The following is a 66476-nucleotide window of genomic DNA, read 5'->3' on the forward strand; positions in this document are numbered from 1 at the left end:
ACAACTTTTTCACCACTCTGTCTGCAAGTGCATTCCTAAACGGCATTTCACGCAGGTCGAAGTGATGTGATATTATCAGAACACAAAGTGGTTACCGTTAGACGAAAATGTTGGCACTGGAGAGACTTGCCCTCCACCGATGTATATAAGTCATACTTACCTGGCAAGGGAGCTACCGTGATCAAGAAGGCGGTTCACCCAGGGCGAGGCTCAGCCATTGCACTCTGGTTGTGCTGACCCCTGCGAATTTCCCAAATGTGGAAATCTCGATTGCATAATTTATGGTAGTGGGGGACTGCGTTCGCGCTCTCCCCTGATGTCTTGTATGATGATAAACCTTGAGGTTGACTTGTGCGTATGGAGATCTTTGAAGTCAGTTTTGAAAGAGATTTTCTGGACCAATTGAAAGGTGGACTAATCAAAAGGTGGAAACATTTGTTTGTAGCGAAACATTGTTGGCATTTTGTGGAAACATCATGTTGCCAAATGCAGCATGGTATTTATGCCACGCTGGTACTTCAATCAAGAGATAGTTGAGAAGCCGCTCTAACCCCACCCCCAGTCATGATGTGTCATACGCGCCCCATGCGCTTACAATATGAAATTGTCCATACATGCGCTCCTCCTTAGCACAGAACAATGCAATAGTTTTTCAACATTCAGAGCTTTTGTGTATTTATTCTGGCTAGTAGGCTAGCTGCATGGGAAATTGTTGCTAATGATGTATTTGTCAGAAGTCATTGTATTTGTCCATTTTTTCCCACAAGGCTGAAATATGTGCCCTCGCTTTGAAATGTTAGCAAGGTTTGTTTGTATTTCATCCAACTATCTGTGCTAAAAAGTGATGGCTACAGTATATGTAATTCTTCCCCTTTTTGAGTGACCCAAAGCTCAAGCTGCTTATCTAATTGGTGAAAATGCAATGTCTGTTTATCAGACTCACTTTGACTCTATATGGTGTACCAAGAGTTGTTCCTTCGCTTACGGCCTTACCTACCTGAATACACCCGATCTCGTCTGATCTCGGAAGCTAAGCAGGGTCGGGCCTGGTTAGTACTTGGATGGGAGACTGCCTGGGAATACCAGGTGCTGTAAGCATTTTGTCCACTAGGGTGTGCTCTTGCATTATTTAATCAGCAACACTGCCTTGTAGTAAGCGTTTGATGCTGAATTGACTAAATTCAGCTTATATGGGCTAGTCTCCCCTGCCCTTTTAATACGATCAAAGTTCCTTGTGTTGTCAGGGAGCAACTGCCTTTTATTTATAAGACAAATAAGAATATTGTTACTGAATGCAGCTTGTGTGTGCTTTGTGCTCCCTCGCCCTGTTCAAATGATCAGAGGAATTAATGCTGGTGAGGAGAGGAACTGGACTGATGTCTGATGGCCCTGTGTTTTCCATGGTGGAATTACAACCCTTCTTTTACGGAGTAAATCAAAAGCACAAGAGAATGTGAGATGTTATCGATAATAAATCAATTGGTTTCATGCATTTGTCTGTGTGTGTGTCTGAATGTGATTGTATTTCGTCATATCGCATACATTTGTGATATCAGACAGGTTAATTAAGATATTAAAAAGTCATTGGTGATTTTTTCTACAGTGTTGCATGATGGGAATCTAGTGGTTCACTGATATAATCTAGTAAACAAAATAAACAACTTTTTCACCACTCTGTCTGCAAGTGCATTCCTAAACGGCATTTCACGCAGGTCGAAGTGATGTGATATTATCAGAACACAAAGTGGTTACCGTTAGACGAAAATGTTGGCACTGGAGAGACTTGCCCTCCACCGATGTGTATAAGTCATACTTACCTGGCAAGGGAGCTACCGTGATCAAGAAGGCGGTTCACCCAGGGCGAGGCTCAGCCATTGCACTCTGGCTGTGCTGACCCCTGCGAATTTCCCAAATGCGGAAATCTCGATTGCATAACGCGTTCACGCTCTCTCCTGATGTCTTGTTTAATCATAAACCTTGAGGTTGACGGCTTGTGACATTGAAAGGTGGAGAATGCTCGTAGCAAACTTGTTGCATTTTGTGGAAACATCATGTTGCAAATGCAGCATGGTATTTATGCCACGCTGGTACTTCAATCAAGAGATAGTTGAGAAGCCGCTCTACCCCCAGTCATGATGTGTCATACGCCCATGCGCTTACAATATGAAATTGTCCATACATGCGCTCCTCCTTAGCACAGAACAATGCAATAGTTTTTCAACATTCAGAGCTTTTGTGTATTTATTCTGGCTAGTAGGCTAGCTGCATGGGAAATTGTTGCTAATGATGTATTTGTCAGAATTCATTGTATTTGTCCATTTTTTCCCACAAGGCTGAAATATGTGCCCTCGCTTTGAAATGTTAGCAAGGTTTGTTTGTATTTCATCCAACTATCTGTGCTAAAAAGTGATGGCTACAGTATATGTAATTTCTTCCCCTTTTTGAGTGACCCAAAGTTCAAGCTGCTTATCTAATTGGTGAAAATGCAATGTCTGTTTATCAGACTCACTTTAACTCTATATGGTGTACCAAGAGTTGTCCCTTCGCTTACGGCCTTACCTACCTGAATACACCCGATCTCGTCTGATCTCGGAAGCTAAGCAGCGTCGGGCCTGGTTAGTACTTGGATGGGAGACTGCCTGGGAATACCAGGTGCTGTAAGCATTTTGTCCACTAGGGTGTGCTCTTGCATTATCTGAATGTGATTGTATTTCGTCATATCGCATACATTTGTGATATCAGACAGGTTAATTAAGATATTAAAAAGTCATTGGTGATTTTTTCTACAGTGTTGCATGATGGGAATCTAGTGGTTCACTGATATAATCTAGTAAACAAAATAAACAACTTTTTCACCACTCTGTCTGCAATTGCATTCCTAAATGGCATTTCACGCAGGTCGAAGTGATTTGATATTATCAGAACACAAAGTGGTTACCGTTAGACGAAAATGTTGGCACTGGAGAGACTTGCCCTCCACCGATGTGTAAAAGTCATACTTACCTGGCAAGGGAGCTACCGTGATCAAGAAGGCTGTTCACCCAGGGCGAGGCTCAGCCATTGCACTGAGGCTGTGCTGACCCCTGCGAATTTCCCAAATGCGTAAATCTCGATTGCATAATTTATGGTAGTGGGGGACTGCGTTCGCGCTCTCCCCTGATGTCTTGTTTGATGATAAACCTTGAGGTTGACTTGTGCTTATGGAGATCTTTGAAGTCAGTTTTGAAAGAGATTTTCTGGACCAATTGAAAGGTGGACTAATCAAAAGGTGGAAACATTTGTTTGTAGCGAAACATTGTTGGCATTTTGTGGAAACATCATGTTGCCAAATGCAGCATGGTATTTATGCCACGCTGGTACTTCAATCAAGAGATAGTTGAGAAGCCGCTCTAACCCCACCCCCAGTCATGATGTGTCATACGCGCCCCATGCGCTTACAATATGAAATTGTCCATACATGCGCTCCTCCTTAGCACAGAACAATGCAATAGTTTTTCAACATTCAGAGCTTTTGTGTATTTATTCTGGCTAGTAGGCTAGCTGCATGGGAAATTGTTGCTAATGATGTATTTGTCAGAAGTCATTGTATTTGTCCATTTTTTCCCACAAGGCTGAAATATGTGCCCTCGCTTTGAAATGTTAGCAAGGTTTGTTTGCCAATTCAGTTTGTCCGTGATGTGTACACCGAGGAACTTAAAACTTTCCACCTTCTCCACTATTGACCCGTCGATGTGGATAGGGGGGTGCTCCCTCTGCTGTTTCCTGAAGTCCACAATCATCTCCTTTGTTTTGTTGACGTTGAGTGTGAGGTTATTTTCCTGACACCACACTCCGAGGGCCCTCACCTCCTCCCTGTAGGCCGTCTCGTCGTTGTTGGTAATCAGCCTACCACTGTAGTGTCATCCGCAAACTTGATGATTGAGTTGGAGGCGTGCATGGCCACGCAGTCGTGGGTGAACAGGGAGTACAGGAGAGGGCTCAGAACGCACCCTTGTGGGGCCCCAGTGTTGAGGATCAGCGGGGTGGAGATGTTGTTACCTACCCTCACCACCTGGGGGCGGCCCGTCAGGAAGTCCAGGACCCAGTTGCACAGGGCGGGGTCGAGACCCAGGGTCTCGAGCTTGATGACGAGTTTGGAGGGTACTATGGTGTTAAATGCTGAGCTGTAATCGATGAACAGCATTCTCACATGGGTATTCCTCTTGTCCAGATGGGTTAGGGCAGTGTGCAGTGTGGTTGCGATTGCGTCGTCTGTGGACCTATTGGGTCGGTAAGCAAATTGGAGTGGGTCTAGGGTGTCCGGTAGGGTGGAGGTGATATGGTCCTTGACTAGTCTCTCAAAGCACTTCATGATGACGGAAGTGAGTGCTACGGGGCGGTAGTCGTTTAGCTCAGTTACCTTAGCTTTCTTGGGAACAGGAACAATGGTGGCCCTCTTGAAGCATGTGGGAACAGCAGACTGGGATAAGGATTGATTGAATATGTCCGTAAACACACCAGCCAGCTGGTCTGCGCATGCTCTGAGGACGCGGCTGGGAATGCCGTCTGGGCCTGCAGCCTTGCGAGGGTTAACACGTTTAAATGTTTTACTCACCTCGGCTGCAGTGAAGGAGAGCCCGCAGGTTTTGGTAGGGGGCCGTGTCAGTGGCACTGCACCGTCCTCAAAGCGGGCAAAAAAGTTGTTAAGCCTGTCTGGGAGCAAGACATCCTGGTCCGCGACGGGGCCGGTTTTCTTTTTGTAATCCGTGATTGACTGTAGACCCTGCCACATACCTCTTGTGTCTGAGCTGTTGAATTGCGACTCGATTTTGTCTCTGTACTGGGACTTAGCCTGTTTGATTGCCTTGCGGAGAGAATAGCTACACTGTTTGTATTCGGTCATGCTTCCGGTCACCTTGCCCTGGTTAAAAGCAGTGGTTCGCGCTTTCAGTTTCACGCGAATGCTGCCGTCAATCCACGGTTTCTGGTTTGGGAATGTTTTAATCGTTGCTGTGGGTACGACATCGTCAATGCACTTCCTAATGAACTCGCTCACCGAATCAGCATATTCGTCAATATTGTTGTTGGACGCGATGCGGAACATATTCCAATCCGCGTGATCGAAGCAGTCTTGAAGCGTGGATTCAGATTAGTCGGACCAGCGTTGAACAGACCTGAGCGCGGGAGTCGGCGCGATGCATGAAGAAACCAGCTGGCTGCACCGACTCCGTTAGCGTCCCTTGAGTTAGCCATGTTTCCGTGAAGCAGAGCACGTTGCAATCCCTGATGTCTCTCTGGAATGCTACCCGTGCTCGGATTTCATCAACCTTATTGTCAAGAGACTGGACATTGGCGAGTAGTATGCTAGGGAGTGGAGCGCGATGTGCCCGTCTCCGAAGCCTGACCACGAGACCGCCTCGTTTGCCCCTTTTTCGGCGTCGCACAGGGTCGCCGGCTGGGATCAGATCCATTGTATTGGGTGGAAGGCAAAACACTGGATCCGTTTCGGGAAAGTCATATTCCTGGTAGGAACGATGATGAGTTGACGTTAATCGTATATTCAGTAGTTCCTCCCGACTGTATGTAATGAAACCTAAGATTACCTGGGGTACCGATGTAAGAAATAACACATAAAAAAACAAAATACTGCATATTTTCCAAGGAACGCGAAGCGAGGCGGCCATCTCTTTTCGGCGCCGGAAGTTTAAGTTTATTTCATCCAACTATCTGTGCTAAAAAGTGATGGCTACAGTATATGTAATTTCTTCCCCTTTTTGAGTGACCCAAAGTTCAAGCTGCTTATCTAATTGGTGAAAATGCAATGTCTGTTTATCAGACTCACTTTGACTCTATATGGTGTACCAAGAGTTGTTCCTTCGCTTACGGCCTTACCTACCTGAATACACCCGATCTCGTCTGATCTCGGAAGCTAAGCAGGGTCGGGCCTGGTTAGTACTTGGATGGGAGACTGCCTGGGAATACCAGGTGCTGTAAGCATTTTGTCCACTAGGGTGTGCTCTTGCATTATTTAATCAGCAACACTGCCTTGTAGTAAGCGTTTGATGCTGAATTGACTAAATTCAGCTTATATGGGCTAGTCTCCCCTGCCCTTTTAATACGATCAAAGTTCCTTGTGTTGTCAGGGAGCAACTGCCTTTTATTTATAAGACAAATAAGAATATTGTTACTGAATGCAGCTTGTGTGTGCTTTGTGCTCCCTCGCCCTGTTCAAATGATCAGAGGAATTAATGCTGGTGAGGAGAGGAACTGGACTGATGTCTGATGGCCCTGTGTTTTCCATGGTGGAATTACAACCCTTCTTTTACGGAGTAAATCAAAAGCACCAGAGAATATGAGATGTTATCGATAATAAATCAATTGGTTTCATGCATTTGTCTGTGTGTGTGTCTGAATGTGATTGTATTTCGTCATATCGCATACATTTGTGATATCAGACAGGTTAATTAAGATATTAAAAAGTCATTGGTGATTTTTTCTACAGTGTTGCATGATGGGAATCTAGTGGTTCACTGATATAATCTAGTAAACAAAATAAACAACTTTTTCACCACTCTGTCTGCAAGTGCATTCCTAAATGGCATTTCACGCAGGTCGAAGTGATGTGATATTATCAGAACACAAAGTGGTTACCGTTAGACGAAAATGTTGGCACTGGAGAGACTTGCCCTCCACCGATGTGTATAAGTCATACTTACCTGGCAAGGGAGCTACCGTGATCAAGAAGGCGGTTCACCCAGGGCGAGGCTCAGCCATTGCACTGTGGCTGTGCTGACCCCTGCGAATTTCCCAAATGCGGAAATCTCGATTGCATAATTTATGGTAGTGGGGGACTGCGTTCGCGCTCTCTCCTGATGTCTTGTTTAATCATAAACCTTGAGGTTGACTTGTGCTTATGGAGATCTTTGAAGTCAGTTTTGAAAGAGATTTTGTGGACCAATCGAAAGGTGGACTAATCAAAAGGTGGAAACATTTGTTTGTAGCGAAACATTGTTGGCATTTTGTGGAAACATCATGTTGCGAAATGCAGCATGGTATTTATGCCACGCTGGTACTTCAATCAAGAGATAGTTGAGAAGCCGCTCTAACCCCACCCCCAGTCATGATGTGTCATACGCGCCCCATGCGCTTACAATATGAAATTGTCCATACATGCGCTCCTCCTTAGCACAGAACAATGCAATAGTTTTTCAACATTCAGAGCTTTTGTGTATTTATTCTGGCTAGTAGGCTAGCTGCATGGGAAATTGTTGCTAATGATGTATTTGTCAGAAGTCATTGTATTTGTCCATTTTTTCCCACAAGGCTGAAATATGTGCCCTCGCTTTGAAATGTTAGCAAGGTTTGTTTGTATTTCATCCAACTATCTGTGCTAAAAAGTGATGGCTCCAGTATATGTAATTTCTTCCCCTTTTTGAGTGACCCAAAGTTCAAGCTGCTTATCTAATTGGTGAAAATGCAATGTCTGTTTATCAGACTCACTTTGACTCTATATGGTGTACCAAGAGTTGTTCCTTCGCTTACGGCCTTACCTACCTGAATACACCCGATCTCGTCTGATCTCGGAAGCTAAGCAGGGTCGGGCCTGGTTAGTACTTGGATGGGAGACTGCCTGGGAATACCAGGTGCTGTAAGCATTTTGTCCACTAGGGTGTGCTCTTGCATTATTTAATCAGCAACACTGCCTTGTAGTAAGCGTTTGATGCTGAATTGACTAAATTCAGCTTATATGGGCTAGTCTCCCCTGCCCTTTTAATACGATCAAAGTTCCTTGTGTTGTCAGGGAGCAACTGCCTTTTATTTATAAGACAAATAAGAATATTGTTACTGAATGCAGCTTGTGTGTGCTTTGTGCTCCCTCGCCCTGTTCAAATGATCAGAGGAATTAATGCTGGTGAGGAGAGGAACTGGACTGATGTCTGATGGCCCTGTGTTTTCCATGGTGGAATTACAACCCTTCTTTTACGGAGTAAATCAAAAGCACAAGAGAATGTGAGATGTTATCGATAATAAATCAATTGGTTTCATGCATTTGTCTGTGTGTGTGTCTGAATGTGATTGTATTTCGTCATATCGCATACATTTGTGATATCAGACAGGTTAATTAAGATATTAAAAAGTCATTGGTGATTTTTTCTACAGTGTTGCATGATGGGAATCTAGTGGTTCACTGATATAATCTAGTAAACAAAATAAACAACTTTTTCACCACTCTGTCTGCAAGTGCATTCCTAAACGGCATTTCACGCAGGTCGAAGTGATGTGATATTATCAGAACACAAAGTGGTTACCGTTAGACGAAAATGTTGGCACTGGAGAGACTTGCCCTCCACCGATGTGTAAAAGTCATACTTACCTGGCAAGGGAGCTACCGTGATCAAGAAGGCTGTTCACCCAGGGCGAGGCTCAGCCATTGCACTGTGGCTGTGCTGACCCCTGCGAGTTTCCCAAATGCGGAAATCTCGATTGCATAATTTATGGTAGTGGGGGACTGCGTTCGCGCTCTCCCCTGATGTCTTGTTTGATGATAAACCTTGAGGTTGACTTGTGCTTATGGAGATCTTTGAAGTCAGTTTTGAAAGAGATTTTGTGGACCAATCGAAAGGTGGAAACATTTGTTTGTAGCGAAACATTGTTGGCATTTTGTGGAAACATCATGTTGCGAAATGCATAATGTTGCGAAATGCAGCATGGTATTTATGCCACGCTGGTACTTCAATCAAGAGATAGTTGAGAAGCCGCTCTAGCCCCACCCCCAGTCATGATGTGTCATACGCGCCCCATGCGCTTACAATATGAAATTGTCCATACATGCGCTCCTCCTTAGCACAGAACAATGCAATAGTTTTTCAACATTCAGAGCTTTTGTGTATTTATTCTGGCTAGTAGGCTAGCTGCATGGGAAATTGTTGCTAATGATGTATTTGTCAGAAGTCATTGTATTTGTCTATTTTTTCCCACAAGGCTGAAATATGTGCCCTCGCTTTGAAATGTTAGCAAGGTTTGTTTGTATTTCATCCAACTATCTGTGCTAAAAAGTGATGGCTACAGTATATGTAATTTCTTCCCCTTTTTGAGTGACCCAATGTTCAAGCTGCTTATCTAATTGGTGAAAATGCAATGTCTGTTTATCAGACTCACTTTGACTCTATATGGTGTACCAAGAGTTGTTCCTTCGCTTACGGCCTTACCTACCTGAATACACCCGATCTCGTCTGATCTCGGAAGCTAAGCAGGGTCGGGCCTGGTTAGTACTTGGATGGGAGACTGCCTGGGAATACCAGGTGCTGTAAGCATTTTGTCCACTAGGGTGTGCTCTTGCATTATTTAATCAGCAACACTGCCTTGTAGTAAGCGTTTGATGCTGAATTGACTAAATTCAGCTTATATGGGCTAGTCTCCCCTGCCCTTTTAATACGATCAAAGTTCCTTGTGTTGTCAGGGAGCAACTGCCTTTTATTTATAAGACAAATAAGAATATTGTTACTGAATGCAGCTTGTGTGTGCTTTGTGCTCCCTCGCCCTGTTCAAATGATCAGAGGAATTAATGCTGGTGAGGAGAGGAACTGGACTGATGTCTGATGGCCCTGTGTTTTCCATGGTGGAATTACAACCCTTCTTTTACGGAGTAAATCAAAAGCACAAGAGAATGTGAGATGTTATCGATAATAAATCAATTGGTTTCATGCATTTGTCTGTGTGTGTGTCTGAATGTGATTGTATTTCGTCATATCGCATACATTTGTGATATCAGACAGGTTAATTAAGATATTAAAAAGTCATTGGTGATTTTTTCTACAGTGTTGCATGATGGGAATCTAGTGGTTCACTGATATAATCTAGTAAACAAAATAAACAACTTTTTCACCACTCTGTCTGCAAGTGCATTCCTAAACGGCATTTCACGCAGGTCGAAGTGATGTGATATTATCAGAACACAAAGTGGTTACCGTTAGACGAAAATGTTGGCACTGGAGAGACTTGCCCTCCACCGATGTGTATAAGTCATACTTACCTGGAAGGTGGTTCACCCAGGGTGAGACTCAGCCATTGCACTCTGGCTGTGCTGACCCCTGCGAATTTCCCAAATGCGGAAATCTCGATTGCATAATTTATGGTAGTGGGGGACTCCGTTCGCGCTCTCTACTGATGTCTTGTTTAATGATTAACCTTGAGGTTGATTTGTGCTTATGGAGATCTTTGAAGTCAGTTTTGAAAGAGATTTTGTGGACCAATTGAAAGGTGGACTAATCAAAAGGTGGAAACATTTGTTTGTAGCGAAACATTGTTGGCATTTTGTGGAAACATCATGTTGCGAAATGCAGCATGGTATTTATGCCACGCTGGTACTTCAATCAAGAGATAGTTGAGATGCCGCTCTAACCCCACCCCCAGTCATGATGTGTCATACGCGCCCCATGCGCTTACAATATGAAATTGTCCATACATGCGCTCCTCCTTAGCACAGAACAATGCAATAGTTTTTCAACATTCAGAGCTTTTGTGTATTTATTCTGGCTAGTAGGCTAGCTGCATGGGAAATTGTTGCTAATGATGTATTTGTCAGAAGTCATTGTATTTGTCCATTTTTTCCCACAAGGCTGAAATATATGCCCTCGCTTTGAAATGTTAGCAAGGTTTGTTTGTTTTTCATCCAACTCTCTGTGCTAAAAAGTGATGGTTACAGTATATGTAATTTCTTCCCCTTTTTGAGTGACCCAAAGTTCAAGCTGCTTATCTAATTGGTGAAAATGCAATGTCTGTTTATCAGACTCACTTTGACTCTATATGGTGTACCAACAGTTGTTCCTTCCCTTACGGCCTTACCTACCTGAGTGAGCACTTCCTGTTTGGAAAGTGAGACAGGTGCAGGTGATTGAGCTGTGAGTGAGTGTTTGTTTGCTTGAGAGTGTTTGCTTGAGAGCTTTTTTGGTTATTTTTCAACGTTTTTTGAAGATTAATTTTGATTTGTGCATTTGAATACATTTAAGTTTGGTTCGTTTTTCCCCCCCTTTGCAGTTTTGCTGCTTGGGGGAGAGGTTTTTGGTCTTATTTTTGTTTTACTATGACGGACAACATGGCAATGGCTAATGGAATGGACAAGGACAAAGAAAATGCGCAACGGAAGAAACATGGAGATGAAGGAGGAATGAAATATGGAAAAGAATTTACGGTGGCAGTGGAGTTGATGGGAGAAGATAAAGTCACAACGATGGAATTGCTACGTGCGATTAAAGAGGTGTGTGGGGAGGTGGTGGGATGTAGAGTAAAAGGAGAAAGAAAGTACGAGGTCACGATGAGAAATGGAAAAGGAAAAGAGCGCTTAATGGATGGCTTCATGATTAAAGAAACAAGAATTATGGCAAGAGATATGGTTTCCAATGAACTTATAGTCTCTTTCATGAATCTGCCTGTATATATGGAAGACAGTGCTATATTGGCCAAGCTATGTAGCTGGGGTGTATCAGCAGTCTCGGACATCAGGAGGAGAGTTTGGCCGGGGACGGATATAGCAGATGGCACGAGATACTGCAAAGTAAAATTTACTGATACTGTGAAATCATTGCCGTACTCTACAAAGTTTGACACACTTGAAGGTGGAGAGTACTTTCGAGTTATACATGATAAGCAGGTCAGAGTTTGTAGGCTTTGTATTCAGCCTGGGCATATTTTGAAGGACTGCCCTGAATTCAAATGTTATAAGTGTGGGAAGCAAGGGCATTATGCAAGAGAATGTGTAGGTGGAAAGGAAAGGGCATTTTGCGAAGGATGTCGCATGAGAGCTGACGAGTGCAACTGTGGAGAGGTTGTGAATGAGGAGGGGAGCCAGGATCTTTTTGTGGAGGCTGATGTATCACCCCGAGCAGAAGAAGACGATGGAGGAGAGGACGTGGTGGAGGGTGGAGAGACGGAGAAAAGAAGAGGGGAGAAGATGGAACAGAAGACGGATGAAATAGGGGGCAGTATGGATTCAGAAATAAGAAGAGGGAGTTTTCAGGAGGAGGGCGGGAGTGGGCTGGGTGGAGGCACTGGGGACTCACAGTTTTTGGGGGGGGCCTCGGGATATGTGGGTGCTTCGGAAGGAGGTGAAGTGGAGCGGAGTGGGATGCTGACAACTATACAGGAGACGCAAATGGATACAGGCAGCACGACAGGCACAGGAAAGGAGAATTCGAGTTGGTTGGAAGAGATGGATTTGGAGTCAATTTCAGATTCAGAAGACATGGAAAAGATTGATAGAACAAGGGGAGGCTACAGGAAGAGGAAAGCGGCGTTGGGGGTGAAAAAGGACGAAAAAGGAAGAAAACATGACAAAAGGTAGAGGATAATGAGAAAATATTTTTTCTTTTTATTATTTATTGGGATGGTTAATTTTATGTCAATCAATGCGAATGGTTTAAGAACAATGGAAAAATTTCAAAGAATAGTTAAAATGAAGAATTCGGATATTTTATGCCTGCAAGAAACACATTGGGACAATGTATGTATTTTAGAAGTAAAAAAAATATGGAGAGATTTTATTTTTGTTAACAATGGCAGGGGGAATTCAAGTGGGGTTGCTATTTTATTGAGGAAAGATGTGGTGGATAATGTGAAACAGATATATAATGATAATAATGGGAGGATTTTAATTTTAGATTTTGAATATATGAGCATGGTTTTTAGAGTAATAAATATTTATGCGCCTAATACTGAAATAGAGCGCAAAGATTTATTTTTCGAAATAGGAAAATGGTGTGAGGGAAACTGTATTGTAGTTGGGGATTTTAATGTTAAAATGGATAGACTGGATATGACAAGAGGAGCTATTTTTAGAAGTGATGTATCTAGGGGGGTTTTAAAGAAGATGATGTTAGAAAAAGGAATGATTGATATATGGAGAGAGGAAAATCCAGAAAAAAGAGAATTTTCTAGAAGGCAGGTGGTTTTAGGGGATTTGAAACAAACGAGGATAGATCTGGTTTTAGTAAAAGAAGGTTTAAGGAATTTTATGAAAGATATTAAGTATGTTTTTACAACTTTTAGTGATCATGCAGGTTTAACATTTTCAGTGGGATTAGATAAGGAAAGAACAGGGGGTGGAATATGGTGTATGAATGCAGGGTATTTAGGAGATGAGGAATATGGGAAACAACTTAAATCTTTGATAGAATGTGAAATGGAGGATAAGCAGAAAGAGAATGATAAGTGTTTATGGTGGGAAAAGGTTAAGCAAAAAATTAAAGTTTTTAGTATAAGATATGCAAGGAAAAAGAGAGGTAGGATGAAAAGAGAAGAAAATGAGTTGAGAGCTAAATTGGATGAAGAAATGAGGAAGTGTGACAGTGAACCTAATTATAATATAGATAAGTTTTTGGAATTAAAAGCACAATTGACTAAATATGAAATAGATAAGTGTAAGGGTGCAATTATAAGAAGTAAGGCAAAGTATGTTTTGGAGGGGGAGAAATGTACTTCATTTTTTCTTGGTTTAGAGAAGAATAAACAGAGGAGAACATATATTAGAGAGATCGAAAATATAAAGGGTGAAGTTGTCAATGATTATGTAGAGGTTTTAGAAACAGTGCAGAATTTTTATAAGGATTTATTTAAGAAAGGGGAGGTGGATGAGGGGTGTGTAAAGGAGATATTGGATAGTGTGGATGTGCAAATTAATGTAGAAGATAAACAAATGTGTGATGGGAAGATAACATTGACTGAAGTTAAAGATGCGATTAAGGGGTTACAAGTAAATAAGAGTCCTGGAGTAGATGGAATAATTGCAGAGTTTTATAAAATATATGCCTGTTTTTTAGCACCTATTTTATTGGAAGTTTATCAATATATGGAGGATAATGATAGTATTTCAGAATCTATGGTGACAGGGCTGATAACAATTTTATATAAAAATAAGGGAAGCAAATTAAAACTGGAGAATTATAGGCCAATTAGTTTATTAAATTCGGATTATAAGATTTTAGCTAAGATACTGGCAAATAGAATGAAGCAAGTTTTAAATGATATTATAGCACCTACACAGAATTATAGTGTGCCTGGGAGAGATATTGCTGATACAATTAATACAATTAGAGATGTGATAAATAAAATGAATCATGATAAGATGGGGGGAATTGTTTTAAGCATAGATTTAAATAAAGCTTTTGATAGGGTGGAACATGATTTTATGTTTAGGGTAATGGATAAATATGGTTTTGGTAACAGAATAATAGGATGGATAAAATTATTATATAAGAAGGCAAAAAGTAGGGTGAAATGTAATGGGGTTTTAACCGATTCTTTTATTCTTGAGAGATCTGTGAGACAGGGGTGCCCTTTATCAGCTTTATTATTTGTTTTATCGGTAGAACCTTTAGCAGCATTTCTTAAAAAAGATAATCTTATAAATTGTGTACAGACTCCGCAAGGAGGTTTTAGTTTGATTCATCAATACGCAGATGATACCACTATAACAGTTAGAGATGAGGGTAGTGTAAAAAGGGTGATGGAATGTTTTAAAGTATATGGACAAGCATCGGGTGCAAAGGTTAACATGGAGAAGTCAGTAGTAATGTATATTGGGAAGATTAATGAGGGGAATTTTCCTTTTAAAGTGGTTAAAGATTATTTTAAGGTGTTAGGAGTGTTTTTAGGGGTGAAGGAAATGGAAGCTAGGGATTTGACATGGAGTGGTGTAATAAATAAAGTTAGAAAGGTGGTAAATATGTGGAGGGGGAGGTCTTTGAAATTAAAAGGGAAAGTAATTGTCATAAATTCATTGTTGATGTCAATTTTTATTTATGTAATGAATGTTTTGGATATGCCAGAATGGGTTTTATCTGAAATGAATAAAATTGTAGTTGATTTTTTATGGGAAGGGAAGGGGGTGAAAATAGCTTTTAAAACTTTGATTGCAGGTTATGAGGAGGGGGGTTTGAAGTTGGTAGATTTAAGTGTAAGGAAAACAGCAATTAGAGTAAAAATGGTACGGAAATATTTATTTGGTGAATTGGATTATGGGTGGAAAAGGTTTTTTAAAGAGTATTTGCAGGAGGTTGGGAGGATGGGGGACAATGGTTTATTGATGAGTATGAAGAAAGAAATGTTAGGTAATATACCTTTGTTTTATAGAGAAGTGTTTGAGGCTTGGGGGCAGTTTTTACCAAATGTTTATTATGAATGTACCATTTTAGAAAATATTTTAAATCAGCCGATATTTTTAAATCCAAAGATAAAGTGCAATAATATGATGTTGTTTTGTAAATATTTTATGAGGGCTGGGATGAGGCAGATAGGTGACATAGCATATGAGGTAATTCCTGGGTTTCTTCCATTTCCGGCTATATATGATAATGTGGTTGAAGTAGATGAAGAGATAAGTAAAACTACTGTGGAGAATATGTATAAGAAAATATTAGGATGTATTCCTGGGGAGTGGGTGATTTTAATAAATAAAGAGGTGGTCAAAAGATCTAGGGGTTTACCGGTTTTATATTATGAAAGTAATGGGGAGAAACATGATTTATCAGGTTTAAAAGTTAAAATGGTTTATAGAAAATGTATTTTAAAAGAGATAAAAGTTCCTGCTTCGGAAAAAGTGTGGTCTAGGGTGTTTCCAAATATGGATGTGAAATCAATATGGAAGAATGTAAATGTAAAATGTAATTTTATAGAATGTGAAGACAATGATTTTAAAATGAAACATAATAGGATTTTTACAAATGTGGTTTTGCATCAAATAAATAGGGATATTAAAAGAGAATGTGATATTTGTGGTACGGGGGTGGAAAATTTTATGCACTTTTTTGTTGAATGTAGTAGGTTGAAAGATTTTCACGAGTTTTTAAAGGGGCTTTTAGTAAAACATTGGGGAGAAGAGATTTTTACTGGGGTGGAGTGGAGGAGGTTGTTTCTTTTTGGTTTAAATGGGAAAAGTAAAGTTTTAAATTTTAATTTGGTGAATTTTATACTGAGTCATGCTAGATATGCGATAAGATTAAGAAGGAATCTAGGTCATTATGAAGGGAAAATTGTGAGTGTGGAAGGTTTTTTTAGCAGGATTTTAGAGAAAGATATAGAGATAATATATAGATACGGTGGAGGAAATTTTGAAAAATTGTTTGTGTGGGGGAGTACTTTTATTGAAATTCTGTCAAATGGAAAACTTGTATTTAATTATTAATTGGTTTTAGTGAAGGATTGTGATTTTAATTGTTTTTCATTTTTTTTTTTCAGATTTTGAAAAAAGGGTGAATTGTTCATCCTTATTTATTATTGACTGAATGTTGTAAATAATGATTGTTTTTCATAATAAAAGATAAAAAAAAAAAAAATACACCCGATCTCGTCTGATCTCGGAAGCTAAGCAGGGTCGGGCCTGGTTAGTACTTGGATGGGAGACTGCCTGGGAATACCAGGTGCTGTAAGTATTTTGTCCACTAGGGTGTGCTCTTGCATTATTTAATCAGCAACACTGCCTTGTAGTAAGCGTTTGATGCTGAATTGACTAAATTCAGCTTATATGGGCTAGTCTCCCCTGCCCTTTTAATACGATCAAAGTTCCTTGTGTTGTCAGGGAGCAACTGCCTTTTATTTATAAGACAAATAAGAATATTGTTACTGAATGCAGCTTGTGTGTGCTTTGTGCTCCCTCGCCCTGTTCAAATGATCAGAGGAATTAATGCTGGTGAGGAGAGGAACTGGACTGATGTCTGATGGCCCTGTGTTTTCCATGGTGGAATTACAACCCTTCTTTTACGGAGTAAATCAAAAGCACAAGAGAATGTGAGATGTTATCGATAATAAATCAATTGGTTTCATGCATTTGTCTGTGTGTGTGTCTGAATGTGATTGTATTTCGTCATATCGCATACATTTGTGATATCAGACAGGTTAATTAAGATATTAAAAAGTCATTGGTGATTTTTTCTACAGTGTTGCATGATGGGAATCTAGTGGTTCACTGATATAATCTAGTAAACAAAATAAACAACTTTTTCACCACTCTGTCTGCAAGTGCATTCCTAAACGGCATTTCACGCAGGTCGAAGTGATGTGATATTATCAGAACACAAAGTGGTTACCGTTAGACGAAAATGTTGGCACTGGAGAGACTTGCCCTCCACCGATGTGTATAAGTCATACTTACCTGGCAAGGGAGCTACCGTGATCAAGAAGGCGGTTCACCCAGGGCGAGGCTCAGCCATTGCACTGTGGCTGTGCTGACCCCTGCGAATTTCCCAAATGCGGAAATCTCGATTGCATAATTTATGGTAGTGGGGGACTGCGTTCGCGCTCTCCCCTGATGTCTTGTTTGATGATAAACCTTGAGGTTGACTTGTGCTTATGGAGATCTTTGAAGTCAGTTTTGAAAGAGATTTTGTGGACCAATCGAAAGGTGGACTAATCAAAAGGTGGAAACATTTGTTTGTAGCGAAACATTGTTGGCATTTTGTGGAAACATCATGTTGCGAAATGCAGCATGGTATTTATGCCACGCTGGTACTTCAATCAAGAGATAGTTGAGAAGCCGCTCTAACCCCACCCCCAGTCATGATGTGTCATACGCGCCCCATGCGCTTACAATATGAAATTGTCCATACATGCGCTCCTCCTTAGCACAGAACAATGCAATAGTTTTTCAACATTCAGAGCTTTTGTGTATTTATTCTGGCTAGTAGGCTAGCTGCATGGGAAATTGTTGCTAATGATGTATTTGTCAGAAGTCATTGTATTTGTCCATTTTTTCCCACAAGGCTGAAATATGTGCCCTCGCTTTGAAATGTTAGCAAGGTTTGTTTGTATTTCATCCAACTATCTGTGCTAAAAAGTGATGGCTACAGTATATGTAATTTCTTCCCCTTTTTGAGTGACCCAAAGTTCAAGCTGCTTATCTAATTGGTGAAAATGCAATGTCTGTTTATCAGACTCACTTTGACTCTATATGGTGTACCAAGAGTTGTTCCTTCGCTTACGGCCTTACCTACCTGAATACACCCGATCTCGTCTGATCTCGGAAGCTAAGCAGGGTCGGGCCTGGTTAGTACTTGGATGGGAGACTGCCTGGGAATACCAGGTGCTGTAAGCATTTTGTCCACTAGGGTGTGCTCTTGCATTATTTAATCAGCAACACTGCCTTGTAGTAAGCGTTTGATGCTGAATTGACTAAATTCAGCTTATATGGGCTAGTCTCCCCTGCCCTTTTAATACGATCAAAGTTCCTTGTGTTGTCAGGGAGCAACTGCCTTTTATTTATAAGACAAATAAGAATATTGTTACTGAATGCAGCTTGTGTGTGCTTTGTGCTCCCTCGCCCTGTTCAAATGATCAGAGGAATTAATGCTGGTGAGGAGAGGAACTGGACTGATGTCTGATGGCCCTGTGTTTTCCATGGTGGAATTACAACCCTTCTTTTACGGAGTAAATCAAAAGCACAAGAGAATGTGAGATGTTATCGATAATAAATCAATTGGTTTCATGCATTTGTCTGTGTGTGTGTCTGAATGTGATTGTATTTCGTCATATCGCATACATTTGTGATATCAGACAGGTTAATTAAGATATTAAAAAGTCATTGGTGATTTTTTCTACAGTGTTGCATGATGGGAATCTAGTGGTTCACTGATATAATCTAGTAAACAAAATAAACAACTTTTTCACCACTCTGTCTGCAAGTGCATTCCTAAACGGCATTTCACGCAGGTCGAAGTGATGTGATATTATCAGAACACAAAGTGGTTACCGTTAGACGAAAATGTTGGCACTGGAGAGACTTGCCCTCCACCGATGTGTAAAAGTCATACTTACCTGGCAAGGGAGCTACCGTGATCAAGAAGGCGGTTCACCCAGGGCGAGGCTCAGCCATTGCACTCTGGCTGTGCTGACCCCTGCGAATTTCCCAAATGCGGAAATCTCGATTGCATAATTTATGGTAGTGGGGGACTGCGTTCGCGCTCTCCCCTGATGTCTTGTATGATGATAAACCTTGAGGTTGACTTGTGCGTATGGAGATCTTTGAAGTCAGTTTTGAAAGAGATTTTCTGGACCAATCGAAAGGTGGACTAATCAAAAGGTGGAAACATTTGTTTGTAGCGAAACATTGTTGGCATTTTGTGGAAACATCATGTTGCGAAATGCAGCATGGTATTTATGCCACGCTGGTACTTCAATCAAGAGATAGTTGAGAAGCCGCTCTAACCCCACCCCCAGTCATGATGTGTCATACGCGCCCCATGCGCTTACAATATGAAATTGTCCATACATGCGCTCCTCCTTAGCACAGAACAATGCAATAGTTTTTCAACATTCAGAGCTTTTGTGTATTTATTCTGGCTAGTAGGCTAGCTGCATGGGAAATTGTTGCTAATGATGTATTTGTCAGAAGTCATTGTATTTGTCCATTTTTCCCACAAGGCTGAAATATGTGCCCTCGCTTTGAAATGTTAGCAAGGTTTGTTTGTATTTCATCCAACTATCTGTGCTAAAAAGTGATGGCTACAGTATATGTAATTTCTTCCCCTTTTTGAGTGACCCAAAGTTCAAGCTGCTTATCTAATTGGTGAAAATGCAATGTCTGTTTATCAGACTCACTTTGACTCTATATGGTGTACCAAGAGTTGTTCCTTCGCTTACGGCCTTACCTACCTGAATACACCCGATCTCGTCTGATCTCGGAAGCTAAGCAGGGTCGGGCCTGGTTAGTACTTGGATGGGAGACTGCCTGGGAATACCAGGTGCTGTAAGCATTTTGTCCACTAGGGTGTGCTCTTGCATTATTTAATCAGCAACACTGCCTTGTAGTAAGCGTTTGATGCTGAATTGACTAAATTCAGCTTATATGGGCTAGTCTCCCCTGCCCTTTTAATACGATCAAAGTTCCTTGTGTTGTCAGGGAGCAACTGCCTTTTATTTATAAGACAAATAAGAATATTGTTACTGAATGCAGCTTGTGTGTGCTTTGTGCTCCCTCGCCCTGTTCAAATGATCAGAGGAATTAATGCTGGTGAGGAGAGGAACTGGACTGATGTCTGATGGCCCTGTGTTTTCCATGGTGGAATTACAACCCTTCTTTTACGGAGTAAATCAAAAGCACAAGAGAATGTGAGATGTTATCGATAATAAATCAATTGGTTTCATGCATTTGTCTGTGTGTGTGTCTGAATGTGATTGTATTTCGTCATATCGCATACATTTGTGATATCAGACAGGTTAATTAAGATATTAAAAAGTCATTGGTGATTTTTTCTACAGTGTTGCATGATGGGAATCTAGTGGTTCACTGATATAATCTAGTAAACAAAATAAACAACTTTTTCACCACTCTGTCTGCAAGTGCATTCCTAAACGGCATTTCACGCAGGTCGAAGTGATGTGATATTATCAGAACACAAAGTGGTTACCGTTAGACGAAAATGTTGGCACTGGAGAGACTTGCCCTCCACCGATGTGTATAAGTCATACTTACCTGGCAAGGGAGCTACCGTGATCAAGAAGGCGGTTCACCCAGGGCGAGGCTCAGCCATTGCACTCTGGTTGTGCTGACCCCTGCGAATTTCCCAAATGTGGAAATCTCGATTGCATAATTTATGGTAGTGGGGGACTGCGTTCGCGCTCTCCCCTGATGTCTTGTTTGATGATAAACCTTGAGGTTGACTTGTGCTTATGGAGATCTTTGAAGTCAGTTTTGAAAGAGATTTTGTGGACCAATCGAAAGGTGGACTAATCAAAAGGTGGAAACATTTGTTTGTAGCGAAACATTGTTGGCATTTTGTGGAAACATCATGTTGCGAAATGCAGCATGGTATTTATGCCACGCTGGTACTTCAATCAAGAGATAGTTGAGAAGCCGCTCTAACCCCACCCCCAGTCATGATGTGTCATACGCGCCCCATGCGCTTACAATATGAAATTGTCCATACATGCGCTCCTCCTTAGCACAGAACAATGCAATAGTTTTTCAACATTCAGAGCTTTTGTGTATTTATTCTGGCTAGTAGGCTAGCTGCATGGGAAATTGTTGCTAATGATGTATTTGTCAGAAGTCATTGTATTTGTCCATTTTTTCCCACAAGGCTGAAATATGTGCCCTCGCTTTGAAATGTTAGCAAGGTTTGTTTGTATTTCATCCAACTATCTGTGCTAAAAAGTGATGGCTACAGTATATGTAATTTCTTCCCCTTTTTGAGTGACCCAAAGTTCAAGCTGCTTATCTAATTGGTGAAAATGCAATGTCTGTTTATCAGACTCACTTTGACTCTATATGGTGTACCAAGAGTTGTTCCTTCGCTTACGGCCTTACCTACCTGAATGCGCATTTCCTGATTGGAGAAGTGACGACAGGTGCGAGTGTCTGAGCTGTGAGTGAGTGTTTGCTGGAGAGTGTTTGCTCGAGAGCTTTTTTGGTTATTTTTCAACGTTTTTTGAAGTTTAATTTTTGATTTTTGCATTTGAATACATTTAAGTTTGGTTCGTTTTTTTCCCCCTTTGCAGTTTTTGCTGCTTGGGGGAGAGGTTTCGTGTCTCATTTTTGTTTTACAATGACGGACAACATGGCAATGGCTAATGGACTGGACAAGGACAAAGAAAATGCGCAACGGAAGAAACATGGAGATGAAGGAGGAATGAAATATGGAAAAGAATTTACGGTGGCAGTGGAGTTGATGGGAGAAGATAAAGTCACAACGATGGAATTGCTACGTGCGATTAAAGAGGTGTGTGGGGAGGTGGTGGGATGTAGAGTAAAAGGAGAAAGAAAGTACGAGATCACGATGAGAAATGGAAAAGGAAAAGAGCGCTTAATGGATGGCTTCATGATTAAAGAAACAAGAATTATGGCAAGAGATGTGGTTTCCAATGAACTTATAGTCTCATTCATGAATCTGCCTGTATATATGGAAGACAGTGCTATATTGGCCAAGCTATGTAGCTGGGGTGTATCAGCAGTCTCTGAAATCAGGAGGAGAGTTTGGCCGGGGACGGATATAGCAGATGGCACGAGATACTGCAAAGTAAAATTTACTGATACTGTGAAGTCATTGCCGTACTCTACAAAGTTTGACACACTTGAAGGTGGAGAATACTTTCGAGTTATACATGATAAGCAGGTCAGAGTTTGTAGGCTTTGTATTCAGCCTGGGCATATTTTGAAGGAATGCCCTGAATTTAAATGTTATAAGTGTGGGAAGCAAGGGCATTTTGCAAGAGAATGTGCAGGTGGAAAGGAAAGGGCATTTTGCGAAGGATGTCGCATGAGAGCCAACGAGTGCAACTGTGGAGAGGTTGTGAATGAGGAGGGGAGCCAGGATCTTTTTGTGGAGGCTGATGTATCACCCCGAGCAGAAGAAGACGATGGAGGAGAGGAAGAGGTGGAGGGTGGAGAGAAGGAAGAAGGAAGAAGGAAGAAGGACCAGAAGATAAATGAAATTGGGAGCAGTATGGACTCGGAAATAAGAAGAGGGAGTTTTCAGGAGGAGGGGGGGAGTGGACTGGGGGGAAGCACGGGGGACTCACAGGTTTTGGGGGAGAGCACAGCACTAACAAGTACCTCGGGGGGTGAAGAAATGGAGAGGGTTTTGGGTTTGAGGACAATAACGGAGGCGGAGATGAGCACGGGGAGCACAACGGCGACTGTACATGAGATGGAGACGAGCACGGGGAGCACAGCGATGACGGTGGCAGAAACGGAGATGAATACGGGGAGCACAACGGAGGTGGATGCCAAGAGTGGGTGTTGGCTGGATAGCATGGACTTGGAGGAGATATCGGACACAGATGATGGGGAAAAGATGGAAAGAACGAGGGAAGGATACAGGAAGAGGAAAGCGGTGGGAAGAGGGGGAGAGAAAGGGTGGAAGAGGAAAGAAACTGGATAATAGGTAAAGGATAATGGAATTATATTTTATTATTTTATTATTTATTAGAATGGTTAATATAATGTCGATAAATGCAAATGGTTTGAGAACAATGGGAAAATTTAATAGAATAGTACAAATGAAGAATTCAGATATTTTATGTATTCAAGAAACACACTGGGATAATGTATGTGTTTTAGAAGTAAAAAAAATATGGAGGGATTTTATTTATGTAAACAATGGCAGAGGGAATTCAAGTGGGGTTGCAATTTTATTAAGGAAGGATGTAGTAGAAAATGTGAAGAAGATATATAATGATAATAATGGGAGGATTTTAATTTTGGATTTTGAATATATGAATAGGGTTTTTAGGATTATAAATATTTATGCGCCGAATAATGAGATAGAGCGGAGGGATTTATTTTTAGAATTAGGGAAATGGTGCAGGGGTAACTGTATTTTAGTTGGGGATTTTAATGTTAAAATGAATAGATTAGATATGGCAAGGGGAGCTATTTTTAGAAGTGACGTATCTAGGGGGGTTTTAAGGAAGATTATGTTGGAAAACAATTTGATTGATATATGGAGGGATGAGAATCCGAACAAGAGAGAATTTTCTAGAAGGCAGGTGGTTTTAGGGGAGTTGAAACAGACACGGATAGATCTGGTTTTAGTAAATGAAGGGTTAAGGAATTTTATGAAGGATATTAAGTATATTTTTACAACTTTTAGTGATCATGCTGGGTTAACATTTTCGGTGGGGTTAGATAGGGAGGGGAAAGGGGGGGGAGTGTGGTGTATGAATGCAAGGTATCTAGGTGATGAGGAATATGGAATACAACTTAAATCTTTGATAGAACATGAAATGGAGGATAAGCAAAAAGGGAATGATAAGTGCCAGTGGTGGGAAAATGTTAAGAAAAAAATAAAAGATTTTAGTATTAGATATGCAAGGAAGAAGAGGAGTAGGATGACAAGAGAAGAAAATTATTTAAGAGCAAAATTGAATGAAGAAATGAGGAAATGTGATATTGATCCTATTTATAATATTGAAAGGTTTTTAGATTTAAAGGCACAATTGAGCAAATGTGAAATAGATAAATGTAAGGGGGCATCTATTAGAAGTAGGGCAAAGTATGTTTTAGAAGGGGAAAAATGTACGTCTTTTTTTCTTGGTTTAGAGAAAACTAAACAGACGAAATCATATATTAGTGAGATAGAAAATGTAAAGGGTGAAGTGGTAAATGATTATGTTGAGATATTAGAAACTGTACAGAATTTTTATAAGGATTTATTTAAGAAAGGGGAGGTGGATGAAGAGTGTGTAAAGGAGATTTTAGGTAGTGTGGATGTGCAAATTGGTGTTGAGGATAAGCAAATATGTGATAGGAAGATAACAGTGGATGAAGTGAAAGATGCAATTAAGGGATTACAAATAAATAAAAGTCCTGGAGTAGATGGACTAATTGCAGAGTTTTACAAAATGTATGAAAGTTTTTTAGCACCGATTTTAATGGAAGTGTATCAATACATGGAAGATAATAATACTGTTTCAGACTCCATGGTGACAGGACTGATATCGGTTTTATATAAAAATAAGGGGAGCAAAATGAAATTAGAAAATTATAGGCCAATTAGTTTATTAAACTCAGATTACAAGATTTTAGCTAAGATATTGGCGAATAGGATGAAGATGGTTTTAAATGATATTATAGCACCTACACAAAATTATAGTGTGCCTGGAAGAGACATAGCTGATACCATCATTACACTTAGAGATGTGATAAATAAAATGAATAGCGATAAGAGAGGGGGAATTGTTTTAAGTATAGATTTTAATAAAGCTTTTGACAGGGTGGAACATGATTTTATGTTTAGGGTACTGGAAAAATATGGGTTTGGAAATAGAATAATAGGATGGATAAAATTATTATATAGAAAGGCAAAAAGTAGGGTAAAATGTAATGGGGTTTTAACAGATTCTTTTATTCTTGAGAGATCAGTGAGACAGGGGTGCCCTTTATCAGCATTATTGTATGTTTTATCGGTAGAACCCTTAGCGGCATACCTTAAAAAAGATCATTTTATAAATTGTGTAGAGACTCCGCAAGGAGGTTTTAGTTTAATTCATCAATATGCAGACGATACCACAATAACAGTTAGAGATGAGGAAAGTGTTAAAAGGGTGATGGAGTGTTTTAAAGTATATGAGAAAGCCTCAGGAGCAAAAGTGAATATGGAGAAGTCAGTAATAATGTACGTTGGAAAGATTAATGAGGAGATTTTTCCTTTTAAAATGGTAAATGATTATTTTAAGGTGTTAGGTGTGTTTTTAGGGGTGAAGGAACAGGAAGCTAGGGATATGACATGGAGTGGAGTTATAAACAAAGTTAGGAAGGTGGTAAATATGTGGAGGGGGAGTTCTTTGAAATTAAAAGGGAAAGTAATTGTCATAAATTCATTGTTGATGTCAATTTTTATTTATGTAATGAATGTTTTGGATATGCCAGAATGGGTTTTATCTGAAATGAATAAAATTGTAGTTGATTTTTTATGGGAAGGGAAGGGGGTGAAAATAGCTTTTAAAACTTTGATTGCAGGTTATGAGGAGGGGGGTTTGAAGTTGGTGGATTTAAATGTGAGGAAAACAGCAATTAGAGTCAAAATGGTACGTAAATATTTATATGGGGAATTAGATTATGGATGGAAAAGATTTTTTAAGGAGTATTTGCAGGAGGTTGGGAGGATGGGGGACAATGGTTTATTGATGTGTATGAAAAAGGAAATGTTAGGTAATATACCTTTGTTTTATAGAGAAGTGTTTGAGGCTTGGGGGGAGTTTTTACCAAAGATTTATTATGAGTGTACCATTTTAGACAATATTTTAAATCAGCCAATTTTTTTAAATCCCAAGATACAGTATAATAATAAGATGTTGTTTTGTAAATATTTTATGAGGGCTGGGATGAGACAGATTGGGGACATCTTATATGAGGTCATTCCGGGGTTCCTTCCATGTCAGGCAATATTTGATAATGTGGTTGAAGAAAATGATGAAATAAGTAGAACTACTGTGGAGAACATGTATAAGAGAGTATTAGGATGTCTTCCTGGGGAATGGGGTGTTTTAATAAATAAAGAGGTGGCTACAAGAGCTAGGGGTTTACCGGTTTTATATTATGAAAGTAATGGGAAGAAGTATGATTTGTCAGGTTTGAAAGTTAAAAAGGTATATGAAAAATGTATTTTAAGAGAGATAAAAACTCCTGCTTCGGAAAAAGTGTGGTCTAGGGTGTTTGCAAATATAGATGTGAAATCAATATGGAAGAATGTAAATGTAAAATATAATTCTATAGAATGTGAAGACAATGATTTTAAATTGAAACATAATAGGATTTTTACAAACGTGGTTTTACATCAAATAAATAGAGATATTAAAAGAGAATGTGATATTTGTGATACGGGGGTGGAAAATTTTATGCACTTTTTTGTTGAATGTAGTAGATTAGAAGAGTTTCATAAGTTTTTAAAGGGGATTTTAGTACAACATTGGGGAGAAGAGATTGTTGATGGGGTTGAGTGGAGGAGGTTGTTTCTTTTTGGGTTAACTGGGAAAAGCAAAGTTTTTAATTTTAATTTGATGAATTTTGTTCTTAGTCATGCCAGATACGCTGTAAGACAAAGACGGAATTTGGGACATTATGAAGGGAAAATTGTGAGTGTGGAGGTTTTATTTAGAAGTAGTTTAGAGAAAGATATAGAAGTAATATATAAATATGGTGGATGTAATTTTGAAAAATTGTTTGTGTGGGGGAGCACTTTTATTGAAATTGAGTCGAATGGAAAACTTGTTTTTAATTATTAATTGGTTTTGGTGGATGATTGTGTTTTTTTAATAGGTTTCATTTTTCTTTTTTTGATTTTGTAAAAGGATGAATTGTTCATCCTTTTTGATTATTGATTGAATGTTGTAAATATTATGTGTTTTTTCATAATAAAAGATAAAAAAAAAAAAATACACCCGATCTCGTCTGATCTCGGAAGCTAAGCAGGGTCGGGCCTGGTTAGTACTTGGATGGGAGACTGCCTGGGAATACCAGGTGCTGTAAGCATTTTGTCCACTAGGGTGTGCTCTTGCATTATTTAATCAGCAACACTGCCTTGTAGTAAGCGTTTGATGCTGAATTGACTAAATTCAGCTTATATGGGCTAGTCTCCCCTGCCCTTTTAATACGATCAAAGTTCCTTGTGTTGTCAGGGAGCAACTGCCTTTTATTTATAAGACAAATAAGAATATTGTTACTGAATGCAGCTTGTGTGTGCTTTGTGCTCCCTCGCCCTGTTCAAATGATCAGAGGAATTAATGCTGGTGAGGAGAGGAACTGGACTGATGTCTGATGGCCCTGTGTTTTCCATGGTGGAATTACAACCCTTCTTTTACGGAGTAAATCAAAAGCACAAGAGAATGTGAGATGTTATCGATAATAAATCAATTGGTTTCATGCATTTGTCTGTGTGTGTGTCTGAATGTGATTGTATTTCGTCATATCGCATACATTTGTGATATCAGACAGGTTAATTAAGATATTAAAAAGTCATTGGTGATTTTTTTCTACAGTGTTGCATGATGGGAATCTAGTGGTTCACTGATATAATCTAGTAAACAAAATAAACAACTTTTTCACCACTCTGTCTGCAAGTGCATTCCTAAACGGCATTTCACGCAGGTCGAAGTGATGTGATATTATCAGAACACAAAGTGGTTACCGTTAGACGAAAATGTTGGCACTGGAGAGACTTGCCCTCCACCGATGTGTATAAGTCATACTTACCTGGCAAGGGAGCTACCGTGATCAAGAAGGCGGTTCACCCAGGGCGAGGCTCAGCCATTGCACTGTGGCTGTGCTGACCCCTGCGAATTTCCCAAATGCGGAAATCTCGATTGCATAATTTATGGTAGTGGGGGACTGCGTTCGCGCTCTCCCCTGATGTCTTGTTTGATGATAAACCTTGAGGTTGACTTGTGCTTATGGAGATCTTTGAAGTCAGTTTTGAAAGAGATTTTGTGGACCAATCGAAAGGTGGACTAATCAAAAGGTGGAAACATTTGTTTGTAGCGAAACATTGTTGGCATTTTGTGGAAACATCATGTTGCGAAATGCAGCATGGTATTTATGCCACGCTGGTACTTCAATCAAGAGATAGTTGAGAAGCCGCTCTAACCCCACCCCCAGTCATGATGTGTCATACGCGCCCCATGCGCTTACAATATGAAATTGTCCATACATGCGCTCCTCCTTAGCACAGAACAATGCAATAGTTTTTCAACATTCAGAGCTTTTGTGTATTTATTCTGGCTAGTAGGCTAGCTGCATGGGAAATTGTTGCTAATGATGTATTTGTCAGAAGTCATTGTATTTGTCCATTTTTTCCCACAAGGCTGAAATATGTGCCCTCGCTTTGAAATGTTAGCAAGGTTTGTTTGTATTTCATCCAACTATCTGTGCTAAAAAGTGATGGCTACAGTATATGTAATTTCTTCCCCTTTTTGAGTGACCCAAAGTTCAAGCTGCTTATCTAATTGGTGAAAATGCAATGTCTGTTTATCAGACTCACTTTGACTCTATATGGTGTACCAAGAGTTGTTCCTTCGCTTACGGCCTTACCTACCTGAATACACCCGATCTCGTCTGATCTCGGAAGCTAAGCAGGGTCGGGCCTGGTTAGTACTTGGATGGGAGACTGCCTGGGAATACCAGGTGCTGTAAGCATTTTGTCCACTAGGGTGTGCTCTTGCATTATTTAATCAGCAACACTGCCTTGTAGTAAGCGTTTGATGCTGAATTGACTAAATTCAGCTTATATGGGCTAGTCTCCCCTGCCCTTTTAATACGATCAAAGTTCCTTGTGTTGTCAGGGAGCAACTGCCTTTTATTTATAAGACAAATAAGAATATTGTTACTGAATGCAGCTTGTGTGTGCTTTGTGCTCCCTCGCCCTGTTCAAATGATCAGAGGAATTAATGCTGGTGAGGAGAGGAACTGGACTGATGTCTGATGGCCCTGTGTTTTCCATGGTGGAATTACAACCCTTCTTTTACGGAGTAAATCAAAAGCACAAGAGAATGTGAGATGTTATCGATAATAAATCAATTGGTTTCATGCATTTGTCTGTGTGTGTGTCTGAATGTGATTGTATTTCGTCATATCGCATACATTTGTGATATCAGACAGGTTAATTAAGATATTAAAAAGTCATTGGTGATTTTTTCTACAGTGTTGCATGATGGGAATCTAGTGGTTCACTGATATAATCTAGTAAACAAAATAAACAACTTTTTCACCACTCTGTCTGCAAGTGCATTCCTAAACGGCATTTCACGCAGGTCGAAGTGATGTGATATTATCAGAACACAAAGTGGTTACCGTTAGACGAAAATGTTGGCACTGGAGAGACTTGCCCTCCACCGATGTGTATAAGTCATACTTACCTGGCAAGGGAGCTACCGTGATCAAGAAGGCGGTTCACCCAGGGCGAGGCTCAGCCATTGCACTGTGGCTGTGCTGACCCCTGCGAATTTCCCAAATGCGGAAATCTCGATTGCATAATTTATGGTAGTGGGGGACTGCGTTCGCGCTCTCCCCTGATGTCTTGTTTGATGATAAACCTTGAGGTTGACTTGTGCTTATGGAGATCTTTGAAGTCAGTTTTGAAAGAGATTTTGTGGACCAATCGAAAGGTGGACTAATCAAAAGGTGGAAACATTTGTTTGTAGCGAAACATTGTTGGCATTTTGTGGAAACATCATGTTGCGAAATGCAGCATGGTATTTATGCCACGCTGGTACTTCAATCAAGAGATAGTTGAGAAGCCGCTCTAACCCCACCCCCAGTCATGATGTGTCATACGCGCCCCATGCGCTTACAATATGAAATTGTCCATACATGCGCTCCTCCTTAGCACAGAACAATGCAATAGTTTTTCAACATTCAGAGCTTTTGTGTATTTATTCTGGCTAGTAGGCTAGCTGCATGGGAAATTGTTGCTAATGATGTATTTGTCAGAAGTCATTGTATTTGTCCATTTTTTCCCACAAGGCTGAAATATGTGCCCTCGCTTTGAAATGTTAGCAAGGTTTGTTTGTATTTCATCCAACTATCTGTGCTAAAAAGTGATGGCTACAGTATATGTAATTTCTTCCCCTTTTTGAGTGACCCAAAGTTCAAGCTGCTTATCTAATTGGTGAAAATGCAATGTCTGTTTATCAGACTCACTTTGACTCTATATGGTGTACCAAGAGTTGTTCCTTCGCTTACGGCCTTACCTACCTGAATACACCCGATCTCGTCTGATCTCGGAAGCTAAGCAGGGTCGGGCCTGGTTAGTACTTGGATGGGAGACTGCCTGGGAATACCAGGTGCTGTAAGCATTTTGTCCACTAGGGTGTGCTCTTGCATTATTTAATCAGCAACACTGCCTTGTAGTAAGCGTTTGATGCTGAATTGACTAAATTCAGCTTATATGGGCTAGTCTCCCCTGCCCTTTTAATACGATCAAAGTTCCTTGTGTTGTCAGGGAGCAACTGCCTTTTATTTATAAGACAAATAAGAATATTGTTACTGAATGCAGCTTGTGTGTGCTTTGTGCTCCCTCGCCCTGTTCAAATGATCAGAGGAATTAATGCTGGTGAGGAGAGGAACTGGACTGATGTCTGATGGCCCTGTGTTTTCCATGGTGGAATTACAACCCTTCTTTTACGGAGTAAATCAAAAGCACAAGAGAATGTGAGATGTTATCGATAATAAATCAATTGGTTTCATGCATTTGTCTGTGTGTGTGTCTGAATGTGATTGTATTTCGTCATATCGCATACATTTGTGATATCAGACAGGTTAACTTCTAGTTCCTCCCAAACCCGGATCCGGGAGCACCCCCCACAGTAAAAAAGCTGACTAGCATAGCCTAGCATAGCGTCACAAGTAAATACTAGCATCTAAATATCATTAAATCACAAGTCCAAGACACCAGATGAAAGATACACTTCTTGTGAATCCAGCCATCATTTCTGATTTTTAAAATGTTTTACAGGGAAGACACAATATGTAAATCTATTAGCTAACCACGTTAGCAAAAGACACCACATTTTTTTACTCCACCAGTTTTTTACTCCATCAGTAGCTATCACTAATTCGACTAAATAAAGATATATATAGCCACTAACCAAGAAACAACTTCATAAGATGACAGTCTGATAACATATTTATGGTATAGCATCTGTTTTTCTAGAAAAATTTGCATTTTTCAGGTATAAATCATAGTTTACCATTGCAGCCACTATCACAAAACTCACCAAAGCGACTAGAATAACTACAGAGAGCAACGTGTATTACCTAATTACTCATCATAAAACATTTCTTAAAAATACACAGCGTACAGCAATTGAAAGACACAGATCTTGTGAATCCAGACAATATTTCAGATTTTCTAAGTGTTTTACAGCGAAAACACAATATATCGTTATATTAGCATACCACATGAGCTAACATCACCCCAGCATTGATTCAAGGCAAAAAGAGCGATAACGTTATCACCACCAAAATATATTAATTTTTTCACTAACCTTCTCAGAATTCTTCAGATGACAGTCCTGTAACATCATATTACACAATGCATATAGAGTTTGTTCGAAAATGTGCATATTTAGCATCACAAATCGTGGTTATGCAATGTAATCAGTCAAAACATGGCATGCATTCTGGCCGGCGCCATCTTGGAAAGGCACCTAAGTTTACGATTATTTATCGATTAGATTGACAAAAAAAATACAGGTTGGACAGCTAATGAAAGATGCATTAGTTATTAATGCAACCGCTGAGTTAGATTTTTAAAATTAACGTTACTAGACATACAGTGTGCGTTACAGCCAGACTAGTGCCGCAATAATGGCCGACAAATGCGTTTACATTTTTCCACATAAATACGGAATAAAATCATAAATAGCTCTTACTTTTGGACGAGCTTCCATCAGAATCTTGGGCAAGTTGTCCTTTGTCCAAAAGAATCGTTGCTTTGTTGTAAAACGTCCTCTTCAACTTCGGAACTAGCAGCTAACAATAGCTACGTGGCACACACATGTCCAAATCCTCAAAGCGCAATACTACGAAAATTCCGAAAATAGCAATATACTCGCATAAACTGATATAAATCGGTTTAAAATAACTTCGTTATGATGTTTCTAACACCTATATCGAATTAAATCACAGACGGATATATCTTAGGCTGATAACGAGAGCTTTTGAGCATGCCATTCTGATGTCCTCTCTTGCGCCTTGACGAGCGTCCAAAAGAACGGACATGTCACTCCATGGCCTTTTATAAACTCTGAGAAATACGTAGAGACTCCATTCCACTTCTCATTGGTTACTGACATCCAGGGGAAGGCGGGTGCAGTTCATTTCGACCCATAGGGCACACACAGAGCTTTAAACTGATCTGAGAACAGAGCCTAGATTTCTGACCTTCGCATGTCCTGTCATGATTTTCGCTGTAGAAAGAGTTCTGGTTCACCCACAGACATAATTCAAACGGTTTTAGAAACTAGAGATTGTTTTCTATCCAATAGTAATAATAATATGCATATTGTACGAGCAAGAATTGAGTACGAGGCAGTTTAATTTGGAAATGTAAAAAAATAAATAGTGCTAACAGCTCCCCCTATTGACAAAAGGTTATTAATTAAGATATTAAAAAGTCATTGGTGATTTTTTCTACAGTGTTGCATGATGGGAATCTAGTGGTTCACTGATATAATCTAGTAAACAAAATAAACAACTTTTTCACCACTCTGTCTGCAAGTGCATTCCTAAACGGCATTTCACGCAGGTCGAAGTGATGTGATATTATCAGAACACAAAGTGGTTACCGTTAGACGAAAATGTTGGCACTGGAGAGACTTGCCCTCCACCGATGTGTATAAGTAATCCTTACCTGGCAAGTGAGCTACCGTGATCAAGAAGGCGGTTCACCCAGGGCGAGGCACAGCCATTGCACTGTGGCTGTGCTGACCCCTGCGAATTTCCCAAATGCGGAAATCTCGATTGTATAATTTATGGTAGTGGGGGACTGCGTTCGCGCTCTCTCCTGATGTCTTGTTTAATCATAAACCTTGAGGTTGACTTGTGCTTATGGAGATCTTTGAAGTCAGTTTTGAAAGAGATTTTGTGGACCAATCGAAAGGTGGACTAATCAAAAGGTGGAAACATTTGTTTGTAGCGAAACATTGTTGGCATTTTGTGGAAACATCATGTTGCGAAATGCAGCATGGTATTTATGCCACGCTGGTACTTCAATCAAGAGATAGTTGAGAAGCCGCTCTAACCACACCCCCAGTCATGATGTGTCATACGCGCCCCATGCGCTTACAATATGAAATTGTCCATACATGCGCTCCTCCTTAGCACAGAACAATGCAATAGTTTTTCAACATTCAGAGCTTTTGTGTATTTATTCTGGCTAGTAGGCTAGCTGCATGGGAAATTGTTGCTAATGATGTATTTGTCAGAAGTCATTGTATTTGTCCATTTTTTCCCACAAGGCTGAAATATGTGCCCTCGCTTTGAAATGTTAGCAAGGTTTGTTTGTATTTCATCCAACTATCTGTGCTAAAAAGTGATGGCTACAGTATATGTAATTTCTTCCCCTTTTTGAGTGACCCAAAGTTCAAGCTGCTTATCTAATTGGTGAAAATGCAATGTCTGTTTATCAGACTCACTTTGACTCTATATGGTGTACCAAGAGTTGTTCCTTCGCTTACGGCCTTACCTACCTGAATGCGCATTTCCTGATTGGAGAAGTGACGACAGGTGCGAGTGTCTGAGCTGTGAGTGAGTGTTTGCTGGAGAGTGTTTGCTCGAGAGCTATTTTTGTTAATTAATTGGTTTTTGCAATATAATTTATTATTTTCTTCAGTTGAATAGTTTAAAGTTTGGTTAGTCTTCCCCCTTGCAGTTTTTCTGCTTGGGGGAGAGTTTTTTTGGATTCATTTTTTACTATGACGGACAACATGGAAAAGACAAACGGAATGGACAAAGACAACGAAAAAGCGCAACGGAAGAAAAAGGAAGATAAAGAAGGGATGAAATATGGAAAAGAATACACGGTGGCAATTGAGTTGGAAGGAGAAGACAAAGTGACGACAATGGAACTACTAAGAGCAATTAAGGAGGTGTGTGGAGAGGTGGTGGGATGCCGAATGAAAGGAGAAAAGAAGTACGAAATTACAATGAGAAATGAAAAAGGAAAAGAACGGTTAATGGATGGATTGCGAATAAAGGACACAAGGATTCTGGCGAGAGATATTAATGTGAAGGAATTGGTGGTGTCTTTTATGAATCTCCCAGTTTACGTAGAAGATGGTGTGATACTGGGCAAGCTGAGTAGCTGGGGAGTGGCGGCCGTCTCGGAGATAAGAAGGAGAGTTTGGCCAGGAACGGAGGTGGTTGATGGGACACGTTTCTGCAAAGTCAAGTTTACAGAAAAAGTGACATCATTACCTTATTCTACAAGAATTGAGACGTTGGAAGGAGCGGAATATTTCAGAGTCATTCATGACAAACAGGTCAGAGTGTGTCGGTTGTGCATTCAACCCGGGCACATAGTAAAAGACTGCCCGGAATTTAAGTGTTTTAAGTGTGGCAATCAAGGACACTATGCGAGAGAATGTGATGGAGAGAAGGAAAGGAATTTTTGTGGTGGATGTAGAAAGAGATTGGCGGAGTGCAACTGTGGAGAGGTTAGGGCTGAAGAGGGGAGTCAAACAATATTCGAGGAAGCAGTAGTATTGTCGCAAGAAGGAGAAGAAGATGGAGGAGAGGACGTGGTGGAAGGTGGAGAGACGGAGGAAGGAAGAAGGAAGAAGGACCAGAAGATAAATGAAATTGGGAGCAGTATGGACTCGGAAATAAGAAGAGGGAGGTTTCAGGAGGAGGGGGGGAGTGGACTGGGGGGAAGCACGGGGGACTCACAGGTTTTGGGGGAAAGCACAGCACTAACAAGTACCTCGGGGGGTGAAGAAATGGAGAGGGTTTTGGGTTTGAGGACAATAACGGAGGCGGAGATGAGCACGGGGAGCACAAAGGCGACTGTACATGAGATGGAGACGAGCACGGGGAGCACAGCGATGACGGTGGCAGAAACAGAGATGAATATGGGGAGCACAACGGAGGTGGATGCCAAGAGTGGGTGTTGGCTGGATAGCATGGACTTGGAGGAGATATCGGACACAGATGATGGGGAAAAGATGGAAAGAACGAGGGAAGGATACAGGAAGAGGAAAGCGGTGGGAAGAGGGGGAGAGAAAGGGTGGAAGAGGAAAGAAACTGGATAAGAGGTAAAGGATAATGGAATTATATTTTATTATTTTATTATTTATTAGAATGGTTAATATAATGTCGATAAATGCTAATGGTTTGAGAACAATGGGAAAATTTAATAGAATAGTACAAATGAAGAATTCAGATATTTTATGTATTCAAGAAACACACTGGGATAATGTATGTGTTTTAGAAGTAAAAAAAATATGGAGGGATTTTATTTATGTAAACAATGGCAGAGGGAATTCAAGTGGGGTTGCAATTTTATTAAGGAAGGATGTAGTAGAAAATGTGAAGAAGATATATAATGATAATAATGGGAGGATTTTAATATTGGATTTTGAATATATGAATAGGGTTTTTAGGATTATAAATATTTATGCGCCGAATAATGAGATAGAGCGGAGGGATTTATTTTTAGAATTAGGGAAATGGTGCAGGGGTAATTGTATTTTAGTTGGGGATTTTAATGTTAAAATGAATAGATTAGATATGGCAAGGGGAGCTATTTTTAGAAGTGACGTATCTAGGGGGGTTTTAAGGAAGATTATGTTGGAAAACAATTTGATTGATATATGGAGGGATGAGAATCCGAACAAGAGAGAAATTTCTAGAAGGCAGGTGGTTTTAGGGGAGTTGAAACAGACACGGATAGATCTGGTTTTAGTAAATGAAGGGTTAAGGAATTTTATGAAGGATATTAAGTATATTTTTACAACTTTTAGTGATCATGCTGGGTTAACATTTTCGGTGGGGTTAGACAGGGAGGGGAAAGGGGGGGGAGTGTGGTGTATGAATGCAAGGTATCTAGGTGATGAGGAATATGGATTACAACTTAAATCTTTGATAGAACATGAAATGGAGGATAAGCAAAAAGGGAATGATAAGTGCCAGTGGTGGGAAAATGTTAAGAAAAAAATAAAAGATTTTAGTATTAGATATGCAAGGAAGAAGAGGAGTAGGATGACAAGAGAAGAAAATAATTTAAGAGCAAAATTGAATGAAGAAATGAGGAAATGTGATATTGATCCTATTTATAATATTGAAAGGTTTTTAGATTTAAAGGCACAATTGAGCAAATGTGAAATAGATAAATGTAAGGGGGCATCTATTAGAAGTAGGGCAAAGTATGTTTTAGAAGGGGAAAAATGTACGTCTTTTTTTCTTGGTTTAGAGAAAACTAAACAGACGAAATCATATATTAGTGAGATAGAAAATGTAAAGGGTGAAGTGGTAAATGATTATGTTGAGATATTAGAAACTGTACAGAATTTTTATAAGGATTTATTTAAGAAAGGGGAGGTGGATGAAGAGTGTGTAAAGGAGATTTTAGGTAGTGTGGATGTGCAAATTGGTGTTGAGGATAAGCAAATATGTGATAGGAAGATAACAGTGGATGAAGTGAAAGATGCAATTAAGGGATTACAAATAAATAAAAGTCCTGGAGTAGATGGACTAATTGCAGAGTTTTACAAAATGTATGAAAGTTTTTTAGCACCGATTTTAATGGAAGTGTATCAATACATGGAAGATAATAATACTGTTTCAGACTCCATGGTGACAGGACTGATATCGGTTTTATATAAAAATAAGGGGAGCAAAATGAAATTAGAAAATTATAGGCCAATTAGTTTATTAAACTCAGATTACAAGATTTTAGCTAAGATATTGGCGAATAGGATGAAGATGGTTTTAAATGATATTATAGCACCTACACAAAATTATAGTGTGCCTGGAAGAGACATAGCTGATACCATCATTACACTTAGAGATGTGATAAATAAAATGAATAGCGATAAGAGAGGGGGAATTGTTTTAAGTATAGATTTTAATAAAGCTTTTGACAGGGTGGAACATGATTTTATGTTTAGGGTACTGGAAAAATATGGGTTTGGAAATAGAATAATAGGATGGATAAAATTATTATATAGAAAGGCAAAAAGTAGGGTAAAATGTAATGGGGTTTTAACAGATTCTTTTATTCTTGAGAGATCAGTGAGACAGGGGTGCCCTTTATCAGCATTATTGTATGTTTTATCGGTAGAACCCTTAGCGGCATACCTTAAAAAAGATCATTTTATAAATTGTGTAGAGACTCCGCAAGGAGGTTTTAGTTTAATTCATCAATATGCAGACGATACCACAATAACAGTTAGAGATGAGGGAAGTGTTAAAAGGGTGATGGAGTGTTTTAAAGTATATGAGAAAGCCTCAGGAGCAAAAGTGAATATGGAGAAGTCAGTAATAATGTACGTTGGAAAGATTAATGAGGAGATTTTTCCTTTTAAAATGGTAAATGATTATTTTAAGGTGTTAGGTGTGTTTTTAGGGGTGAAGGAACAGGAAGCTAGGGATATGACATGGAGTGGAGTTATAAACAAAGTTAGGAAGGTGGTAAATATGTGGAGGGGGAGGTCTTTGAAATTAAAAGGGAAAGTAATTGTCATAAATTCATTGTTGATGTCAATTTTTATTTATGTAATGAATGTTATGGATATGCCAGAATGGGTTTTATCTGAAATGAATAAAATTGTAGTTGATTTTTTATGGGAAGGGAAGGGGGTGAAAATAGCTTTTAAAACTTTGATTGCAGGTTATGAGGAGGGGGGTTTGAAGTTGGTGGATTTAAATGTGAGGAAAACAGCAATTAGAGTCAAAATGGTACGTAAATATTTATATGGGGAATTAGATTATGGATGGAAAATATTTTTTAAGGAGTATTTGCAGGAGGTTGGGAGGATGGGGGACAATGGTTTATTGATGTGTATGAAAAAGGAAATGTTAGGTAAAATACCTTTGTTTTATAGAGAAGTGTTTGAGGCTTGGGGGGAGTTTTTACCAAAGATTTATTATGAGTGTACCATTTTAGACAATATTTTAAATCAGCCAATTTTTTTAAATCCCAAGATACAGTATAATAATAAGATGTTGTTTTGTAAATATTTTATGAGGGCTGGGATGAGACAGATTGGGGACATCTTATATGAGGTCATTCCGGGGTTCCTTCCATGTCAGGCAATATTTGATAATGTGGTTGAAGAAAATGATGAAATAAGTAGAACTACTGTGGAGAACATGTATAAGAGAATATTAGGATGTCTTCCTGGGGAATGGGGTGTTTTAATAAATAAAGAGGTGGCTACAAGAGCTAGGGGTTTACCGGTTTTATATTATGAAAGTAATGGGAAGAAGTATGATTTGTCAGGTTTGAAAGTTAAAAAGGTATATGAAAAATGTATTTTAAGAGAGATAAAAACTCCTGCTTCGGAAAAAGTGTGGTCTAGGGTGTTTGCAAATATAGATGTGAAATCAATATGGAAGAATGTAAATGTAAAATATAATTCTATAGAATGTGAAGACAATGATTTTAAATTGAAACATAATAGGATTTTTACGAACGTGGTTTTACATCAAATAAATAGAGATATTAAAAGAGAATGTGATATTTGTGATACGGGGGTGGAAAATTTTATGCACTTTTTTGTTGAATGTAGTAGATTAGAAGAGTTTCATAAGTTTTTAAAGGGGATTTTAGTACAACATTGGGGAGAAGAGATTGTTGATGGGGTTGAGTGGAGGAGGTTGTTTCTTTTTGGGTTAACTGGGAAAAGCAAAGTTTTTAATTTTAATTTGATGAATTTTGTTCTTAGTCATGCCAGATACGCTGTAAGACAAAGACGGAATTTGGGACATTATGAAGGGAAAATTGTGAGTGTGGAGGTTTTATTTAGAAGTATTTTAGAGAAAGATATAGAAGTAATATATAAATATGGTGGATGTAATTTTGAAAAATTGTTTGTGTGGGGGAGCACTTTTATTGAAATTGAGTCGAATGGAAAACTTGTTTTTAATTATTAATTGGTTTTGGTGGATGATTGTGTTTTTTTAATAGGTTTAATTTTTCTTTTCTTGATTTTGTAAAAGGATGAATTGTTCATCCTTTTTGATTATTGATTGAATGTTGTAAATATTATGTGTTTTTTCATAATAAAAGATAAAAAAAAATAAAAATACACCCGATCTCGTCTGATCTCGGAAGCTAAGCAGGATCGGGCCTGGTTAGTACTTGGATGGGAGACTGCCTAGGAATACCAGGTGCTGTAAGTATTTTGTCCACTAGGGTGTGCTCTTGCATTATTTAATCAGCAACACTGCCTTGTAGTAAGCGTTTGATGCTGAATTGACTAAATTCAGCTTATATGGGCTAGTCTCCCCTGCCCTTTTAATACGATCAAAGTTCCTTGTGTTGTCAGGGAGCAACTGCCTTTTATTTATAAGACAAATAAGAATATTGTTACTGAATGCAGCTTGTGTGTGCTTTGTGCTCCCTCGCCCTGTTCAAATGATCAGAGGAATTAATGCTGGTGAGGAGAGGAACTGGACTGATGTCTGATGGCCCTGTGTTTTCCATGGTGGAATTACAACCCTTCTTTTACGGAGTAAATCAAAAGCACAAGAGAATGTGAGATGTTATCGATAATAAATCAATTGGTTTCATGCATTTGTCTGTGTGTGTGTCTGAATGTGATTGTATTTCGTCATATCGCATACATTTGTGATATCAGACAGGTTAATTAAGATATTAAAAAGTCATTGGTGATTTTTTCTACAGTGTTGCATGATGGGAATCTAGTGGTTCACTGATATAATCTAGTAAACAAAATAAACAACTTTTTCACCACTCTGTCTGCAAGTGCATTCCTAAACGGCATTTCACGCAGGTCGAAGTGATGTGATATTATCAGAACACAAAGTGGTTACCGTTAGACGAAAATGTTGGCACTGGAGAGACTTGCCCTCCACCGATGTGTAAAAGTCATACTTACCTGGCAAGGGAGCTACCGTGATCAAGAAGGCGGTTCACCCAGGGCGAGGCTCAGCCATTGCACTGTGGCTGTGCTGACCCCTGCGAATTTCCCAAATGCGGAAATCTCGATTGCATAATTTATGGTAGTGGGGGACTGCGTTCGCGCTCTCTCATGATGTCTTGTTTAATCATAAACTTTGAGGTTGACTTGTGCTTATGGAGATCTTTGAAGTCAGTTTTGAAAGAGATTTTGTGGACCAATCGAAAGGTGGACTAATCAAAAGGTGGAAACATTTGTTTGTAGCGAAACATTGTTGGCAATTTGTGGAAACATCATGTTGCGAAATGCAGCATGGTATTTATGCCAAGCTGGTACTTCAATCACGAGATAGTTGAGAAGCCGCTCTAACCCCACCCCCAGTCATGATGTGTCATACGTGCCCCATGCACTTACAATATGAAATTGTCCATACATGCGCTCCTCCTTAGCACAGAACAATGCAATAGTTTTTCAACATTCAGAGCTTTTGTGTATTTATTCTGGCTAGTAGGCTAGCTGCATGGGAAATTGTTGCTAATGATGTATTTGTCAGAAGTCATTGTATTTGTCCATTTTTTCCCACAAGGCTGAAATATGTGCCCTCGCTTTGAAATGTTAGCAAGGTTTGTTTGTATTTCATCCAACTATCTGTGCTAAAAAGTGATGGCTCCAGTATATGTAATTTCTTCCCCTTTTTGAGTGACCCAAAGTTCAAGCTGCTTATCTAATTGGTGAAAATGCAATGTCTGTTTATCAGACTCACTTTGACTCTATATGGTGTACCAAGAGTTGTTCCTTCGCTTACGGCCTTACCTACTTGAATACACCCGATCTCGTCTGATCTCGGAAGCTAAGCAGGATCGGGCCTGGTTAGTACTTGGATGGGAGACTGCCTAGGAATACCAGGTGCTGTAAGTATTTTGTCCACTAGGGTGTGCTCTTGCATTATTTAATCAGCAACACTGCCTTGTAGTAAGCGTTTGATGCTGAATTGACTAAATTCAGCTTATATGGGCTAGTCTCCCCTGCCCTTTTAATACGATCAAAGTTCCTTGTGTTGTCAGGGAGCAACTGCCTTTTATTTATAAGACAAATAAGAATATTGTTACTGAATGCAGCTTGTGTGTGCTTTGTGCTCCCTCGCCCTGTTCAAATGATCAGAGGAATTAATGCTGGTGAGGAGAGGAACTGGACTGATGTCTGATGGCCCTGTGTTTTCCATGGTGGAATTACAACCCTTCTTTTACGGAGTAAATCAAAAGCACAAGAGAATGTGAGATGTTATCGATAATAAATCAATTGGTTTCATGCATTTGTCTGTGTGTGTGTCTGAATGTGATTGTATTTCGTCATATCGCATACATTTGTGATATCAGACAGGTTATTAATTAAGATATTAAAAAGTCATTGGTGATTTTTCTACAGTGTTGCATGATGGGAATCTAGTGGTTCACTGATATAATCTAGTAAACAAAATAAACAACTTTTTCACCACTCTGTCTGCAAGTGCATTCCTAAACGGCATTTCACGCAGGTCGAAGTGATGTGATATTATCAGAACACAAAGTGGTTACCATTAGACGAAAATGTTGGCACTGGAGAGACTTGCCCTCCCACGATGTGTATAAGTCATACTTACCTGGCAGGGGAGCTACCGTGATCAAGAAGGCGGTTCACCCAGGGCGAGGCTCAGCCATTGCACTCTGGCTGTGCTGACCCCTGCGAATTTCCCAAATGCGGAAATCTCATTTGCATAATTTATGGTAGTGGGGGACTGTCTCCTGATGTCTTTTTTAATGATAAACCTTGAGGTTGACTTGTGTCAGGGTGCGTCGTTAGGGTGCGTCGTTAGGGTGCGTCAGGGTGCGTCGTTAGGGTTCGTCAGAGTGCGTCGTTAGGGTGCGTCAGGGTGCGTCGTTAGGGTGCGTCAGGGTGCGTCGTTAGGGTGCGTCAGGGTGAGTCGTCAGGGTGCGTCGTTAGGGTTCGTCAGGGTGCGTCGTTAGGGTGCGTCAGGATGCGTCGTTAGGGTGCGTCAGGGTGCGTCGTTAGGGTGCGTCAGGGTGCGTCGTTAGGGTTCGTCAGGGTGCGTCGTTAGGGTGCGTCAGGGTGCGTCGTTAGGGTGCGTCAGGGTGCGTCGTTAGGGTGCGTCAGGGTGCGTCGTTAGGGTGCGTCAGGGTGCGTCGCTAGGGTTCGTCAGGGTGCGTCGTTAGGGTGCGTCAGGGTGCGTCAGGGTGCGTCGTTAGGGTTCGTCAGGGTGCGTTGTGTCGTCAGGGTGCGTTGTTAGGGTGCGTGAGGGTGCGTCGTTAGGGTGCGTCAGGGTGCGTCGTTAGGGTGCGTCAGGGTGCGTCGTTAGGGTTCGTCAGGGTGCGTCGTTAGGGTGCGTCAGGGTGCATCGTTAGGGTGCGTCAGGGTGCGTCGTTAGGGTGTCGTTAGGGTGCAGGGTGCGTCAGGGTGCGTCGTTAAGGTGCGTCATGGTGCGTCGTTAGGGTGCGTCAGGGTGCGTCGTTAGGGTGCGTCAGGGTGCGTCGTTAGGGTTCGTCAGGGTGCGTTGTGTCGTCAGGGTGCGTTGTTAGGGTGTGTCAGGGTGCGTCGTTAGGGTGCGTCAGGGTGCGTCCTGTCGTTAGGGTGCGTTGTTAGGGTGCGTCAGGGTGCGTCGTTAGGGTGCGTCAGGGTGCGTCCTGTCGTTAGGGTGCGTCGTTAGGGTTCGTCAGGGTGCGCCGTTAGGGTGCGTCAGGGTGCGTCGTTAGGGTTCGTCAGGGTGCGTCGTTAGGGTGTGTCAGGGTGCGTCGTTAGGGTGCGTTGTTAGGGTGCGTCAGGGTGCATCGTTAGGGTTCGTCAGAGTGCGTCAGGGTGCGTCAGGGTGCGTCGTTAGGGTGCGTCAGGATGCGTTGTTAGGGTGCGTCAGGGTGCGTCGTCAGGGTGTGTCGTTAGGGTTCGTCAGGGTGCGTCGTTAGGGTGCGTCAGGATGCGTCGTTAGGGTGCGTCAGGGTGCGTCGTTAGGGTTCGTCAGGGTGCGTCGTTAGGGTGCGTCAGGGTGCGTCGTTAGGGTTCGTCAGGGTGCGTCGTTAGGGTGCGTCAGGATGCGTCGTTAGGGTGCGTCAGGGTGCGTCGTTAGGGTTCGTCAGGGTGCGTCGTTAGGGTGCGTCAGGGTGCGTCGTTAGGGTGCGTCAGGGTGCGTCGTTAGGGTGCGTCAGGGTGCGTCGTTAGGGTGCGTCAGGGTGCGTCGTTAGGGTGCTTCAGGGTGCGTTGTCGTTAGGGTGCGTTAGGGTGGTCAGGGTGCGTCGTTAGGGTGCGTCATGGTGCGTCGTTAGGGTGCGTCAGGGTGCGTCGTTAGGGTGCGTCAGGGTGCGTCGTTAGGGTTCGTCAGGGTGCGTTGTGTCGTCAGGGTGCGTTGTTAGGGTGTGTCAGGGTGCGTCGTTAGGGTGCGTCAGGGTGCGTCCTGTGGGTGCGTCGTTAGGGTTCGTCAGGGTGCGTCGTTAGGGTGCGTCAGGGTGCGTGTTAGGGTTCGTCAGGGTGCGTTAGGGTTCGTCAGGGTGCGCCGTTAGGGTGCGTCAGGGTGCGTCGTTAGGGTGTTTCAGGGTGCGTCGTTAGGGTGCGATAGGGTGCGTCGTTAGGGTGCGTCGTTAGGGTGCGATAGGGTGCGTCGTTAGGGTTCGTCAGGGTGCCTCGTTAGGGTGCGTCAGGGTGCGTCGTTAGGGTGCGTCAGGGTGCGTCGTTAGGGTGCGTCAGGGTACGTCGTTAGGGTTCGTCAGGGTGCGTCGTTAGGGTGCGTCAGGGTGCGTCGTTAGGGTGCGTCAGGGTGCGTCGTTAGGGTGCGTCAGGGTGCGTCGTTAGGGTTCGTCAGGGTGCGTCATTAGGGTGCGTCAGGGTGCGTCGTTAGGGTTCGTCAGGGTGCGTCGTTAGGGTGCGTCAGGGTGCGTCGTTAGGGTGCGTCAGGGTGCGTCGTTAGGGTTCGTCAGGGTGCGTTGTGTCGTCAGGGTGCGTTGTTAGGGTGCGTCAGGGTGCGTCGTTAGGGTTCGTCAGGGTGCGTCGTTAGGGTGCGTCAGGGTGCGTCGTTAGGGTGCGTCAGGGTGCGTCGTTAGGGTGCGTCAGGGTGCGTCGTTAGGGTGCGTCAGGGTTCGTTGTGTCGTTAGGGTGCGTTGTTAGGGTGCGTCAGGGTGCGTCAGGGTGCGTCAGGGTGCGTCAGGGTGCGTCCTGTCGTTAGGGTGCGTTGTTAGGGTGCGTCAGGGTGCGTCGTTAGGGTGCGTCAGGGTGCGTCCTGTCGTTAGGGTGCGTCGTTAGGGTTCGTCAGAGTGCGTCGTTAGGGTGCGTCAGGGTGCGTCGTTAGGGTGCGTCAGGGTGCGTCGTTAGGGTTCGTCAGGGTGCGTTGTGTCGTCAGGGTGCGTTGTTAGGGTGTGTCAGGGTGCGTCGTTAGGGTGCGTCAGGGTGCGTCCTGTCGTTAGGGTGCGTTGTTAGGGCGCGTCAGGGTGCGTCGTTAGGGTGCGTCAGGGTGCGTCCTGTCGTTAGGGTGCGTCGTTAGGGTTCGTCAGGGTGCGTCGTTAGGGTGCGTCAGGGTGCGTCGTTAGGGTGCGTCAGGATGCGTCGTTAGGGTTCGTCAGGGTGAGTTGTGTCGTCAGGGTGCGTTGTTAGGGTGTGTCAGGGTGCGTCGTTAGGGTGCGTCAGGGTGCGTCGTTAGGGTGCGTCAGGGTGCGTCGTTAGGGTGCGTCAGGGTGCGTCGTTAGGGTTCGTCAGGGTGCGTTGTGTCGTCAGGGTGCGTTGTTAGGGTGCGTCAGGGTGCGTCGTTAGGGTGTGTCAGGGTGCGTCGTTAGGGTGCGTTAGGGTGCGATAGGGTGCGTCGTTAGGGTGCGTCAGGGTGCGTCGTTAGGGTTCGTCAGGGTGCGTCGTTAGGGTGCGTCAGGGTGCGTCGTTAGGGTGCGTCAGGGTGCGTCGTTAGGGTTCGTCAGGGTGCGTTGTGTCGTCAGGGTGCGTTGTTAGGGTGCGTCAGGGTGCGTCGTTAGGGTTCGTCAGGGTGCGTCGTTAGGGTTCGTCAGGGTGCGTCGTTAGGGTGCGTCAGGGTGCGTCGTTAGGGTGCGTCAGGGTGCGTCGTTAGGGTGCGTCAGGGTGCGTTGTGTCGTTAGGGTGCGTTGTTAGGGTTCGTCAGGGTGCGTCAGGGTGCGTCGTTAGGGTGCGTCGTTAGGGTTCGTCCGAGTGCGTCGTTAGGGTGCGTCAGGGTGCGTCGTTAGGGTGCGTCAGGGTGCGTCGTTAGGTTTCGTCAGGGTGCGTTGTGTCGTCAGGGTGCGTTGTTAGGGTGTGTCAGGGTGCGTCGTTAGGGTGCGTCAGGGTGCGTCCTGTCGTTAGGGTAAGTTGTTAGGGTGCGTCAGGGTGCGTCGTTAGGGTGCGTCAGGGTGCGTCCTGTCGTTAGGGTGTGTCGTTAGGGTTCGTCAGGGTGCGTCGTTAGGGTGCGTCAGGGTGCGTCGTTAGGGTGCGTCAGGGTGCGTCGTTAGGGTTCGTCAGGGTGCGTTGTGTCGTCAGGGTGCGTTGTTAGGGTAGGGTAGGGTGCGTCAGGGTTCGTCGTTAGGGTGCGTCAGGGTGCGTCCTTAGGGTTCGTCAGGGTGCGTTGTGTCGTCAGGGTGCGTTGTTAGGGTGCGTCAGGGTGCGTCGTTAGGGTGTGTCAGGGTGCGTCGTTAGGGTGCCTTAGGGTGCGATAGGGTGCGTCGTTAGGGTGCGTCGTTAGGGTGCGATAGGTTGCGTCGTTAGGGTGCGTCGTTAGGGTTCGTCAGGGTGCGTTGTGTCGTCAGGGTGCGTTGTTAGGGTGCGTCATTAGGGTGCGCCGTTAGGGTGCGTCAGGGTGCGTTAGGGTGCGTCAGGGTGCGTCCTGTCGTTAGGGTGCGTTGTTAGGGTGTGTCAGGGTGCGTCGTTAGGGTGCGTCAGGGTGCGTCCTGTCGTTAGGGTGCGTTGTTAGGGTGCGTCAGGGTGCGTCGTTAGGGTGCGTCAGGGTGCGTCCTGTCGTTAGGGTGCGTCGTTAGGGTTCGTCAGGGTGTGTCGTTAGGGTGCGTCAGGGTGCGTCGTTAGGGTGCGGTGCATGCTGCCCGAGGGGTCGCAGGTGCGTTGGGTTGTCAGGGTGCGTCGAGGGTGTGTCAGTGCGCGGAGGTGCGTCAGGGTGCGTCGTTAGGGTGCGTCAGGGTGCGTTGTGTCGTTAGGGTGCGTTGTTAGGGTGCGTCAGGGTGCGTCAGGGTGCGTCAGGGTGCGCGGGTGCGTCGTAGGGTGCGTAGGTGCGCGTTAGGGTCGTCAGGGTGCGTGTGTCGTCAGGGTGCGTTGTTAGGGTGCGTCAGGGTGCGTCGTTAGGGTGCGTCAGGGTGCGTCGTTAGGGTGCGTCAGGGTGCGTCGTTAGGGTCGCGGGTCGTTGTCGTAGGGTGCGTTGTTAGGGTGCGTCAGGGTGCGTCGTTAGGGTGCGTCAGGGTGCGTTGTGTCGTCAGGGTGCGTTGTTAGGGTGCGTCAGGGTGCGTCTTTAGGGGCGTCAGGGTGCGTCGTTAGGGTGCGTCAGGGTGCGTCGTTAGGGTGCGTCGTTAGGGTTCGTCAGGGTGCGTCGTTAGGGTGCGTCAGGGTGCGTCGTTAGGGTGCGTCAGGGTGCGTCGTTAGGGTTCGTCAGGGTGCGTTGTGTCGTCAGGGTGCGTTGTTAGGGTGCGTCAGGGTGCGTCGTTAGGGTGCGTCAGGGTGCGTCCTGTCGTTAGGGTGCGTTGTTAGGGTGTGTCAGGGTGCGTCGTTAGGGTGCGTCAGGGTGCGTCCTGTCGTTAGGGTGCGTTGTTAGGGTGCGTCAGGGTGCGTCGTTAGGGTGCGTCAGGGTGCGTCCTGTCGTTAGGGTGCGTCGTTAGGGTTCGTCAGGGTGCGTCGTTAGGGTGCGTCAGGGTGCGTCGTTAGGGTGCGTCATGGTGCGTCGTTAGGGTTCGTCAGGGTGCGTTGTGTCGTTAGGGTGCGTTGTTAGGGTGTGTCAGGGTGCGTCGTTAGGGTGCGTCAGGGTGCGTCGTTAGGGTGCGTCAGGGTGCGTCGTTAGGGTGCGTCAGGGTGCGTCGTTAGGGTTCATCAGGGTGCGTTAGGGGTTGTGTCGTCAGGGTGCGTTGTTAGGGTGCGTCAGGGTGCGTCGTTAGGGTGTGTCAGGGTGCGTCTTTAGGGTGCGTTAGGGTGCGATAGGGTGCGTCGTTAGGGTGCGTTGTTAGGGTGCGTCGTTAGGGTGCGTCAGGGTGGGTGCGTCCTGTCGTTAGGGTGCGTTGTTAGGGTGCGTCAGGGTGCGTCGTTAGGGTGCGTCAGGGTGCGTCCTGTCGTTAGGGTGCGTCGTTAGGGTTCGTCAGGGTGCGTCGTTAGGGTGCGTCAGGGTGCGTCGTTAGGGTGCGTCATGGTGCGTCGTTAGGGTTCGTCAGGGTGCGTTGTGTCGTCAGGGTGCGTTGTTAGGGTGTGTCAGGGTGCGTCGTTAGGGTGCGTCAGGGTGCGTCGTTAGGGTGCGTCAGGGTGCGTCGTTAGGGTGCGTCAGGGTGCGTCGTTAGGGTTCGTCAGGGTGCGTTGTGTCGTCAGGGTGCGTTGTTAGGGTGCGTCAGGGTGCGTCGTTAGGGTGTGTCAGGGTGCGTCTTTAGGGTGCGTTAGGGTGCGATAGGGTGCGTTGTTAGGGTGCGTCAGGGTGCGTCAGGGTGCGTCAGGGTGCGTCCTGTGCGTTAGGGTGCGTTGTTAGGGTGCGTCAGGGTGCGTCGTTAGGGTGCGTCAGGGTGCGTCCTGTCGTTAGGGTGCGTCGTTAGGGTTCGTCAGAGTGCTTCGTTAGGGTGCGTCAGGGTGCGTCGTTAGGGTGCGTCAGGGTGCGTCGTTAGGGTTCGTCAGGGTGCGTTGTGTCGTCAGGGTGCGTTGTTAGGGTGTGTCAGGGTGCGTCAGGTGTGCGTGCGTTAGGGCGCGTCAGGGTGCGTCGTTAGGGTGCGTCAGGGTGCGTCCTGTCGTTAGGGTGCGTCGTTAGGGTTCGTCAGGGTGCGTCGTTAGGGTGCGTCAGGGTGCGTCGTTAGGGTGCGTCAGGGTGCGTCGTTAGGGTTCGTCAGGGTGAGTTGTGTCGTCAGGGTGCGTTGTTAGGGTGTGTCAGGGTGCGTCGTTAGGGTGCGTCAGGGTGCGTCCTGTCGTTAGGGTGCGTTGTTAGGGTGCGTCAGGGTGCGTCGTTAGGGTGCGTCAGGGTGCGTCCTGTCGTTAGGGTGCGTCGTCAGGGTGCGTCGTTAGGGTGCGTCAGGGTGCGTCGTTAGGGTGCGTCATGGTGCGTCGTTAGGGTTCGTCAGGGTGCGTTGTGTCGTCAGGGTGCGTTGTTAGGGTGCGTCAGGGTGCGTCGTTAGGGTGCATCAGGGTGCGTCGTTAGGGTGCGTCAGGGTGCGTCGTTAGGGTGCGTCAGGGTGCGTCGTTAGGGTTCGTCAGGGTGCGTTGTGTCGTCAGGGTGCGTTGTTAGGGTGCGTCAGGGTGCGTCGTTAGGGTGTGTCAGGGTGCGTCTTTAGGGTGCGTTAGGGTGCGATAGGGTGCGTTGTTAGGGTGCGTCAGGGTGCGTCAGGGTGCGTCAGGGTGCGTCAGGGTGCGTCAGGGTGCGTCCTGTCGTTAGGGTGCGTTGTTAGGGTGCGTCAGGGTGCGTCGTTAGGGTGCGTCAGGGTGCGTCCTGTCGTTAGGGTGCGTTGTTAGGGTTCGTCAGAGTGCGTCGTTAGGGTGCGTCAGGGTGCGTCGTTAGGGTGCGTCAGGGTGCGTCGTTAGGGTGCGTCAGGGTGCGTCCTGTCGTCAGGGTGCGTTGTTAGGGTGCGTCAGGGTGCGTCGTTAGGGTGCGTCAGGGTGCGTCCTGTCGTTAGGGTGCGTTGTTAGGGCGCGTCAGGGTGCGTCGTTAGGGTGCGTCAGGGTGCGTCCTGTCGTTAGGGTGCGTCGTTAGGGTTCGTCAGGGTGCGTCGTTAGGGTGCGTCAGGGTGCGTCGTTAGGGTGCGTCAGGGTGCGTCGTTAGGGTTCGTCAGGGTGAGTTGTGTCGTCAGGGTGCGTTGTTAGGGTGTGTCAGGGTGCGTCGTTAGGGTGCGTCAGGGTGCGTCGTTAGGGTGCGTCAGGGTGCGTCGTTAGGGTGCGTCAGGGTGCGTCGTTAGGGTTCGTCAGGGTGCGTTGTGTCGTCAGGGTGCGTTGTTAGGGTGCGTCAGGGTGCGTCGTTAGGGTGTGTCAGGGTGCGTCTTTAGGGTGCGTTAGGGTGCGATAGGGTGCGTTGTTAGGGTGCGTCAGGGTGCGTCAGGGTGCGTCAGGGTGCGTCAGGGTGCGTCAGGGTGCGTCCTGTCGTTAGGGTGCGTTGTTAGGGTGCGTCAGGGTGCGTCGTTAGGGTTCGTCAGGGTGCGTCGTTAGGGTTCGTCAGGGTGCGTCGTTAGGGTTCGTCAGGGTGCGTTGTGTCGTCAGGGTGCGTTGTTAGGGTGTGTCAGGGTGCGTCGTTAGGGTGCGTCAGGGTGCGTCCTGTCGTTAGGGTGCGTCGTTAGGGTTCGTCAGGGTGCGTCGTTAGGGTGCGTCAGGGTGCGTCGTTAGGGTGCGTCAGGGTGCGTCGTTAGGGTTCGTCAGGGTGAGTTGTGTCGTCAGGTTGCGTTGTTAGGGTGTGTCAGGGTGCGTCGTTAGGGTGCGTCAGGGTGCGTCGTTAGGGTGCGTCAGGGTGCGTTGTTAGGGTGCGTCAGGGTGCGTCGTTAGGGTTCGTCAGGGTGCGTTGTGTCGTCAGGGTGCGTTGTTAGGGTGCGTCAGGGTGCGTCGTTAGGGTGTGTCAGGGTGCGTCGTTAGGGTGCGTTAGGGTGCGATAGGGTGCGTCGTTAGGGTGCGTCAGGGTGCGTCGTTAGGGTTCGTCAGGGTGCGTCGTTAGGGTGCGTCAGGGTGCGTCGTTAGGGTGCGTCAGGGTGCGTCGTTAGGGTTCGTCAGGGTGCGTTGTGTCGTCAGGGTGCGTTGTTAGGGTGCGTCAGGGTGCGTCGTTAGGGTTCGTCAGGGTGCGTCGTTAGGGTTCGTCAGGGTGCGTCGTTAGGGTGCGTCAGGGTGCGTCGTTAGGGTGCGTCAGGGTGCGTCGTTAGGGTGCGTCAGGGTGCGTTGTGTCGTTAGGGTGCGTTGTTAGGGTGCGTCAGGGTGCGTCGTTAGAGTGCGTCAGGGTGCGTCCTGTCGTTAGGGTGCGTCGTTCGTCCGAGTGCGTCGTTAGGGTAAGTTGTTAGGGTGCGTCAGGGTGCGTCGTTAGGGTGCGTCAGGGTGCGTCCTGTCGTTAGGGTGTGTCGTTAGGGTTCGTCAGGGTGCGTCGTTAGGGTGCGTCAGGGTGCGTCGTTAGGGTGCGTCAGGGTGCGTCGTTAGGGTTCGTCAGGGTGCGTTGTGTCGTCAGGGTGCGTTGTTAGGGTGTGTCAGGGTGCGTCGTTAGGGTGCGTCGTTAGGGTGCGTCAGGGTGCGTCGTTAGGCTTCGTCAGGATGCGTTGTGTCGTCAGGGTGCGTTGTTAGGGTGCGTCAGGGTGCGTCGTTAGGGTGTGTCAGGGTGCGTCGTTAGGGTGCGTTAGGGTGCGATAGGGTGCGTCGTTAGGGTGCGTCGTTAGGGTGCGATAGGTTGCGTCGTTAGGGTGCGTCGTTAGGGTTCGTCAGGGTGCGTTGTGTCGTCAGGGTGCGTTGTTAGGGTGCGTCATTAGGGTGCGCCGTTAGGGTGCGTTGTGTCGTCAGGGTGCGTCGTTAGGGTGCGTCAGGGTGCGTCGTTAGGTTTCGTCAGGGTGCGTTGTGTCGTCAGGGTGCGTTGTTAGGGTGTGTCAGGGTGCGTCGTTAGGGTGCGTCGTTAGGGTGCGTCCTGTCGTTAGGGTAAGTTGTTAGGGTGCGTCAGGGTGCGTCGTTAGGGTGCGTCAGGGTGCGTCCTGTCGTTAGGGTGTGTCGTTAGGGTTCGTCAGGGTGCGTCGTTAGGGTGCGTCAGGGTGCGTCGTTAGGGTGCGTCAGGGTGCGTCGTTAGGGTGCGTCAGGGTGCGTTGTGTCGTTAGGGTGCGTGTTAGGGTGTGTCAGGGTGCGTCGTTAGGGTGCGTCAGGGTTCGTCGTTAGGGTGCGTCAGGGTGCGTCGTTAGGGTTCGTCAGGGTGCGTTGTGTCGTCAGGGTGCGTTGTTAGGGTGCGTCAGGGTGCGTCGTTAGGGTGTGTCAGGGTGCGTCGTTAGGGTTAGGGTGCGATAGGGTGCGTCGTTAGGGTGCGTCGTTAGGGTGCGATAGGTTGCGTCGTTAGGGTGCGTCGTTAGGGTTCGTCAGGGTGCGTTGTGTCGTCAGGGTGCGTTGTTAGGGTGCGTCATTAGGGTGCGCCGTTAGGGTGCGTCAGGGTGCGTCAGGGTGCGTCAGGGTGCGTCCTGTCGTTAGGGTGCGTTGTTAGGGTGTGTCAGGGTGCGTCGTTAGGGTGCGTCAGGGTGCGTCCTGTCGTTAGGGTGCGTTGTTAGGGTGCGTCAGGGTGCGTCCTGTCGTTAGGGTGCGTCGTTAGGGTTCGTCAGGGTGCGTCGTTAGGGTGCGTCAGGGTGCGTCGTTAGGGTGCGTCATGGTGCGTCGTTAGGGTTCGTCAGGGTGCGTTGTGTCGTCAGGGTGCGTTGTTAGGGTGCGTCAGGGTGCGTCGTTAGGGTGCGTCAGGGTGCGTCGTTAGGGTTCGTCAGGGTGCGTCGTTAGGGTCCGTCAGGGTGCGTCGTTAGGGTGCGTCAGGGTGCGTCGTTAGGGTTCGTCAGGGTGCGTCGTTAGGGTGCGTCAGGTTGCGTCGTTAGGGTGCGTCAGGGTGCGTCGTCAGGGTGCGTTGTGTCGTCAGGGTGCGTCGTTAGGGTGCGTCAGGGTGCGTCGTTAGGGTGCGTCAGGGTGCGTCGTTAGGGTGCGTCAGGGTGCGTTGTGTCGTTAGGGTGCGTTGTTAGGGTGCGTCAGGGTGCGTCAGGGTGCGTCAGGGTGCGTCCTGTCGTTAGGGTGCGTTGTTAGGGTGCGTCAGGGTGCGTCGTTAGGGTGCGTCAGGGTGCGTCCTGTCGTTAGGGTGCGTCGTTAGGGTTCGTCAGAGTGCGTCGTTAGGGTGCGTCAGGGTGCGTCGTTAGGGTGCGTCAGGGTGCGTCGTTAGGGTTCGTCAGGGTGCGTTGTGTCGTCAGGGTGCGTTGTTAGGGTGCGTCAGGGTGCGTCAGGGTGCGTCAGGGTGCGTCCTGTCGTTAGGGTGCGTTGTTAGGGTGTGTCAGGGTGCGTCGTTAGGGTGCGTCAGGGTGCGTTCGTGTCCGTTAGGGTGCGTCGTTAGGGTGCGTCAGGGTGCGTCGTTAGGGTGCGTCAGGGTGCGTCGTTAGGGTGCGTCGTTAGGGTTCGTCAGGGTGCGTCGTTAGGGTGCGTCAGGGTGCGTCGTTAGGGTGCGTCATGGTGCGTCGTTAGGGTGTGTCAGGGTGCGTCGTTAGGGTGCGTCAGGGTGCGTCGTTAGGGTGCGTCAGGGTGCGTCGTTAGGGTGCGTCAGGGTGCGTCGTTAGGGTTCATCAGGGTGCGTTGTGTCGTCAGGGTGCGTTGTTAGGGTGCGTCAGGGTGCGTCGTTAGGGTGTGTCAGGGTGCGTCTTTAGGGTGCGTTAGGGTGCGATAGGGTGCGTCAGGGTGCGTCCTGTCGTTAGGGTGCGTTGTTAGGGTGTGTCAGGGTGCGTCGTTAGGGTGCGTCAGGGTGCGTCCTGTCGTTAGGGTGCGTTGTTAGGGTGCGTCAGGGTGCGTCGTTAGGGTGCGTCAGGGTGCGTCCTGTCGTTAGGGTGCGTCGTTAGGGTTCGTCAGGGTGCGTCGTTAGGGTGCGTCAGGGTGCGTCGTTAGGGTGCGTCATGGTGCGTCGTTAGGGTGCGTCAGTGTGCGTCGTTAGGGTGCGTCAGGGTGCGTCGTTAGGGTGCGTCAGGGTGCGTCGTTAGGGTTCGTCAGGGTGCGTCGTTAGGGTGCGTCAGGGTGCGTCGTTAGGGTGCGTCAGGGTGCGTTGTGTCGTCAGGGTGCGTTGTTAGGGTGCGTCAGGGTGCGTCGTTAGGGTGTGTCAGGGTGCGTCTTTAGGGTGCGTTAGGGTGCGATAGGGTGCGTCGTTAGGGTGCGTCAGGGTGCGTCGTTAGGGTTCGTCAGGGTGTGTCGTTAGGGTGCGTCAGGGTGCGTCGTTAGGGTGCGTCAGGGTGCGTCGTTAGGGTTCGTCAGGGTGCGTTGTGTCGTCAGGGTGCGTTGTTAGGGTGCGTCAGGGTGCGTCGTTAGGGTTCGTCAGGGTGCGTCGTTAGGGTTCGTCAGGGTGCGTCGTTAGGGTGCGTCAGGGTGCGTCGTTAGGGTGCGTCAGGGTGCGTCGTTAGGGTGCGTCGTTAGGGTTCGTCAGGGTGCGTTGTGTCGTCAGGGTGCGTTGTTAGGGTGCGTCGTTAGGGTGCGTCGTTAGGGTGCGTTGTGTCGTCAGGGTGCGTTGTTAGGGTTCGTCAGGGTGCGTCGTTAGGGTGTGTCAGGGTGCATCGTTATGGTGCGTCAGGGTGCGTCGTTAGGGTGCGGCAGGGTGCGTTGTGTCTTCAGGGTGCGTTGTTAGGGTGCGTCAGGGTGCGTCGTTAGGGTGCGTCAGGGTGCGTTGTGTCGTCAGGGTGCGTTGTTAGGGTGCGTCAGGGTGCGTCGTTAGGGTGTGTCAGGGAGCGTCGTTAGGGTGCGTTAGGGTGCGATAGGGTGCGTCGTTAGGGTGCGTCGTTAGGGTTCGTCAGGGTGCGTTGTGTCGTCAGGGTGCGTTGTTAGGGTGCGTCGTTAGGGTGCGTCGTTAGGGTGCGTTGTGTCGTCAGGGTGCGTTGTTAGGGTTCGTCAGGGTGCGTCGTTAGGGTGTGTCAGGGTGCGTCGTTATGGTGCGTCAGGGTGCGTCGTTAGGGTGCGGCAGGGTGCGTTGTGTCGTCAGGGTGCGTTGTTAGGGTGCGTCAGGGTGCGTCGTTAGGGTGCGTCAGGGTGCGTCCTGTCGTTAGGGTGCGTCGTTAGGGTTCGTCAGAGTGCGTCGTTAGGGTGCGTCAGGGTGCGTCGTTAGGGTTCGTCAGGGTGCGTTGTGTCGTCAGGGTGCGTCGTTAGGGTGCGTCAGGGTGCGTCCTGTCGTTAGGGTGCGTTGTTAGGGTGCGTCAGGGTGCGTCGTTAGGGTTCGTCAGGGTGCGTCGTTAGGGTGCGTCAGGGTGCGTCGTTAGGGTTCGTCAGGGTGCGTCGTTAGGGTGCGTCAGGGTGCGTCGTTAGGGTGCGTCAGGGTGCGTCGTTAGGGTTCGTCAGGGTGCGTTGTGTCGTCAGGGTGCGTTGTTAGGGTGCGTCAGGGTGCGTCGTTAGGGTGCGTCAGGGTGCGTCGTTAGGGTGCGTCAGGGTGCGTTGTGTCGTTAGGGTGCGTTGTTAGGGTGCGTCAGGGTGCGTCAGGGTGCGTCAGGGTGCGTCCTGTCGTTAGGGTGCGTTGTTAGGGTGCGTCAGGGTGCGTCGTTAGGGTGCGTCAGGGTGCGTCCTGTCGTTAGGGTGCGTCGTTAGGGTTCGTCAGAGTGCGTCGTTAGGGTGCGTCAGGGTGCGTCGTTAGGGTGCGTCAGGGTGCGTCGTTAGGGTTCGTCAGGGTGCGTTGTGTCGTCAGGGTGCGTTGTTAGGGTGCGTCAGGGTGCGTCAGGGTGCGTCAGGGTGCGTCCTGTCGTTAGGGTGCGTTGTTAGGGTGTGTCAGGGTGCGTCGTTAGGGTGCGTCAGGGTGCGTCCTGTCGTTAGGGTGCGTCGTTAGGGTGCGTCAGGGGGCGTCGTTAGGGTGCGTCAGGGTGCGTCCTGTCGTTAGGGTGCGTCGTTAGGGTTCGTCAGGGTGCGTCGTTAGGGTGCGTCAGGGTGCGTCGTTAGGGTGCGTCAGGGTGCGTCGTTAGGGTGCGTCAGGGTGCGTCGTTAGGGTTCGTCAGGGTGCGTTGTTAGGGTGCGTCAGGGTGCGTTGTTAGGGTGCGTCAGGGTGCGTCGTTAGGGTGTGTCAGGGTGCGTCTTTAGGGTGCGTTAGGGTGCGATAGGGTGCGTCGTTAGGGTGCGTCAGGGTGCGTCGTTAGGGTGCGTCAGGGTGTGTCGTTAGGGTGCGTCAGGGTGCGTCGTTAGGGTGCGTCAGGGTGCGTCGTTAGGGTTCATCAGGGTGCGTTGTGTCGTCAGGGTGCGTTGTTAGGGTGCGTCAGGGTGCGTCGTTAGGGTTCGTCAGGGTGCGTCGTTAGGGTTCGTCAGGGTGCGTCGTTAGGGTGCGTCGTTAGGGTGCGTCGTTAGGGTGCGTCGTTAGGGTTCGTCAGGGTGCGTCGTTAGGGTGCGTCAGGGTGCGTCGTTAGGGTGCGTCAGGGTGCGTCCTTAGGGTGCGTCAGGGTGCGTCGTTAGGGTGCGTCAGGGTGCGTTGTGTCGTTAGGGTGCGTTGTTAGGGTGCGTCAGGGTGCGTCAGGGTGCGTCAGGGTGCGTCCTGTCGTTAGGGAGCGTTGTTAGGGTGCGTCAGGGTGCGTCGTTAGAGTGCGTCAGGGTGCGTCCTGTCGTTAGGGTGCGTCGTTAGGGTTCGTCCGAGTGCGTCGTTAGGGTGCGTCAGGGTGCGTCGTTAGGGTGTGTCAGGGTGCGTCGTTAGGGTGCGTCAGGGTGCGTCCTGTCGTTAGGGTGCGTTGTTAGGGTGCGTCAGGGTGCGTCGTTAGGGTGCGTCAGGGTGCGTCCTGTCGTTAGGGTGCGTCGTTAGGGTTCGTCAGGGTGCGTCGTTAGGGTGCGTCAGGGTGCGTCGTTAGGGTGCGTCATGGTGCGTCGTTAGGGTTCGTCAGGGTGCGTTGTGTCGTCAGGGTGCGTTGTTAGGGTGCGTCAGGGTGCGTCGTTAGGGTGCGTTAGGGTGCGTCGTTAGGGTGCGTCAGGGTGCGTCGTTAGGGTGCGTCAGGGTGCGTCGTTAGGGTTCGTCAGGGTGCGTTGTGTCGTCAGGGTGCGTTGTTAGGGTGCGTCAGGGTGCGTCTTTAGGGTGCGTTAGGGTGCGATAGGGTGCGTCGTTAGGGTGCGTCAGGGTGCGTCGTTAGGGTTCGTCAGGGTGTGTCGTTAGGGTGCGTCAGGGTGCGTCGTTAGGGTGCGTCAGGGTGCGTTGTGTCGTCAGGGTGCGTTGTTAGGGTGTGTCAGGGTGCGTCGTTAGGGTGCGTCAGGGTGCGTCGTTAGGGTGCGTCAGGGTGCGTCGTTAGGGTGCGTCAGGGTGCGTCGTTAGGGTTCGTCAGGGTGCGTTGTGTCGTCAGGGTGCGTTGTTAGGGTGCGTCAGGGTGCGTCTTTAGGGTGCGTTAGGGTGCGATAGGGTGCGTCGTTAGGGTGCGTCAGGGTGCGTCGTTAGGGTTCGTCAGGGTGTGTCGTTAGGGTGCGTCAGGGTGCGTCGTTAGGGTGCGTCAGGGTGCGTCGTTAGGGTTCGTCAGGGTGCGTTGTGTCGTCAGGGTGCGTTGTTAGGGTGCGTTAGGGTGCGTCGTTAGGGTGCGTCAGGGTGCGTCGTTAGGGTTCGTCAGGGTGCGTCGTTAGGGTGCGTCAGGGTGCGTCGTTAGGGTGCGTCAGGGTGCGTCGTTGGGGTGCGTCGTTAGGGTTCGTCAGGGTGCGTTGTGTCGTCAGGGTGCGTTGTTAGGGTGCGTCGTTAGGGTGCGTCGTTAGGGTGCGTTGTGTCGTCAGGGTGCGTTGTTAGGGTTCGTCAGGGTGCGTCGTTAGGGTGTGTCAGGGTGCGTCGTTATGGTGCGTCAGGGTGCGTCGTTAGGGTGCGGCAGGGTGCGTTGTGTCGTCAGGGTGCGTTGTTAGGGTGCGTCAGGGTGCGTCGTTAGGGTGCGTCAGGGTGCGTTGTGTCGTCAGGGTGCGTTGTTAGGGTGCGTCAGGGTGCGTCGTTAGGGTGTGTCAGGGAGCGTCGTTAGGGTGCGATAGGGTGCGTCGTTAGGGTGCGTCGTTAGGGTGCGATAGGTTGCGATAGGGTGCGTCGTTAGGGTGCGTCAGGGTGCGTCGTTAGGGTTCGTCAGGGTGTGTCGTTAGGGTGCGTCAGGGTGCGTCGTTAGGGTGCGTCAGGGTGCGTTGTGTCGTCAGGGTGCGTTGTTAGGGTGTGTCAGGGTGCGTCGTTAGGGTGCGTCAGGGTGCGTCGTTAGGGTGCGTCAGGGTGCGTCGTTAGGGTGCGTCAGGGTGCGTCGTTAGGGTTCGTCAGGGTGCGTTGTGTCGTCAGGGTGCGTTGTTAGGGTGCGTCAGGGTGCGTCTTTAGGGTGCGTTAGGGTGCGGTAGGGTGCGTCGTTAGGGTGCGTCAGGGTGCGTCGTTAGGGTTCGTCAGGGTGTGTCGTTAGGGTGCGTCAGGGTGCGTCGTTAGGGTGCGTCAGGGTGCGTCGTTAGGGTTCGTCAGGGTGCGTTGTGTCGTCAGGGTGCGTTGTTAGGGTGCGTTAGGGTGCGTCGTTAGGGTTCGTCAGGGTGCGTCGTTAGGGTTCGTCAGGGTGCGTCGTTAGGGTGCGTCAGGGTGCGTCGTTAGGGTGCGTCAGGGTGCGTCGTTGGGGTGCGTCGTTAGGGTTCGTCAGGGTGCGTTGTGTCGTCAGGGTGCGTTGTTAGGGTGCGTCGTTAGGGTGCGTCGTTAGGGTGCGTTGTGTCGTCAGGGTGCGTTGTTAGGGTTCGTCAGGGTGCGTCGTTAGGGTGTGTCAGGGTGCGTCGTTATGGTGCGTCAGGGTGCGTCGTTAGGGTGCGGCAGGGTGCGTTGTGTCGTCAGGGTGCGTTGTTAGGGTGCGTCAGGGTGCGTCGTTAGGGTGCGTCAGGGTGCGTTGTGTCGTCAGGGTGCGTTGTTAGGGTGCGTCAGGGTGCGTCGTTAGGGTGTGTCAGGGAGCGTCGTTAGGGTGCGTTAGGGTGCGATAGGGTGCGTCGTTAGGGTGCGTCGTTAGGGTGCGATAGGTTGCGTCGTTAGGGTGCGTCGTTAGGGTTCGTCAGGGTGCGTTGTGTCGTCAGGGTGCGTTGTTAGGGTGCGTCGTTAGGGTGCGTCGTTAGGGTGCGTTGTGTCGTCAGGGTGCGTTGTTAGGGTTCGTCAGGGTGCGTCGTTAGGGTGTGTCAGGGTGCATCGTTATGGTGCGTCAGGGTGCGTCGTTAGGGTGCGGCAGGGTGCGTTGTGTCGTCAGGGTGCGTTGTTAGGGTGCGTCAGGGTGCGTCGTTAGGGTGCGTCAGGGTGCGTCCTGTCGTTAGGGTGCGTCGTTAGGGTTCGTCAGAGTGCGTCGTTAGGGTGCGTCAGGGTGCGTCGTTAGGGTTCGTCAGGGTGCGTTGTGTCGTCAGGGTGCGTCGTTAGGGTGCGTCAGGGTGCGTCCTGTCGTTAGGGTGCGTCGTTAGGGTTCGTCAGGGTGCGTCGTTAGGGTGCGTCAGGGTGCGTCGTTAGGGTTCGTCAGGGTGCGTCGTTAGGGTGCGTCAGGGTGCGTCGTTAGGGTGCGTCAGGGTGCGTCGTTAGGGTTCGTCAGGGTGCGTTGTGTCGTCAGGGTGCGTTGTTAGGGTGCGTCAGGGTGCGTCGTTAGGGTGCGTCAGGGTGCGTCGTTAGGGTGCGTCAGGGTGCGTTGTGTCGTTAGGGTGCGTTGTTAGGGTGCGTCAGGGTGCGTCAGGGTGCGTCAGGGTGCGTCCTGTCGTTAGGGTGCGTTGTTAGGGTGCGTCAGGGTGCGTCGTTAGGGTGCGTCAGGGTGCGTCCTGTCGTTAGGGTGCGTCGTTAGGGTTCGTCAGAGTGCATCGTTAGGGTGCGTCAGGGTGCGTCGTTAGGGTGCGTCAGGGTGCGTCGTTAGGGTTCGTCAGGGTGCGTTGTGTCGTCAGGGTGCGTTGTTAGGGTGCGTCAGGGTGCGTCAGGGTGCGTCAGGGTGCGTCCTGTCGTTAGGGTGCGTTGTTAGGGTGCGTCAGGGTGCGTCGTTAGGGTGCGTCAGGATGCGTCCTGTCGTTAGGGTGCGTTGTTAGGGTGCGTCAGGGTGCGTCGTTAGGGTGCGTCAGGGTGCGTCCTGTCGTTAGGGTGCGTCGTTAGGGTTCGTCAGGGTGCGTCGTTAGGGTGCGTCAGGGTGCGTCGTTAGGGTGCGTCATGGTGCGTCGTTAGGGTTCGTCAGGGTGCGTTGTGTCGTCAGGGTGCGTTGTTAGGGTGCGTCAGGGTGCGTCGTTAGGGTGCGTCAGGGTGCGTCGTTAGGGTGCGTCAGGGTGCGTCGTTAGGGTGCGTCAGGGTGCGTCGTTAGGGTTCGTCAGGGTGCGTCGTTAGGGTGCGTCAGGGTGCGTCGTTAGGGTTCGTCAGGGTGCGTCGTTAGGGTGCGTCAGGGTGCGTCGTTAGGGTGCGTCAGGGTGCGTCGTTAGGGTTCGTCAGGGTGCGTTGTGTCGTCAGGGTGCGTTGTTAGGGTGCGTCAGGGTGCGTCAGGGTGCGTCAGGGTGCGTCCTGTCGTTAGGGTGCGTTGTTAGGGTGTGTCAGGGTGCGTCGTTAGGGTGCGTCAGGGTGCGTCCTGTCGTTAGGGTGCGTCGTTAGGGTTCGTCAGAGTGCGTCGTTAGGGTGCGTCAGGGTGCGTCGTTAGGGTGCGTCAGGGTGCGTCGTTAGGGTTCGTCGGGGTGCGTCGTCAGGGTGCGTCAGGGTGCGTCAGGGTGCGTCAGGGTGCGTCCTGTCGTTAGGGTGCGTTGTTAGGGTGTGTCAGGGTGCGTCGTTAGGGTGCGTCAGGGTGCGTCCTGTCGTTAGGGTGCGTTGTTAGGGTGCGTCAGGGTGCGTCGTTAGGGTGCGTCAGGGTGCGTCCGTCGTTAGGGTGCGTCGTTAGGGTGCGTCAGGGTGCGTCGTTAGGTTGCGTCAGGGTGCGTCGTTAGGGTTCGTCAGGGTGCGTTGTGTCGTCAGGGTGCGTTGTTAGGGTGTGTCAGGGTGCGTCGTTAGGGTGCGTCAGGGTGCGTCGTTAGGGTGCGTCAGGGTGCGTCGTTAGGGTGCGTCAGGGTGCGTCGTTAGGGTTCGTCAGGGTGCGTTGTGTCGTCAGGGTGCGTTGTTAGGGTGCGTCAGGGTGCGTCGTTAGGGTGTGTCAGGGTGCGTCTTTAGGGTGCGTTAGGGTGCGATAGGGTGCGTCGTTAGGGTGCGTCAGGGTGCGTCGTTAGGGTTCGTCAGGGTGTGTCGTTAGGGTGCGTCAGGGTGCGTCGTTAGGGTGCGTCAGGGTGCGTCGTTAGGGTTCGTCAGGGTGCGTTGTGTCGTCAGGGTGCGTTGTTAGGGTGCGTTAGGGTGCGTCGTTAGGGTGCGTCAGGGTGCGTCGTTAGGGTTCGTCAGGGTGCGTCGTTAGGGTGCGTCAGGGTGCGTCGTTAGGGTGCGTCAGGGTGCGTCGTTGGGGTGCGTCGTTAGGGTTCGTCAGGGTGCGTTGTGTCGTCAGGGTGCGTTGTTAGGGTGCGTCGTTAGGGTGCGTCGTTAGGGTGCGTTGTGTCGTCAGGGTGCGTTGTTAGGGTTCGTCAGGGTGCGTCGTTAGGGTGTGTCAGGGTGCGTCGTTATGGTGCGTCAGGGTGCGTCGTTAGGGTGCGGCAGGGTGCGTTGTGTCGTCAGGGTGCGTTGTTAGGGTGCGTCAGGGTGCGTCGTTAGGGTGCGTCAGGGTGCGTTGTGTCGTCAGGGTGCGTTGTTAGGGTGCGTCAGGGTGCGTCGTTAGGGTGTGTCAGGGAGCGTCGTTAGGGTGCGTTAGGGTGCGATAGGGTGCGTCGTTAGGGTGCGTCGTTAGGGTGCGATAGGTTGCGTCGTTAGGGTGCGTCGTTAGGGTTCGTCAGGGTGCGTTGTGTCGTCAGGGTGCGTTGTTAGGGTGCGTCGTTAGGTGCGTCGTTAGGGTGCGTTGTTAGCGTCAGGGTGCGTCGTTAGGGTGCGTCAGGGTGCGTCGTTAGGGTGCGTCAGGGTGCGTCGTTAGGGTTCGTCAGGGTGCGTTGTGTCGTCAGGGTGCGTTGTTAGGGTGCGTCAGGGTGCGTCGTTAGGGTGTGTCAGGGTGCGTCTTTAGGGTGCGTTAGGGTGCGATAGGGTGCGTCGTTAGGGTGCGTCAGGGTGCGTCGTTAGGGTTCGTCAGGGTGTGTCGTTAGGGTGCGTCAGGGTGCGTCGTTAGGGTGCGTCAGGGTGCGTCGTTAGGGTGCGGCAGGGTGCGTTGTGTCGTCAGGGTGCGTTGTTAGGGTGCGTTAGGGTGCGTCGTTAGGGTGCGTCAGGGTGCGTCGTTAGGGTTCGTCAGGGTGCGTCGTTAGGGTTCGTCAGGGTGCGTCGTTAGGGTGCGTCAGGGTGCGTCGTTGGGGTGCGTCGTTAGGGTTCGTCAGGGTGCGTTGTGTCGTCAGGGTGCGTTGTTAGGGTGCGTCGTTAGGGTGCGTCGTTAGGGTGCGTTGTGTCGTCAGGGTGCGTTGTTAGGGTTCGTCAGGGTGCGTCGTTAGGGTGTGTCAGGGTGCGTCGTTATGGTGCGTCAGGGTGCGTCGTTAGGGTGCGGCAGGGTGCGTTGTGTCGTCAGGGTGCGTTGTTAGGGTGCGTCAGGGTGCGTCGTTAGGGTGCGTCAGGGTGCGTTGTGTCGTCAGGGTGCGTTGTTAGGGTGCGTCAGGGTGCGTCGTTAGGGTGTGTCAGGGAGCGTCGTTAGGGTGCGTTAGGGTGCGATAGGGTGCGTCGTTAGGGTGCGTCGTTAGGGTGCGATAGGTTGCGTCGTTAGGGTGCGTCGTTAGGGTTCGTCAGGGTGCGTTGTGTCGTCAGGGTGCGTTGTTAGGGTGCGTCGTTAGGGTGCGTCGTTAGGGTGCGTTGTGTCGTCAGGGTGCGTTGTTAGGGTTCGTCAGGGTGCGTCGTTAGGGTGTGTCAGGGTGCGTCGTTATGGTGCGTCAGGGTGCGTCGTTAGGGTGCGGCAGGGTGCGTTGTGTCGTCAGGGTGCGTTGTTAGGGTGCGTCAGGGTGCGTCGTTAGGGTGCGTCAGGGTGCGTCCTGTCGTTAGGGTGCGTCGTTAGGGTTCGTCAGAGTGCGTCGTTAGGGTGCGTCAGGGTGCGTCGTTAGGGTTCGTCAGGGTGCGTTGTGTCGTCAGGGTGCGTCGTTAGGGTGCGTCAGGGTGCGTCCTGTCGTTAGGGTGCGTTGTTAGGGTGCGTCAGGGTGCGTCGTTAGGGTTCGTCAGGGTGCGTCGTTAGGGTGCGTCAGGGTGCGTCGTTAGGGTTCGTCAGGGTGCGTCGTTAGGGTGCGTCAGGGTGCGTCGTTAGGGTGCGTCTTGGTGCGTCGTTAGGGTTCGTCAGGGTGCGTTGTGTCGTCAGGGTGCGTTGTTAGGGTGCGTCAGGGTGCGTCGTTAGGGTGCGTCAGGGTGCGTCGTTAGGGTGCGTCAGGGTGCGTTGTGTCGTTAGGGTGCGTTGTTAGGGTGCGTCAGGGTGCGTCAGGGTGCGTCAGGGTGCGTCCTGTCGTTAGGGTGCGTTGTTAGGGTGCGTCAGGGTGCGTCGTTAGGGTGCGTCAGGGTGCGTCCTGTCGTTAGGGTGCGTCGTTAGGGTTCGTCAGAGTGCATCGTTAGGGTGCGTCAGGGTGCGTCGTTAGGGTGCGTCAGGGTGCGTCGTTAGGGTTCGTCAGGGTGCGTTGTGTCGTCAGGGTGCGTTGTTAGGGTGCGTCAGGGTGCGTCAGGGTGCGTCAGGGTGCGTCCTGTCGTTAGGGTGCGTTGTTAGGGTGTGTCAGGGTGCGTCGTTAGGGTGCGTCAGGGTGCGTCCTGTCGTTAGGGTGCGTTGTTAGGGTGCGTCAGGGTGCGTCGTTAGGGTGCGTCAGGGTGCGTCGTTAGGGTGCGTCATGGTGCGTCGTTAGGGTTCGTCAGGGTGCGTTGTGTCGTCAGGGTGCGTTGTTAGGGTGTGTCAGGGTGCGTCGTTAGGGTGCGTCAGGGTGCGTCGTTAGGGTGCGTCAGGGTGCGTCGTTAGGGTTCGTCAGGGTGCGTCGTTAGGGTGCGTCAGGGTGCGTCGTTAGGGTTCGTCAGGGTGCGTCGTTAGGGTGCGTCAGGGTGCGTCGTTAGGGTGCGTCAGGGTGCGTCGTTAGGGTTCGTCAGGGTGCGTTGTGTCGTCAGGGTGCGTTGTTAGGGTGCGTCAGGGTGCGTCGTTAGGGTGCGTCAGGGTGCGTCGTTAGGGTGCGTCAGGGTGCGTTGTGTCGTTAGGGTGCGTTGTTAGGGTGCGTCAGGGTGCGTCAGGGTGCGTCAGGGTGCGTCCTGTCGTTAGGGTGCGTTGTTATGGTGCGTCAGGGTGCGTCGTTAGGGTGCGTCAGGGTGCGTCCTGTCGTTAGGGTGCGTCGTTAGGGTTCGTCAGAGTGCGTCGTTAGGGTGCGTCAGGGTGCGTCGTTAGGGTGCGTCAGGGTGCGTTGTGTCGTCAGGGTGCGTTGTTAGGGTGCGTCAGGGTGCGTCAGGGTGCGTCAGGGTGCGTCCTGTCGTTAGGGTGCGTTGTTAGGGTGTATCAGGGTGCGTCGTTATTGTGCGTCAGGGTAAGTCCTGTCGTTAGGGTGCGTTGTTAGGGTGCGTCAGGGTGCGTCGTTAGGGTGCGTCAGGGTGCGTCCTGTCGTTAGGGTGCGTCGTTAGGGTTCGTCAGGGTGCGTCGTTAGGGTGCGTCAGGGTGCGTCGTTAGGGTGCGTCATGGTGCGTCGTTAGGGTTCGTCAGGGTGCGTTGTGTCGTCAGGGTGCGTTGTTAGGGTGTGTCAGGGTGCGTCGTTAGGGTGCGTCAGGGTGCGTCGTTAGGGTGCGTCAGGGTGCGTCGTTAGGGTGCGTCAGGGTGCGTCGTTAGGGTTCGTCAGGGTGCGCTGTGTCGTCAGGGTGCGTTGTTAGGGTGCGTCAGGGTGCGTCGTTAGGGTGTGTCAGGGTGCGTCGTTAGGGTGCGTTAGGGTGCGATAGGGTGCGTCGTTAGGGTGCGTCAGGGTGCGTCGTTAGGGTTCGTCAGGGTGTGTCGTTAGGGTGCGTCAGGGTGCGTCGTTAGGGTGCGTCAGGGTGCGTCGTTAGGGTTCGTCAGGGTGCGTTGTGTCGTCAGGGTGCGTTGTTAGGGTGCGTCAGGGTGCGTCGTTAGGGTTCGTCAGGGTGCGTCGTTAGGGTTCGTCAGGGTGCGTCGTTAGGGTGCGTCAGGGTGCGTCGTTAGGGTGCGTCAGGGTGCGTCGTTAGGGTGCGTCGTTAGGGTTCGTCAGGGTGCGTTGTGTCGTCAGGGTGCGTTGTTAGGGTGCGTCGTTAGGGTGCGTCGTTAGGGTGCGTTGTGTCGTCAGGGTGCGTTGTTAGGGTTCGTCAGGGTGCGTCGTTAGGGTGCGTCAGGGTGCGTCGTTATGGTGCGTCAGGGTGCGTCGTTAGGGTGCGGCAGGGTGCGTTGTGTCGTCAGGGTGCGTTGTTAGGGTGCGTCAGGGTGCGTCGTTAGGGTGCGTCAGGGTGCGTTGTGTCGTCAGGGTGCGTTGTTAGGGTGCGTCAGGGTGCGTCGTTAGGGTGTGTCAGGGAGCGTCGTTAGGGTGCGTTAGGGTGGCATAGGGTGCGTCGTTAGGGTGCGTCGTTAGGGTGCGATAGCTTGCGTCGTTAGGGTGCGTCGTTAGGGTTCGTCAGGGTGCGTTGTGTCGTCAGGGTGCGTTGTTAGGGTGCGTCGTTAGGGTGCGTCGTTAGGGTGCGTTGTGTCGTCAGGGTGCGTTGTTAGGGTTCGTCAGGGTGCGTCGTTAGGGTGTGTCAGGGTGCGTCGTTATGGTGCGTCAGGGTGCGTCGTTAGGGTGCGGCAGGGTGCGTTGTGTCGTCAGGGTGCGTTGTTAGGGTGCGTCAGGGTGCGTCGTTAGGGTGCGTCAGGGTGCGTCCTGTCGTTAGGGTGCGTCGTTAGGGTTCGTCAGAGTGCGTCGTTAGGGTGCGTCAGGGTGCGTCGTTAGGGTTCGTTAGGGTGCGTTGTGTCGTCAGGGTGCGTCGTTAGGGTGCGTCAGGGTGCGTCCTGTCATTAGGGTGCGTTGTTAGGGTGCGTCAGGGTGCGTCGTTAGGGTTCGTCAGGGTGCGTCGTTAGGGTGCGTCAGGGTGCGTCGTTAGGGTTCGTCAGGGTGCGTCGTTAGGGTGCGTCAGGGTGCGTCGTTAGGGTGCGTCAGGGTGCGTCGTTAGGGTTCGTCAGGGTGCGTTGTGTCGTCAGGGTGCGTTGTTAGGGTGCGTCAGGGTGCGTCGTTAGGGTGCGTCAGGGTGCGTCGTTAGGGTGCGTCAGGGTGCGTTGTGTCGTTAGGGTGCGTTAGGGTGCGTCAGGGTGCGTCAGGGTGCGTCCTGTCGTTAGGGTGCGTTGTTAGGGTGCGTCAGGGTGCGTCGTTAGGGTGCGTCAGGGTGCGTCCTGTCGTTAGGGTGCGTCGTTAGGGTTCGTCAGAGTGCGTCGTTAGGGTGCGTCAGGGTGCGTCGTTAGGGTGCGTCAGGATGCGTCGTTAGGGTTCGTCAGGGTGCGTTGTGTCGTCAGGGTGCGTTGTTAGGGTGCGTCAGGGTGCGTCAGGGTGCGTCAGGGTGCGTCCTGTCGTTAGGGTGCGTTGTTAGGGTGTGTCAGGGTGCGTCGTTAGGGTGCGTCAGGGTGCGTCCTGTCGTTAGGGTGCGTCGTTAGGGTGCGTCAGGGTGCGTCGTTAGGGTGCGTCAGGGTGCGTCCTGTCGTTAGGGTGCGTCGTTAGGGTTGGTCAGGGTGTGTCGTTAGGGTGCGTCAGGGTGCGTCGTTAGGGTGCGTCAGGGTGCGTCGTTAGGGTTCGTCAGGGTGCGTTGTGTCGTCAGGGTGCGTTGTTAGGGTGCGTCAGGGTGCGTCGTTAGGGTGTGTCAGGGTGCGTCGTTAGGGTTCGTCAGGGTGCGTCGTTAGGGTGCGTCAGGGTGCGTCGTTAGGGTGCGTCAGGGTGCGTCGTTAGGGTGCGTCAGGGTGCGTCGTTAGGGTGCGTCGTTAGGGTGCGTCGTTAGGGTTCGTCAGGGTGCGTTGTTAGGGTTCGTCAGGGTGCGTCGTTAGGGTGCGTCAGGGTGCGTCGTTAGGGTGCGTCAGGGTGCGTCGTTAGGGTGCGTCAGGGTGCGTTGTGTCGTTAGGGTGCGTTGTTAGGGTGTGTCAGGGTGCGTCGTTAGGGTGCGTCAGGGTGCGTTGTGTCGTCAGGGTGCGTTGTTAGGGTGCGTCAGGGTGCGTCGTTAGGGTGTGTCAGGGAGCGTCGTTAGGGTGCGTTAGGGTGGCATAGGGTGCGTCGTTAGGGTGCGTCGTTAGGGTGCGATAGGTTGCGTCGTTAGGGTGCGTCGTTAGGGTTCGTCAGGGTGCGTTGTGTCGTCAGGGTGCGTTGTTAGGGTGCGTCGTTAGGGTGCGTCGTTAGGGTGCGTTGTGTCGTCAGGGTGCGTCGTTAGGGTGCGTCAGGGTGCGTCGTTAGGGTTCGTCAGGGTGCGTTGTGTCGTCAGGGTGCGTTGTTAGGGTGCGTCAGGGTGCGTCGTTAGGGTTCGTCAGGGTGCGTCGTTAGGGTTCGTCAGGGTGCGTCGTTAGGGTGCGTCAGGGTGCGTCGTTAGGGTGCGTCAGGGTGCGTCGTTAGGGTGCGTCGTTAGGGTTCGTCAGGGTGCGTTGTGTCGTCAGGGTGCGTTGTTAGGGTGCGTCGTTAGGGTGCGTCGTTAGGGTGCGTTGTGT

The 66476-nt window shown here is 48.0% G+C and overlaps 22 non-coding genes and 2 pseudogenes across 22 annotated transcripts; all 24 read left to right on the forward strand.

Moving 5' to 3' along the window:
• The first annotated feature begins 152 nt into the window (after positions 1-152).
• On the forward strand, positions 153-316 carry LOC139567193 (U1 spliceosomal RNA). Its single transcript, XR_011673253.1, has one exon. It is a non-coding gene; the product is annotated as a U1 spliceosomal RNA (small nuclear RNA).
• Positions 317-979: 663 nt separating this feature from the next.
• LOC139567186 (5S ribosomal RNA) lies at positions 980-1098 on the forward strand. Its single transcript, XR_011673246.1, has one exon. It is a non-coding gene; the product is annotated as a 5S ribosomal RNA (ribosomal RNA).
• A 711-nt stretch (positions 1099-1809) lies between these two features.
• On the forward strand, positions 1810-1938 carry LOC139567207 (U1 spliceosomal RNA; annotated as a pseudogene).
• Positions 1939-2545: 607 nt separating this feature from the next.
• On the forward strand, positions 2546-2664 carry LOC139567190 (5S ribosomal RNA). The gene has a single exon (XR_011673250.1). It is a non-coding gene; the product is annotated as a 5S ribosomal RNA (ribosomal RNA).
• Positions 2665-2995: 331 nt separating this feature from the next.
• Positions 2996-3159, forward strand: LOC139567203 (U1 spliceosomal RNA). Its single transcript, XR_011673262.1, has one exon. It is a non-coding gene; the product is annotated as a U1 spliceosomal RNA (small nuclear RNA).
• A 2698-nt stretch (positions 3160-5857) lies between these two features.
• Positions 5858-5976, forward strand: LOC139567194 (5S ribosomal RNA). Its single transcript, XR_011673254.1, has one exon. It is a non-coding gene; the product is annotated as a 5S ribosomal RNA (ribosomal RNA).
• A 711-nt stretch (positions 5977-6687) lies between these two features.
• Positions 6688-6851, forward strand: LOC139567200 (U1 spliceosomal RNA). The gene has a single exon (XR_011673259.1). It is a non-coding gene; the product is annotated as a U1 spliceosomal RNA (small nuclear RNA).
• A 664-nt stretch (positions 6852-7515) lies between these two features.
• Positions 7516-7634, forward strand: LOC139567206 (5S ribosomal RNA). The gene has a single exon (XR_011673265.1). It is a non-coding gene; the product is annotated as a 5S ribosomal RNA (ribosomal RNA).
• A 711-nt stretch (positions 7635-8345) lies between these two features.
• LOC139567201 (U1 spliceosomal RNA) lies at positions 8346-8509 on the forward strand. Its single transcript, XR_011673260.1, has one exon. It is a non-coding gene; the product is annotated as a U1 spliceosomal RNA (small nuclear RNA).
• A 665-nt stretch (positions 8510-9174) lies between these two features.
• Positions 9175-9293, forward strand: LOC139567209 (5S ribosomal RNA). The gene has a single exon (XR_011673266.1). It is a non-coding gene; the product is annotated as a 5S ribosomal RNA (ribosomal RNA).
• A 711-nt stretch (positions 9294-10004) lies between these two features.
• On the forward strand, positions 10005-10146 carry LOC139567208 (U1 spliceosomal RNA; annotated as a pseudogene).
• Positions 10147-17114: 6968 nt separating this feature from the next.
• LOC139567196 (U1 spliceosomal RNA) lies at positions 17115-17278 on the forward strand. The gene has a single exon (XR_011673256.1). It is a non-coding gene; the product is annotated as a U1 spliceosomal RNA (small nuclear RNA).
• A 664-nt stretch (positions 17279-17942) lies between these two features.
• On the forward strand, positions 17943-18061 carry LOC139567210 (5S ribosomal RNA). Its single transcript, XR_011673267.1, has one exon. It is a non-coding gene; the product is annotated as a 5S ribosomal RNA (ribosomal RNA).
• Positions 18062-18772: 711 nt separating this feature from the next.
• LOC139567192 (U1 spliceosomal RNA) lies at positions 18773-18936 on the forward strand. The gene has a single exon (XR_011673252.1). It is a non-coding gene; the product is annotated as a U1 spliceosomal RNA (small nuclear RNA).
• Positions 18937-19599: 663 nt separating this feature from the next.
• On the forward strand, positions 19600-19718 carry LOC139567187 (5S ribosomal RNA). Its single transcript, XR_011673247.1, has one exon. It is a non-coding gene; the product is annotated as a 5S ribosomal RNA (ribosomal RNA).
• A 711-nt stretch (positions 19719-20429) lies between these two features.
• On the forward strand, positions 20430-20593 carry LOC139567195 (U1 spliceosomal RNA). Its single transcript, XR_011673255.1, has one exon. It is a non-coding gene; the product is annotated as a U1 spliceosomal RNA (small nuclear RNA).
• Positions 20594-27647: 7054 nt separating this feature from the next.
• Positions 27648-27811, forward strand: LOC139567197 (U1 spliceosomal RNA). Its single transcript, XR_011673257.1, has one exon. It is a non-coding gene; the product is annotated as a U1 spliceosomal RNA (small nuclear RNA).
• Positions 27812-28475: 664 nt separating this feature from the next.
• Positions 28476-28594, forward strand: LOC139567188 (5S ribosomal RNA). The gene has a single exon (XR_011673248.1). It is a non-coding gene; the product is annotated as a 5S ribosomal RNA (ribosomal RNA).
• A 711-nt stretch (positions 28595-29305) lies between these two features.
• LOC139567199 (U1 spliceosomal RNA) lies at positions 29306-29469 on the forward strand. The gene has a single exon (XR_011673258.1). It is a non-coding gene; the product is annotated as a U1 spliceosomal RNA (small nuclear RNA).
• Positions 29470-30133: 664 nt separating this feature from the next.
• LOC139567189 (5S ribosomal RNA) lies at positions 30134-30252 on the forward strand. The gene has a single exon (XR_011673249.1). It is a non-coding gene; the product is annotated as a 5S ribosomal RNA (ribosomal RNA).
• Positions 30253-32802: 2550 nt separating this feature from the next.
• On the forward strand, positions 32803-32966 carry LOC139567204 (U1 spliceosomal RNA). Its single transcript, XR_011673263.1, has one exon. It is a non-coding gene; the product is annotated as a U1 spliceosomal RNA (small nuclear RNA).
• Positions 32967-40012: 7046 nt separating this feature from the next.
• On the forward strand, positions 40013-40176 carry LOC139567202 (U1 spliceosomal RNA). The gene has a single exon (XR_011673261.1). It is a non-coding gene; the product is annotated as a U1 spliceosomal RNA (small nuclear RNA).
• Positions 40177-40840: 664 nt separating this feature from the next.
• LOC139567191 (5S ribosomal RNA) lies at positions 40841-40959 on the forward strand. The gene has a single exon (XR_011673251.1). It is a non-coding gene; the product is annotated as a 5S ribosomal RNA (ribosomal RNA).
• Positions 40960-41672: 713 nt separating this feature from the next.
• LOC139567205 (U1 spliceosomal RNA) lies at positions 41673-41835 on the forward strand. The gene has a single exon (XR_011673264.1). It is a non-coding gene; the product is annotated as a U1 spliceosomal RNA (small nuclear RNA).
• Positions 41836-66476: the final 24641 nt, after the last annotated feature.

Source organism: Salvelinus alpinus, unplaced genomic scaffold, assembly GCF_045679555.1.
Source record: "Salvelinus alpinus unplaced genomic scaffold, SLU_Salpinus.1 scaffold_64, whole genome shotgun sequence".
NCBI lineage: Eukaryota > Metazoa > Chordata > Actinopteri > Salmoniformes > Salmonidae > Salvelinus > Salvelinus alpinus.